General features: G+C 45.8%; 1 protein-coding gene, 5 long non-coding RNA genes and 1 other non-coding gene across 8 annotated transcripts; 2 read left to right on the top strand and 5 right to left on the bottom strand.

Annotated features, from left to right (window-relative positions):
- Positions 1-3,309: 3,309 nt before the first annotated feature.
- Positions 3,310-6,347, bottom strand: LOC107278133 (uncharacterized). The gene is made up of 3 exons (XR_001547508.3): positions 6,084-6,347; positions 5,899-6,008; positions 3,310-3,579 (listed from the first exon to the last, which is right to left on the bottom strand). It is a non-coding gene; the product is annotated as an uncharacterized lncRNA (long non-coding RNA).
- A 15,559-nt stretch (positions 6,348-21,906) lies between these two features.
- On the top strand, positions 21,907-26,033 carry LOC9266303 (uncharacterized). Of its 2 annotated transcripts, none has more exons than XR_010737695.1 (5): positions 21,907-22,026; positions 22,120-22,364; positions 22,442-22,554; positions 24,393-24,448; positions 25,787-26,033. It is a non-coding gene; the product is annotated as an uncharacterized lncRNA (long non-coding RNA). The 2 variants fall into 2 exon arrangements; XR_003242466.2 differs by having other exon boundaries at positions 22,439-22,554.
- Positions 26,034-36,552: 10,519 nt separating this feature from the next.
- On the bottom strand, positions 36,553-36,948 carry LOC107280853 (uncharacterized). The gene has a single exon (XM_015782417.1). It carries the CDS (start codon positions 36,946-36,948, stop codon positions 36,553-36,555), a length of 396 nt encoding a protein of 131 aa, XP_015637903.1.
- A 4,936-nt stretch (positions 36,949-41,884) lies between these two features.
- LOC136354012 (uncharacterized) lies at positions 41,885-42,981 on the top strand. The gene is made up of 2 exons (XR_010737693.1): positions 41,885-42,362; positions 42,559-42,981. It is a non-coding gene; the product is annotated as an uncharacterized lncRNA (long non-coding RNA).
- On the bottom strand, positions 42,241-43,094 carry LOC112939051 (uncharacterized). The gene is made up of 3 exons (XR_010737691.1): positions 42,991-43,094; positions 42,576-42,694; positions 42,241-42,453 (listed from the first exon to the last, which is right to left on the bottom strand). It is a non-coding gene; the product is annotated as an uncharacterized lncRNA (long non-coding RNA).
- A 10,510-nt stretch (positions 43,095-53,604) lies between these two features.
- LOC136354009 (uncharacterized) lies at positions 53,605-56,282 on the bottom strand. Its single transcript, XR_010737685.1, has 3 exons — positions 55,583-56,282; positions 55,198-55,263; positions 53,605-54,119 (listed from the first exon to the last, which is right to left on the bottom strand). It is a non-coding gene; the product is annotated as an uncharacterized lncRNA (long non-coding RNA).
- Positions 56,283-71,966: 15,684 nt separating this feature from the next.
- LOC112937670 (small nucleolar RNA R71) lies at positions 71,967-72,073 on the bottom strand. Its single transcript, XR_003240333.1, has one exon. It is a non-coding gene; the product is annotated as a small nucleolar RNA R71 (small nucleolar RNA).
- Between the last annotated feature and the right edge of the window lie 16 nt (positions 72,074-72,089).

The following is a 72,089-nucleotide window of genomic DNA, read 5'->3' as shown; positions in this document are numbered from 1 at the left end:
CTGCATGCAATGATCATGGCAGAGCTATATAGCTTTCTTTTCCGGACTCATCATCATTCATGTGATTGAAGCATGTGTGTAAAGATGAGAGGGAACTTTGCAGAAGCTAATGATAAGAGCAAGGGAGAGATTTGGACTTTACAATGGTTGGATGCATGTTGGAGGCGGGTGATATAGATTCAATGATGGATTTTGTGAGCAGAAATGGCCATGGGGATGGGGAGAAACAGAAGCTAGTGGTGTCTTGATACCAGAAATCATCCATTGTCCTTTCTCTACTGTAGTCCCTTTTGTTTGTTAATTTGTGCAATATATCTGGTTCCCCTCCTAGGGGCAATATACACACCTTATTATGCACTCACCTATAATCAAATCAGTGACGTAGCATACCCAAAAATTTAGGTGGATTAGACACACAAGATATTTATATTAAAATCATGTGAATTATGATACACATGATATTATATATATATATATATATATATATATATATATATATATATATATATATATATATATATATATATATATAACAGTACGACGATTAATACGACAAGTAAACAATGGTTCCACCATATATTATGAGAAGTTGAGAACACATACGGACATCAAAGCATATAGCCCACAAATACACTTTAAATTTAGAAAAACATAAAATAAGCAAATGCATGTGTTTTCGATACATCCCATTAGCTAATATGTCTAGTCAGCAAGGTGGCAAAGGTTGGTCAGCTGACCCAATCTATCGTGTGGGCCCTCCGCCTCTGCAAATAATCTCCTATGTTGAAATTAAAGATCACCGATAATCTTTTCATTGTTGTATAGTGCGCTGTACTGCTTCCGCCTAAAAAAAGAACTTCATTTCTGACTATGCATCTAGACAGTTCTCCATATGCAGTTAGAAATAACTTTTTTTTTTGATAAAGGTAGTACTCCGTCCCTAAATATTTTGATGCGGTTGATTTTTTTAAATATGTTTGATCGTTTGTCTTATTTAAAAACTTTTATAAATTATGTAAAACTATATGTATATATAAAAGTATATTTAACAATGAATCAAATGATAGAAAAAAACTTAATACTAATTACTTGAATTTTTTGAATAAGACAAACGGTCAAACATGTTTAAAACAGTTAACGGTGTCAAATATTTAGAAACGGAGGGTGTAGTCAATTAAATGTCTAAATGTTTCTTCAGGAACCTTCATTTCTTGCTCAATCAATCTGAAAGATATAAAAAATATTTATTTAGTTAGCCTTGGGGAATTTAAAAATGTATCTCTAGCCTCAGTGTTGAATTGTCACTACAAAAATGGAGATCACAGGATCACTATTCTATATTAAATCAACAGTAGCTCATATAGAATTGGAATTGCCAGATAAAGCCAAAAATGTGTAAAGAAGACGATGTTCCGTACAGTCATGAAAACAATTTGGTGCAGAAGGCCTGCTGCTTTCATTTGCTAATTAAATGAAATCTCCATTATATAAAACAGTCATGAAGACAGTAGTGTACACAACACACAATTGCAGATTTTAACCTTGATTCTAAATGACAAAATGCTTAACAAGAACATTGTTTTGTATGCTGAGAAATCTATGCTTATATCCTAAAACTTCTAAAATCGAAACCGTTGCTTTTATAAAATTCTAAAGCAATACATCACGTTTGATTCTTAATTTGGGGGATTGAGTACAGAAATATATTGTCGGGTAGTATCAGCCGGGTTAACATATATAGGTTTTCCCCTTGTCATTCACTACAAGAAGAATGACTTTTGCAAACGGCCAAAACAAATTTTTATAGGAGGCCATCCATCACGTCTGCACTTAAAGGCCTGTGAAAATCGTGTATTTTTGCAGGCGATGGCCGCCTGTGAAAAGGATTTTCGCAGGCGGCCTCTCCATTTGAAGCACTAGTCACGCGTCCTCTAGGCGGAAAAAAAAAATCCCTCACCACCCCACCATCGGGTTTAGATCCCTTACTACTATAATCCAATAACAAATTACAAATTCTTTATCCATTAAACAAATCCAATCACTGGCATGCAGATATCCATACATCATACTCAAATCCATAGCACTGACATGCAGACAAACATAAGTCAATATGTAAACAACAAACAAAAAAATTTGCCGTCATCGCAGCGTGTGCCGATGAGAGGGTCATCATCGCAGTGCCGCCCACTTGGGCCCTCTTCTGCCACCACGTGCCTCCTCTCTACCACCCTTTACTGCTGTAGCCGCCACCGCCGCCCTACCCCTCTGGCTGAATCTAGGAGGGAGAGGAAGGGAGGGAGGGGAGGGCCGCTCCGCCGCACCCTCTTCCGCTGTGGCTACCACCCTCCCCCTTTGGCTGGATCTGGGAGGGAGAGGGATGGAGGGAAGAAGGGAGGGGAATGCTATGCCACCTTCTGCTATGGCCATTGCCGCTTCCCTGCCCCGTCCGGCCAGATCTCAGATTGATAAGGAGGGGAGGGGAGGGCCGCGCCACTACCATCTTATGTTGGGGCCACTGCTGCCGTCCTCCCTCTCCGGCCGAATCTTGGAGGAAGAGGGAGGGTAGGGGAGGGCCACGTCGCTGCCACTACCCTGCCCCTTCGGCCAGATCAAGGAGGGAGACAGAGAGAAGGTTGTTGGTATTTCTTACGTTCATAGATAAAATCTGCAAGTGCACGGATATACCGCTGTAGCACTTCACCCAAAAGTTTTCCAAGGTATCGAATTTCTATAAGGAACATGTGTGTTTAGCTATTCTTCAGGCTCATCCAAGGATACAAGATAAATGTAGATCAAAGGGTGGATAGGATCTTTTAATGTGGTGCAGGGTCGATTAGAAAGCTTAACTTTAATCCTATCGCTATGCTTCAGGCACTGGCTTGCTCATTGCTACCAGAACGCGCTCTACTCCGTACCTGGACAGGGAGGACTACGGTGATCTCAAGAGCTGTGGACACCCCGAGTATTATACCATCCAGTGTCCAACGCGACCACCACATACTATTGGAGAAGTGGGATCCATACACGCATAAATAGCCACTCGTCCTCAATGTGTCCAAGATCACGGTTGACAACCTTCTGTTATAATAACCGAAATGTCGAATAGTGAGCGCAAGACATAACCGTAAAATAGCTTGCCAGTCCACTCTGTCATATGCCCGTCAACCACTCGAAGGTGGTGACCAAAAGCATACCCCAGTGACTCGATCCAAAGCGCTATCCCCGATTATCTCAAGCGATCAAAACCCGTTACTCATGCTTAGCTAGTCCCCAGGAATGCGACTAGCCTCACACTTTTATCGCAAGCAATTAATAAACATAGCAAGTACCATAATAGGGTTAAAGTGCAGCGAGGTACATGACACAAAATAGGGTCCGAGGTCCCAACATACAACACATAAATATTGCAGCGGAAGTCTCATCTAGATTTCATAAGCAAAAGATAAAACCGGTGGCGCCAAACCCCACTAGGGCAACCGACCGGGCAAGAGCCAAGCTGCAAGAACTAGTCACTGCCCTCACTGCCCCCGGGAGCATAGTGACCACACAAGAAACACAGCTCAACGTCGGGATCCTCACCTAAAAATGCAGCCAACGGGTTAAGTATAAGATTGTACTTGCAAGTCTTACCCAAACTAATAAATATACAAGAGGAGAGAGAGGTATGCATGATTCTACCTTAAAGTGTGGCTCTAGGTTCAATATTTACATAAAGCTAATTTTAGTGGGCAAATAACAAGTTAAACATAACTGGAAAAGCACAAATAGTAACATTTTAATTTATGGACAGCAAGCATATAAATCTGAAACTAACAAGTAAATGAGCACAACCAGTGCTCTCATCATCAACAATGGGCAACCATTGCCCAAACCAATATGGCACAACATGCCAACATCACCATCAAACATAAACCCATCCATATTAATCCACATTTGATGCTAACATGAGTGACATACACATCAAGCAATGTCCATAACCGAGGACGCGGCTATTCGAATAGATTATACTCTGATCAGAGGTGTACAACTGGACCCACACGAAATGAACAAGGATCAAAGCTACACACCCTGTCGAGTGCGTTACGCGAGTGATACAAGCTCATTACATGCCTTTCCTAATCCCACCCCAACCACCTATACCACGCCGGGGTTCCCGACGACTCAGTCACGTGCGTGCGTGGTGTAACCAAGGCAGGCGCGCCACGCGGGAGGCACCCCCAGCCAACATAGGCACCCGAGGCCCTCCAAAGGGCTACCTGCCCTCACATCTCTCCAACGTGGTATAAATGATCACAGTAGAACTAGTAAAGGACAAGCCGGTCCCAAATAAGGCATGTGGTAAGTACCAAGGGTGCTTGAATAGATGTCAAAATGTTCGGTCCTTAATGACCTAGACGGGGCTACTTGCATCAGAGGAAAACCAACCTCCCTTCATCACCCTATCACCTGTCCAAGTCCAACAAATTTCATCAACCATTGTTTAGTGTAAGTGCTCAAGTTTTATGCCCATCACTACAAGTTGTCTATATATCACAAATAATAGTACTGTCCATCCTTATAATTCTATTAGCACTAAGCATAGCTAAGCATGAATGAAGTAAACATCCCAAATATTCCCATCCAGGGGTAATGAACTATAAGGGCAGCAATATACAAGGAAATAAATGCATAACCAGGATCTACCCACATACCCAAATCCAACAATATTAATAGGTAGCCAACCCATGCATATATATATATGTATACATACATATATATATATATATATATATATATATATATATATATATATATATATATATATATATATATATATATATATATATATATATATATATATATATATATATATATATATATATATATATATATATATATATATATATATATGTATGTATGTATAGATTGCAAACAAAACATTTTTAGAGAAAGCATAGGTTCTATATGCTTAGGTGCTTGCTTTGCTGCTGAGATGGATCACCCTCAACCTCAGGGTACTGCTCGTCACAGTCTGGAACATCCGAATCTATCGAAAAGCAATATGCAAATAAGAACCAAATAAATATGTGCATGCAACATGATCAGCAACTCAAGGCAAAAATACAGCGGGTAGGAGGTGTACTAAAGCTAATTTTGGTTAAAGAATTATCACGCTTTCAGCCATGGTTTAGGAGCTACAAAAATGACAAGCTATACAAGCTGAAAAATGGCAGCTCTGAAAATAATTCAGACCTTCCCTAGGGCATTAATAGCAACCTGCATTTCAAATCAAGATTTTACAAATGTGATTATTCTTAGCTGAAAGAGCACACAACAATGTTTTTTTTAGAAAAATTTCACATTGGATTTTACGATAGGAATAATTTATTATGGATTTTCTAGTAGCTAGGTGATCAAAAGGCACAAATAAATTATTCGCAGTTTTAGAGCCAAAACCAGCACATAAGTGCTAACTTTTTAACTTGAAACAATAAAGAGCACACTTCTATGGGTTCATAGAAATTTTGATCAATCAAAAAGGATTATATAAAAATTTTCTACATGGTTCTGAAGTTAACACAAGAGGAGGTCATTTGCTAATAAAATTCTGAACGGGTAGTGAGAATATTGCTGAAATCAGCAACACTTGAGATTGCTTAAGATGGTGCTACCCCACAACCGAGCATGCAAGTGGAACTACAACACAAGGATACAACTGACCAAGGTGATGCACAGTAGGATTAGAGCAAACACCCATATAGAAGGAGATCGATCGTTCAAGAAAAATTGGTGCTAGGTTGATAGGAATAAACTAAACACAATTCAAGTAGGGGCTGCTGGTAGATCAAGGTAGAACATGCCACGGCCTTGTTGCTAAACTAAGAACATATTGCAGGCAATGGCAAGGTTAAAACTCACCTATAGATACAATTAAAATGGAGATTGGGGCTGCTTCCACCGAAATCAAAAGAGATTAACACCGGATGAGCTGCAGCCACCTCCTAGCTGCAATAATGGAGGTGGACGACCTGTTGATTGTTGCTATAGATGTTCAACATGAAGGGAACTAAAAAAAATGCACCATGGATGGCAAGGAAGCTCACCAAATGGAGGGAAACAAAGTCATATTGCTGCTGCAACCATGCAGGCTGAAACCACCACTCTCTTCTCCTATTTCGATCTCCCACAACTCTCCATGCATGTGCAAGATGTTGGTACGGATGAAAAGCTTGGATGATGGGGATTGCTGTGGTCTAACATGCAGAGCTTGAGTTTGGGTTCTTAGATGGGATTTGGGGAGGAGAAGTGAGCTGGGAGCTCAGCTTGAGGAGGAAAAGAAAGAACAAGCAAGGGAAGTGAAAGGGGAGGAAGAAGAAGGGGTTTTCCTCTGCCCACCTTATGTCCTAAGGTGGGGAGAACGCCCAAGGGTGGGTTTTGGGCTAAAGAGGCACCCAAGGTCAGTGACAAGTGGGCCCAACTTGGGGTGAAAACGGAGCGGATTCGGACGGATAATAGCTATACCATATCCTAAACCATATTTTCTAAGCGGATGCGGAGCGGGTGCGGAAGACATGCGGATGTGGATGCGGAGCGGATTATTTCGGACAGCGGATTCGGTGCGGAGTCGGTGCGGAAACGGACAAAAAATTGTCGGATGTAAAGTTTGTATTCAATCCATACAACAAGAGGGTGGCAATACAATTAGCCCCAATACGATAGCAAAACATCATTAGTTCACTGCGTTTAGTTCAATAGTAATAGTATAACTATAAGTGTTCAGTTCAATAGTTCACTAGTCAAAATAATCCAAGATACATCCATGATCCATCAAAAACATAATATAAGTGTTCAGTTTAATAGTTCACTGGTCACTGCGTTGCTTAAAATGTAAAAATAAAAGTCATCGGCATGAGGCAAGCCATACAGGCATACAGCAAGCATAGAGCAGTAGAGCACGCTGCAGTGCTACACGCAGCCTGCACTGCTGAGGAGGAGCGGCGGCGGCGCTTGTAGCCTGCAGTTGGCGGCGGCGCTAGCAGCCTGCAGCCGAGCAGCAGCGGCGGCGCTAGCCGAGGAGGAGCAACTGGTGCGTGTTGGGGAGGAGGAGCGGCCAGCGCGTGTTGGGGAGGAGCGGCCGCCGCGCAGGATCGCCGTCGCAACGCGCTACGCCGACTCCTCGACTGGCAAGTGGCGGCTGAGGGACAGCATAGAGAGAGAGCCAGAGAAGATAGGGATCTGGGGGAGGAGGAGAGGATTAGGTTAGGCCTGGTTGGGCTATTGGGCTAGCTAGGTGGGCCTGAAAGTTGTTGTGTGGCCTGAGATTTGCGGATTATCCGTCAAACAGTACATCGGATAATCCGATTAAAATATCAGATAATCCGCATCCGTCGGATATCGTTCATACCACATCCGCATCCGCATCCGCATGATAAAATCCGCATCCGTATCCGGCTGGATATCTAAAAACCCTTACCATATCCTCACATCGGACGGATTCGGAGTGGATCGGATCGGATAATATCCGCTCCATTTTCACCCCTAGGCCCAAGTCATGGTGGTCTAAGAGGTAAGGGCTGGAATAGAGGTGGAACAAGAATTTGGGCAGATTTCAGGAATTTTCAGCAATTTTACACCTCTTCCACTATGACACCCAGTTAGTTCAAGAAATAATAGTGATAGAATTTTATCCTTTGGTGTGGAGATAGACCTGGACACCTAGTTTCCATTTTTCAAAGTTTCACTCAAAAATTCGAAATATTTTAATTCTGGTGAAAAGATGAAATTGGTTAGGCTGAAAGTTGGTTTGAATTTTTAGGAGGCCTAAACAGAGAGTAAAAATTCCACAAAATTTATATTTGTTGGTGATAAATAAACCAATATTTTAATAAATTATTACACATGTACACTTCTGTTCAAGTTATTGTTCAAATAGAAGTGATTTCAATTTTACCAATTAGAGTTAATTTTGTTATCGCCTATCATCAAATTGCAATATAGTAAATATGAAATCTAAAGGACAACAAATGCACTTCTAAATACCTGGTTATGAATCTAGGGCTGTTACAAGGGCTGTCACTACCTCTACACCAACCTCTAACGTACTGTGTAATACGCAGCAAACACTAGTAATTAACTATCTAGACATCATGTCTATGCAATTATGTACTACTCTAACGTTAACTAAACACTAAAGTAATCACTATTTCTTAATGAACAATAGTGAACAATGATCTAGTAAGCTAAATAGGAACTAACCAACAAATATACCACACAAGATAAATCTCAATTACTTAAATAAAATATTCTTAACTAGAGCAAAGTAATTGCTAAGGCAAAATAAATAGAGAGAGTTACCGACAACTCTGGAACTCCTCCAACTCTTTCGTCCCTTATTCTAAGCATACATGAATGCAAAGAGCCTCTTATTGTCATGGCTACGAATAAGGCTTACCTCTTATCCTATGGCTTACGGAACATACGAGTATGGTATATGTTGGTATTTCTTACGGTCGCAGATAAAATCCGCAAGCGCACGGATATACCGATGTAGCACTTCTCTTACGGAGTATTCCAAGGGTATCGAATTCGAGGGAACGTGTGTGACAGGCTAGGATAGAGAGGATTTATGTTGGCGGTATGGCATGAGGCCCTTCGACCAAACCTGCCGAAACCGTGCGACCAGTAAGGATTCAAGCCTGAGACATCAAGATTAGTTGGGGCGAAGCCCCCATGGCGAAGACTATGGAGCAAAGGCGGCGAAGAGCGGAGAATCGCGCGGGTACCTCACAGAGCCAAAGACCTCTTGGGCGAAGGGTGTAAGACAACTTCGCCATAGCAAGTTCGACCTCACAAAGGCCCATGAGGCCATCCTAGACTATCAAGCCCAGTGGCCATTGGGCCAACGATCACCTGACGGCCCGTTAGGAGCCCATGTACCTCAATTACACTGTATACCCATGTAAATGTCCCTTTCATAAGGGCAACCATGTAAATTCCCCTGTATAACCTAAACCCTAGTAGTAAGAACCTGTAATGGGGCCATAAATAACCTCCTAGGGCCATGTAACAGGGGGATCCGAGGAAAAAAATTCTCAATTCAATACACTTTACTTCCTTTCCAACCACTGTTGAGTAACCACGTCTTTTGACGTATGCAGTTGTCGTTTCGACAACAATTTACTAGTGAGAAACAGTGTCTAGGGAAAGCTTAACTTTAATCCTAACGCAATACTTCAGGCACTGGCAACCCGCTGTTCCCATATGTCGCTCTACTACGCACCCGGACAGGGAGGACTTAAGTGCTCTTGAGGGCTGTCACCACCTCTACACCTACCTCAAGCGTGCTGTGAGATACGCAGCAACCACTGTAGATTAATTACCCAGACTCGGCGTCTACGCAATTAATAACTACTCTAGTGCCAATCAAACACTAAAGCAATCACTATAAATGGATGGACTATAGTGAACAATGATCCCGTATGCTATTTAGGAACTAACTAAGAGATAATTCTCACGAGGTAAATCTAAATTACTCAGGAAGAATATATATTGAATTCAGAGTAATAAACAAAATAAAGGAAATGAGAGAAGATTACCGACAACTCCGGAATTCTTCCGACTCCTTCTACTCTACTCTTTTCCTATTCTAGTATACAATATAGTACAATAGAGCTTCTTATAATTCAGCTCAAGCTTGGAAGTGTGTGTTGAAGTGAGTGAAGTGAGGTCCTTATTTAGATTGTGAGAAGGGGAAATGTCTGAATTGCCCCGCAACCGTCATCAGGGAGTGATCTGGAGCGTCCATGCCAAAACCTGGATCCAACGGCGCTCACCAGGGTTCGGCCGAACCTGGGCTAGGCCCCCCTGGCCTGGCCTTTGGCCTGGCTCCTCTCTTGATCCTCCTCTACCCATTCCTCGGAGTTTTGGGCTGATTTTCCGATATTTTGATGAAGTTCACAACCCATCCTTGTATGGATACGTAATTCTCCTCACTTTAGTCTAGATTTCCTCCCAACCTTGGGGTTTATCTCCTGCATACAAATATACACCAAACTTGTGGAATTTGTGAGATTAAGCACCTATCACTATGTTGGGTGTTTTGTTATCTTAACTTTATGCAGATGTTGGCAGTATATAATTGTTATTTAATAGCCGCCAACAGTATACCATCATCCATACGATATACTTCCGTATGTGATGTGACCATGGCTACTATGGATACGACCATTGCTCACATCATGAATCAACAAGAAGACATCAAGATCAAGTCCTCCATGTGCTGCAATCTGATTCGGCCACGTGTTATATTGCTGACTTCAAACGGCCGCCAAATCTACATACGTGCTCCGTTTTGGGCCCGTGAGTACTTGATGGAAAGCTCTCGAAGTCCTCCTTCCAACGGATCCAGCCTCATCTTGGAAATCTATCTCGTTTGGCCGCAATCACAAAAGCAAGGTGCTGCGTCTCCTGTATTGGGCCAATGGGCTTGTAACTTTGTTTGGGACCCTGGCCCATGTGGGGTGCGCCCCAATCTGGTGGAGCACGACCCTTGGACCCTCTTGGTCGTCCTCCCACCTCTATAAATAGTTAGGTATCCCTTCAGGGTTTCTTGGGTTTTGTTAGATTAAAGTTTAGCCATTGCTACTTGCTTGCAGCGCGCGTGTCGGCTAGACCGTCCGTCTGCTTGTTCTTCGGAACCCCAACTTATCATTTGTATTAAATTCCTATTTGCAATATCAGATTGCTTTATTCTTGTTCTTGCTTGTTTCTTCGATTTGCTTGCAGGAATAGGGTTGATCTGCACCGGCAAGATCAACAACCCACGGAGAGGTGTATCGATCGCTAAGGCGCAACACAACGTCTCGTACGGTTGTAGTCGGATCGTCAACGTTTCTCCCAAATCGTAGTTATCACAACTCACCGAAAGATCGGGCCAACATCAGCCTTGAGTGTTGAGAGGAACTTAGGGTTCATCAGGTGGTATCAGAGCTTTCGTTGCTCGGTGAGTTTTTATCTTCCTATAACCAGAAAATAGCCATACAAAAAAAATTCGTATCATTTACCTAGCCATATTGTGCCATTGCATTGTTCTTTTCAGTTTTTGCTTTGTTGAATTTTGTGTTGCATTGTCACGACGTGTTGCTGGTCTTAGCGTCTAGTTCGTTTAGAGTTTCGAGTTCTGGTCACGTTTTGTACCACAGTCGTCGCTGCCACCGTGTCTCTGTTGTTGTCGGGACCTACGAAAACGGAATCGGCTCGCTGCCACGGTTCTATTTTTGTAGTTTTCAGAAGTTTCTGTCGGTTAGTTTTGGAGTTCTTGAGTTGCATCTAGAGTTTGCCGATCCTTGTGTGTGTTTGTTTTGGCCGTGCCTGTGTCGTGCACGAGAGGAGGAAGGTGAATTACCATATCTGATTTTGGAAGTAGTCAAGTTTGTTTTGGAAAGATATAGTAGATTGGATTGGTTAAAAATCAGTTTCCTTTTTATCCCATACACCAAATTCGGCTGCCATCCACTCCACCTCCTGGCCGAGTCCCACTCGCCCCTTTGGCCGAGTCCGACTCCCTCCCTCTCTTCCACCGTTCCGAGTTGTGTCAAACACCTTGGCGAATTTTTGTTTGGTGTCGGTTTCGAGATCTGTTTGGAAAAACGGAACCGGCATAAATTCAGCATTCCATTTTTTGTATAATTTTAATTTTGGGTTTAGACTTTTACATTTGAGTCCCTATAAATTTTATATTTATGTTTGAGTCCCTGTAATCTTACATTAAGGTCCTTGAGTCAGTTTTTGTTAAAAAAAATCAAGAAAAAAGTGAAAAAAAAGGCAGAAAGGTGCAAAAAAAAAGAAAAAAAAATCCGCACAAAAAAAACAGAAAAGAAAAGGAAAGAAAAAAAAAGAAAAGAAGAAAGAAGAAAGAAAGAAAAGAGAAAATACTGTTATGTTTGAGCTGAACTTCATATATCAGAGTTGTGCATTAGTTGTTCCTAGTGCTATCTTGTGGTATCGTTTGTGTCTAGGCTCGCGTCTCTAGTACGTTCTAGCCTAGGACCAGCACGGTACTTGACTTTGAACAATTATTCAACTTTGCGTTCTCTGATTTGAGCATTTGCTATTCCTTTGCTACATATTTAAGCCTACCCAGAGCTCCATAGATTTGATTGCAGCCGTACAGCAAGTGTTTGCCGAGGCATCGATATATCCAACCTCTATTGGGGTGCTTGGTTGAGTCGGTGTACATCACCATTCCACTTGCATTGGTAAGATCTTGTAAGAGCTTGGTTAAAAGCTTGAGTGTGTGTGAGATTTGAGCTGCCAGTACCTAGTAGTTGATAGGAGCGTGTATATTCTTGTGTATGTTTCTTGTTTGCTGCTAACCATGGCAGGATTGCGCAAGGGGAAACAAGATGGTCATGCTCAACGTCAACATCTACACCTTCGACGAGATATGACGACTTCTTCACGTGATGCATATGAGGTACATGACTATAATTTTGCACAAGTTGCATGTAAGTTACCAGTCTATGATGGAAAGTATGATTCCGCTGCATACATTAATTGGGAGCTAGCAGTAGAAAAACAATTTGATGAGTATGATTTTTCTAATGCTCAAATGATTAAGGCTGCTAGTAATAAGTGTACCGGTTCTGCATCTTTTTGGTGGCATACTGTGGGGAATAAGCTTGAAACTTGGGATGAATGCAAAATACTGATGAGAAAAAGATTTGTGTTTTCATACTATAGACGTGCTCTCCTTGAGAAATGGGAACATCTAAAACAAGGTGACAAAACTGTTAGGGAGTACTTTCATGATTTTAAAATTTGTAACACTTATAGTGGTTTACAAGAATCTAATGAGAACACAATGACTAGATTTTTCAGAGGGCTTAATTTCAATATTCAGGCTGGGCTTGTTAATGTGACATATAATCATATAGGCCAATTGTTCATGCTTGCTTGCATTGTTGAGCGCAAAATTTTGGAGAATCCAATGGAGCAACAAGATATGCTTGTGCCTCCTATCACTGATGTTTTGCAGGAAGTTCAGAAAAGTCTCCAAAATGAGAAGAACGATATGTTTGAGATGTCACTTCCATCACTCGCGAATGAGGAGAAGGCTGATGCAGCTACATTATCTGAAGAAAGTTCGCAAGGTAAATTAAATGGTGCTGAGAGAAATGAAGGTGAGTATTCTCAAGGTGAGCTACACTTGTCCACTTTTCATGCTATAGTAGAGCAACCATTAGTGGAATCAATTACTGAGTTGCCTTTGTCACAAGTTGATTTACTTGCTGTTCCTTGTGATAAAGAAGAGTTGTGTGATAATGTTTCACTTATATCCATGCCACAACTAGTGAATGAACATGTTAGTTCTACTATTTCTTTGTGTGCTGATTCTAAGCATGTTGTTCACATTGCTAATGAAGTAGACGAACGCGAATTGCTATCTTCTTTAAATACTTTGGGCTATGTTCAGTTTGATGATTTTTGTGAGCTCGATAATTTGAAGGAGAAATTGTTTGCTAAATCTGATTTGCCATGTCCAACTAATGCTATTTTTCATATCTTTGGCGAATATAATGATAGAGGAATATTTTTGGTGCATAGAGTTTACATTTGTTCAGATTTAGAACATCTTGTAGTTCCGGATAAAATATGCAAGCTAGAGAGACATGTTACTGCTAATCATATTGTTTCGAGTTTGTCTTGTTTTGATTGCAAGAAACAGGTTGTTTTCAGTGGACTGCGCGAAGAGCACCATATGGAAAAACCGAGGACGGTTTTCTGTGAAGAAGGGGAGGATGATGTGACCATGGCTACTATGGATACGACCATTGCTCACATCATGAATCAACAAGAAGACATCAAGATCAAGTCCTCCATGTGCTGCAATCTGATTCGGCCACGTGTTACATTGCTGACTTCAAACGGCCGCCAAATCTACATACGTGCTCCGTTTTGGGCCCGTGAGTACTTGATGGAAAGCTCTCGAAGTCCTCCTTCCAACGGATCCAGCCTCATCTCAAAAATCTATCTTGTTTGGCCGCAATCACAAAAGCAAGGTGCTGCGTCTCCTGTATTGGGCCAATGGGCTTGTAACTTTGTTTGGGACCTTGGCCCATGTGGGGCCCATATGGGGTGCGCCCCAATCTGGTGGAGCACGACCCTTGGACCCTCTTGGTCGTCCTCCCACCTCTATAAATAGTTAGGTACCCCTTCAGGGTTTCTTGGGTTTTGTTAGATTAAAGTTTAGCCATTGCTACTTGCTTGCAGCGCGCGTGTTGGCTAGACCGTCCGTCTGCTTGTTCTTCGGAACCCCAACTTATCATTTGTATTAAATTCCTATTTGCAATATCAGATTGCTTTATTCTTGTTCTTGCTTGTTTCTTCGATTTGCTTGCAGGAATAGGGTTGATCTGCACCGGCAAGATCAACAACCCACGGAGAGGTGTATCGATCGCTAAGGCGCAACACAACGTCTCGTACGGTTGTAGTCGGATCGTCAACGTTTCTCCCAAATCGTAGTTATCACAACTCACCGAAAGATCGGGCCAACATCAGCCTTGAGTGTTGAGAGGAACTCAGGGTTCATCAGTATGTGATAAGGAAATCTACAAGATATGAAGGAAAATATCTTCACAGGCAGGTGATTAACAGAGTACTACTCGGAGATGATTGGGTTTATTCTATATCATGCAGTGTTCATTGTCTCCGGGTTCTACTTGGAGACTAAGGTAACTCATGGTATAGAAGGCCAACATAGCGCCAACACACCCACCATAGTTTACGAAGCCGGTGGACGCGGAACCAGATTCGCTAGGAGATCTCATCGAACCATCTCGACAAGGGTCTCGCCGGTAACGCCGGATTCATCTATTCTCTTTGTACTATGTGGTTTTCCATATCAATCTCATATAAACTGGACTAGGGCTATTATCTCACGAGGGGCCTAAACCAGTATAATCTTTGTCTCTATCTGTCTTGATATCGTATCGTGTAGATCCTCGTACCAACATATTTCAATACCCTATTTATCAGGTCTATGTGTATCCCCCGTCGACAGTTATAATTCAACTCTACATTTTGGTGCGTTGGGAATGAGGGAGGAGAGGAGTATTTATAGGAGGAGGTTTCTTGGAAGGATGGAGATGCTCCACGGAATTCAAAGGGCATCTTCCTTCTCTTCTTGCCATGTGTCCTTCCAGATGACGGTTGGAGCGCAGAAAACGGTCACAGCTGTCTAAGGTTGGTAATTACCAATTGGTGGAGTTTGAGGGCCAGTTGGGCTGGGCCTAGGTCGGCCAACCCCAGGCTGCCCCCCTGACCTACTCCTTCCTTCTAGGCCCTGGCATGTTGGTCCTCTTTAATATTTCTCTTGAATTGACCCATTTAATTATGATCATGTTGGGCTTGTGGGCTCAAAACTCCATGAGCTTGGATATAGAAGTAATATTTCCCTCCTTCATGTATAGTTCATCTCAACTTTGGTAGTTTGTCACATGCATTTAAATATACACCAAAAATCATGGAAATTGTTAGAAATAAACCCTACCACTATGTTGGATATTTTATATTTTCAGATTTATGCAAGTATTGATGGCATTAATTTGGTATTTAACAACCGTCAACAAAGGGCCGAGCCACATTAATCAACATGTAAACAACAAACAAAAAACAGTCGTCATCGTCACAGCGCCATGCCAATGAAGGGGTCATCGTCGTAGCACCGCTTTGTTGGGACCACTACCATCACCGCCCTCTACTGATGTAGCCGCCACCGCCGCCCTCCCTCCTCCGGCGAAATCTGGGAGGGAGGGAGGGGAGGGTTGCGCTGCTGCACCCTCTTCTGTTGATGCTGCCTTCCTCCCAACTCTGACCTGATCTTGGAGTGAGGGATGGGACGGTCGCGTCGCCGCACCCTCTTCTTCTGACGCCACCTTCCTCCCAACTCCGGCCAGATCAGGGGAGGGCCGCGCCACTACCACCTTATGTTCTGCCCGCCGCCGATGCCGCCCTCCCCTCTTCGGCCAGATCTGGGAGGGAGAGGGAAGGAGGGAGGGGAGGCCACGCCTTTGCACCCTCTTCCTGCCGTCGCTGCTGCCTTGCCACTCCAGTCGGATCTGGGAGGAGAGGAAGGGGAGGGCTAGGCCACACCGCCGCCACCTTCTACTGTTGCTGAGGGAGAGGGAGAGGAGGAGGATAGACAGAAGAAGAAGGAGAGGGGAGGAGGAGAAGCAGAGGGACTTAGGCTATGCGGGGCTAACTCTGTGTTTTCTGGTTTTTAATCCCGTGAACCAATTTTGCATGTAGGCCTCATAAGGCTATACCTAAAAAGTTGATTTTTTGCGTGCAAAACCTTAGGAGGTCTGTCTGTGATAATATGTACATCTTGATCTTGGTAGGCGAACGTCTTAAGGATTCATCCGCGAAGATATATTTTCATAGGCGGAGCCATAAGTCGTCCGCCTGACAAATTTATTTTTGCGACATTTTCACGGGTGGAAGGCCATCGTATCTCCCCGCCGACGACAATGCAGGCGGCTATTTGGAGGTGAAAATTTGGCCTGCCTGCGAAGTACAATGAGTCTCGCCTTCAAAAATCATTTTTCTAGTAGTGATTTCTCTGTAGCGGCTAGAGCTCTGGCTGTAGTTAACTAATTACCCAATAGGTACTTGCTCCGTCCTAAAATAAGTGCAGTTTTTACAGTTCATGTCCAACGTTTGACCGTTCGTCTTATTTATTTATTTTTATGATTAGTATTTTTCTTGTTATTAGATGATAAAACATAAATATTACTTTATGTGTGACTAATTTTTTTAACTTTTTCATAAACTTTTCAATTAAGACAAACGGTAAAACGTTGAATACGAATATCCACAGCTGCACTTATTTTAGGACGGAGGTAGTACTGATTAGCTATCTCAAGGGGGAATTAAATAAATCAATGATCAGCTCGCAACAGCCCAAAAATAAAAACAATTACCAATACCGTACGGAAACATAGAGGAGCACATGCAGAGCTAATGTAATGGTGTAATCCTGCAGAAAAAAGGACTCAAAAGTAGCTGGTCTATGGTAAATTGGGGAGCGAACATTGAGCTTGGCAAAGCGTACATACATATAGAAGTTGTCCTCGACCGGGCCGTACCTTCGATCGGGCACAAATTAACGAAATGACAGGATCGACATGAGGGTCTACCAGCACATGGCAGAAGAGATGAGACCGATCGAAAGGCCGCCTCACCTCAGTACCTCACCTCGCATCGCAGGCATCTGTTAACAAACACTGTACTGTACCCTGCCCCGACAGCCGTCCGACCAATGTCTGCACAGCTGTGTGTGATCGGGATGTGGAAACTCCGTACCATTTCATTTCAGCATAGATAAAAGCAGCCTCCAGTCCAAGCCAGCCAACCCAAGCTTCATACATTTTTCACCTTTAGGCTATTTTAAAAAACTTATTATACAAATAGATATATTTTTTTAAAAAAAATCTTATTTTAGGAATATATTTTGTTCACAGCACCAACGTCATTGGCACGGTACTCACGGCGCTAATAATGTTAGGGCCATCCCCCTCACCTCTTAGTGAAAGTTGTCACTCATGTCGTTTGATTTTTTTTAAAATGACCTATTTGTAATAAAAAAAATTATTTGGAATAAAATATATTTACAGATAGGTCCTTGGCGACAATGACACTGTCACCGAAGATCTATCTATAAATATTTTTTTATTACGAATAGGTACTTTTAAAAAAAATACAAATAGATTCTTAACATCAACGGCATTGGTGTCGTTATCTTTACATTGGTGACTTAGCTTCTGCCGGGGGTTAAGAGAACGGTGCCAATGCTATTGACGTCGTTGTGTTGGACACGTTGTCAATAGTGTTGGCGGCATAAAAATGGTCTATTTCTAAAATAAGATTTTTTTAGGGATCTGTTTGTAGAATAAATATTATAAAAGATGAAAAGGCGAAAATTTTCTCCCTGATTCCAAATTTCATGGTGAACTGACGAACCATTCACACCTTCTTCCAACAATTAAAGATATTATGGATAGTGGGCTCACCATGCTCAGAGGAGTGTACACTCTACAATTGATGGATTCCAGCACAATTTATTTTTCTTGACTTAGAACTCCCAGTAAGGTCACTCAGATCTGTGGTCCTCTTATTTCTTTTTTTTTTCAGGTTAATTTGGGTCTGGGGTTATATATAACTAGGTGAAACCCTTTCACCTAGCACATTGTTGTGAAAATTTAGTAGAATAATAAGTATAAATAATAAGATGGCCAGATGACATAAGTTTTTATAAGTTGTTGTAGTTTATAATAATTTAAATAATATATAGAATGATGATCCAAACATAAAAATATGGTGACGTGGCTTTATGAGAGAATAAAATGAGAGATAATTTGGATCATAGGTTAGTTATCTAACAGTTACAAACAATTAATGTGATATGGCTTAATAGGAAATTAAAGAGAGAAATAACTATTAACTAAATAACAATGAACAATATAGTTATATAGAATATTGTAAAAAATGATGGAGATATATCTTGAAATAATATGTGAATCAGGTAGGATGATGCTTTAAATTCTTGCATTTTAAAGCTTTAAAATTTAATAAATTATATAGATAATATAATATGCTTATTATATGAGGTCTAAGCTGTAATAGTTGTTAGTCAATAATGATGCGTGGCATTTTTACATGTTGAGTTTTAGGGTGCAGTGGGTTGTAATTTATTGATAGGATTAAGTACAAAACTTTGTGGCTCTTAGCATCCTTGAACGATGCCGATCTGACGGATAGTAGTAGACAACCACAGCGTGCCAAGCTGATTATTGGGGGTCCTTTTCGAGGCTGTTCAGATTGTAGTTAAAATAAACCTTACTAAATTTTAGCAAGTTGGTCATATTACCGAAATTTTGGCTGGATTTCTTATGTTTTTACCGAAGTTTGGCAACAAAATAATTGTAGATATTTTTTTATAACTTTATCAAAAATTAGTATGGTTGAAAATGGCTTCAATGTAAACAGGCTGCCTTATAGTAAACCAGCCTCCTCCTCTTCTTTCTTTTCGATTACAGAAAACAAATGAAAGGTCGGCTGCATCCAGTATTAGCATGCAGCGCTCTGGCAGAAAAAAAAAGAAAAGGCCAGGACAGGTTTCTCATTGCCATAATTTCCAGTGAGGCTAATTTAATTAATTTGTCCCCCAAGAACGTAGTCCAATTCAATACGGGTGGATTGAGCACATATGTCACACAGAATGCGGAAAAGCTATCGCGCGAACGTTCGCGGAAATTGGTTCACGCGAACGCCCCTTTTCCGGATCGCTTCTGTATACTAACTGATTAGATTGTTGTAATTTCAGATCACCCACTAATTAGATTCTGGAGATATACAACATGGGTCTTGTGGGCCATAGTAGTTTAAGTTGACATCTTTATCTTATTTTTACTTTTTTGTTTCTTTTGTGAAATTATTTTTTATTCTAGTTTGTTATTTATTTTGTGATCACAAAATATGTATTCATTTTTAAAACATAACACAACAGCAAAATTTATCTTTGAATATTTTTTTTCACTATTATTTAGAGAAGGAATTTTAAATCATATATAAACTTTACATGTGGAAAGTTTACATGTGTAAAGTTTACATATAAAATGTTACTGAAAATTACTATGCATAAAGTTAGTACATGTAAACTTTATGCGAATAAAGTTACATGTATAAAATAGAATTGTTTATGTTAGATTTTAGTCTAAATGAGAAAAGAAAAGGCCCGGATATGCTTTAGCTAGCTAGTGGGCCCGGGAAGATTTTGCATATGCATAGGCTATTTGTGGGCTAGAGCAACTTGTGAGCAAGAGGAGACACGCGTTCGCTCGACGCGAACAGTCGCGTACTAGACTCACCCCACAGAGTATCGATCTGCCTATTCCCTACTTATACTGTTAACACCCATATTTCATATCTAAATTCAGAAAAGACCGGATTCCCTTAACGGGCCGATCAAACCGCCACCAATAGGCCGGTCGGTCAGACTAGCAGTGTAGAGCCGGTCTGACCGGCTGAGTACGAGTCGATTTCTGTCAGGTCTTGGGTTTTGATTCTTGCATGAGGAGGTATTTTTCGAGTTCTAATTGGTCTCTACCCTGAGTTTGATATGGAGGAGGTCCAGTAAGAGGCAAGACCAAGCCCTTTATAAGGATCAAGGCCAGTTCAATTGGACAAATGATGTATTTTTAGCGCAATTAGCCAATTAAATTGTTTTTTTCAATATCGCATCTACTTTTTTGCCTAATTCTATCTTTGTTTCATCAATCTTTATCGATTTGCACCGTAAATCATCCGTCTTCATTGCGAGAGTGTGAAATCCCTTTGTGGGTTTCTCTTGTAAAGTTTCCGTTCGCCCACAAGATGTGGTGTTTATTCTTTGTTCCATCTAAATCAGCTCCGCTAGTCGGTTTAGTTCTAGAAAACCCATTGTAACATACCCGAATTTTAGGATGAAGAAATTTTCGTCAAAACTAGTTGAAAGGAAAGTTCTCCAATTTTGTGAACCAAAAAATTCCATTTTAAACCTAGGGGAAGTTGACCTAACTCACGTAACTAAATAAAATTTGAGAGCAAATTAAAACTTTTTCATTTATAACCTAGGACAAAAAAATGTAAACTTATGTGTAAGCATGCATACTCTCATAGGACATGTTTTGACTTGAGTCCTTCATATGCTTTTGGATTTTTGATTTGCATTTCATAATAGGTCTCATCAATAATAACTAAAATCTAAAATCTAGATAAACAACTAAACCATTAGGGCTTAGTGCTAGCTAGAGGAAGTTAAAATAGGAACCATACACGTTAAAATAAATCAATATGGCTAATGTCAATTCCCACAAAACTATTTTGGCCACCCATCTGAAGACAAGTCATGAACATGGAAGTGAACAAATAAATTAACTCATATAGGGTATATTCTATCTTAATCATCTCGATAAGTATTCTCTTAATTTAATACTAAAGTAAACTTATACATAAATAGGTAAGGAGCCTGTGACATATGTAAGGTAAACTGTAATTCTAAAATATCAGCATCACCTCAGGTTAAGTAGAGTCCAAATAAAACTTTCATAAGTATTTACATTCATTTAGGAAAGGGAAACACATATACAAAGATAAGTCTTGCTAATTATCTAAAATAATTTGAGCAAGATAAAAATCATGGAAAAATTCATATAGGCTCTACTTAACATATACAACTCACTGTATTTTTGGTGCAATTTAATAACTAAATTTGATACCTCAAATGAATCAGTCAAACCAGTCAAATAATAGACTGAATATAGTTCTTAATCGGTTAAAACCATACCTAACTAAAATGTGCATTTAACTGCATGTAAGTGTATAGCGAAAATAATTTATCCAAATACTAGGTTAATTAACATGAATAAATATAATTTTTCCAGAATTTATCTTCTCTGTTTAGGTCTCCTAAAAATCCAATCTAGCATTTAAATAGCCCATATTTGTCTAATTTCTGTGAGCAGTCTACCCATTATTTTTGAGTGCAACCAAATAAAATGGAATCTAGGTGTAATCATCTACCTCCAGTAAAATCAACACTAGATAATCTGGTATACTTATGAAGCTACAAAGTTAGAGGAGAAAATAATTCCGAAAATTAATCTAAAAATCAAATTTACCCAGTCTTCTACCCATCTCTCTCTCCCTAGCCTAGTTTCCATCGAGTTGGCCCCACTTGTCAGTGCCTTAGGCTAGCTTCAGCCTTGTCCATCACTTCCTCCACCGTCCACCCGAGAGAGGGAGAGATTGAGCGAGCCGACGCGTGGCCACAACGTGTCGTCGACCTCGGTTTCCCTTTTCTCGCTCTCTTCTCCGCCAGTCTGAGTCGCCATTCTTCACTGTCCACCCCTAAGCCGAAGAAACCCAGGGAGAGAGCTCCAACTCTCCCTCTCCACCTCTCTTTCGTCGTCGGCCGCCGAAAAGGGGGACGCCGCCGATCGCCAACGAGTCGTCTCCATCCCTATCTGATTCACGTTCTATTATCTTCTCTCCATGCCGAGCAAATCCTCTTTTGACTCCATCTTGTTTCGTCCACTGCAGCGACGGGAACGCGACCTCGTCTACGGGAGCTCTGGAGCGCGCTCCAAGCGCCGCCGCAGCCGACATCGTCGCCGTTCCGAGCGCTGTAGACCGAGCCAAGCCGAGCCGTCACGCCAACGCCTTCTCCTTGAAGTCCTCCTCAAAACCCCTCAATAATCCCAGGCAATGGCGCAGCAAGTGCGGAGATCGGCCACCGTCTTCTTCACCTCCGGTTGCCGTCGCCATTGTCGTTTCCGCCTCCTCCGGTGAGCCATTGTTGGATTACTCGCGCACAAACCATCCCTGTGACCTCACAACCTTCGTGCATGCCTTCCTATAGCAGCTCGTCGTCCCGTTCGAGCCGTCGCCGTTCACCCGCAGAAGGACGCCGTCGCCGGGAGGATGCGCGAGCCGTTGCTGTCACCAAGACCCCGGAAAAGTTCAACCTAACCCGCGGTGAGCACCCTAGAGCCTGGAAGACCACATGCATGCATCCCTTTGAGTACATCCAGTCTATAGCACGACATGCACCACCACCCGAAAACTTCCTCTGCTCGGACTCGCCGCTGGCGCTACTCCGATGTCTTCTGTCTGAGAAATGTATAGGAATGGAATCGCAATAGCATGCCCTTCATTTTCTATTTTGGTCGCAACCCCAACGGAGTCACCGTTTGTCGCCGACACCGGCGAGCAGAGATGCAGCCCATGGCTGCTCTGCTGCTTATCGAATGGGAAAAGGAGACAGGGACCTCGTTTGGAGAATTTAAACAACTATAAGGCTCATTATGTAATGTTTCCACTCAATGGCATATGGGCCTAGGACTGCGGGTTGATTTCCTGAAACACTAGGGGTCTTTTTGCATATTGGCCTGAGACTGACAGTGCACCCCTAGGAACAAAATCTGAAATTATAAAAGAACAGTAACTAAAATTGTAAAATCCATATAAAATTAAATATAGCTCACTTTAAGATGATTCAAATTTCTGTGAACTCAACAAATTGGGAACTTTGATGTTATCGAATAAAAACTTGCACTCACAGTACAAATTTAGCCTCTAAAATTTATCCAAGTTAAATCACACATCAAGCATGCACAAACTTATAAAATGCGTACAAAATTCATTTCAACTCATTTCAGAGCAAACTTAATTTCTACAGATCCACCAACATGTTCTCTAAAAAAATTAAAATATAACATATACACATTTTACATCAAATGCCTCTAAAACTATTATCTTTAAAATAACTAGTTTTATATAAGCTGAACTTTAGAAGTTCATATAAAATTCATCTTAGATCCTTTTTGAGTAAACCCAAGTTCTGTAGAATCATCAAAACATATACTTCCATGTTATAAAATAAAATTATACACCTACTGTGTAATAAAAGCCTTTAAGTATTTATGTAAGTAATAACCAACATCGAGCAACCTTTAATTTGTAAAATTTGTAGAAAATTCATCTTTAGTCCAAATGGAGTGAACTAAGTTTCTATGAAACCAGCAAAGATTGAACTTTTACCTAGCAAAGTAAAATATGGCACCCTCTGTGCAGGTTACAGCTCAACTTTAAATTTATATAGGATAGGTGCTAATCACATAGTATTGATTAAGCAATACATATATACAAATGCATATAGAAACACACTCTAGCTATAATGAAACCCAAATAAAACTTGTTGGACCAATGAGGGCATAGATCCATCCCCTTCCACCAAAACTTAGCAAACTTAACTCATATAACAATTTCTAGGTTGGTGTGTTAAGTAACTAACATAGAACATCCCTAATTATAAAAATGTGTAGTAAAATAATATAAACTCTAAAATTATGAACTAAGATTAGATTAGTTAACTAAAATACTCATTTTATATATCACTAGCTAGATGAGGCAAGTTCTGGACCTAAACCTCTAAAGCCATGAATCTATATAACACTATACACCTATAACACGTTATAACTTGTAAAATACATAAAGAATTCATATTAACTCCAAAAATTGTGAAACCAAATGTGTTAGTCTTAGAAAACACATATGTTCACTCAGCAAACATAAACTTAATAAAAATCACCTTACAACAGCATTTCACAATAGTACCTAAATAAATCCTACACTATACCGATGAAACTTGTAAAATTCATAACTCTCAAATGAAATGATATAAAATAGAAATTCTTTCACCTAAATTCATTTTAGACCAGTAACTATCCACTGTGCATAAATCATACATTTTAGAGCATTTTGGATTTTTCGCATATTTCGGTGTTTAATTGCATAACGTGTACTTTGTATAGATGATTGCTTAATCGGTGAAGAAGTGATTTAGGTGTTGACTTTTTCCAGTTACAAGGCAAGTCCCACCTCCCTCTCTTTGATCACTTTGAACCTATGTTTTGGAGGTTATTGAAAATGTTTGCAAATCTTGCATGCCGATTGTACGCTAATAAATTAAAATTTTGTTAAACTTGTTAGACAAACTCCTATTATTTGCATTATCACCTTAACCCCACATATATCCTTATCTATCATTCCTAACCTTAGGAACAATATGACTATACCACTTCATATATGAGTTTTGGAGTCACTAGGTTACTATAATGCTTAGCCATGCTTAGAATGGTCTTCCTTATTATTATGGGCTCATTACAAACATGAAAATTGATTTTGAAATAATCTGGACAGAACTTTAATACTTGTAATTTTGATAAATAAAATAATGGAAAACATGGATTTTAGGTTTGGGCCTCAAGTGGTGCACATATGGTGATTACTTGTGTACCGATAGGGGGAGAGTGCGCCCAAACCGACCTAAGGACTTCACTCAATGTCAGTTCATTTCGTATACAGTACAACCACATGTGCTAGTATTGGATAGCCCAAGCTTAGTAAACTATTTATGGTTTAGCCTTACATTCTGGTAGGCCGGTGTGTGTGAGTTCGGATAACTCAGAGGAACTTCCTATTTACCCCGGTGTGGTAGTTTAGGTGACTAAGTCTGTCCAATACAATGGTATTGTGCCACGTGGGTGGGTTCCCGTTGTGTCCGCCACCACGGCGTTAAGTTTAAGGCATGGGCCCGCCACTTAACGGTTCTAGGTCATATAATGGGTATGGCTTAGGATGGAGTAACACGTATCGTGCTGGTGTAAGGCTAAATCATGAATTTTGGAAAAGCTTTGTTGTGAGTAATAAATCGGGTACTTATGTATCGCGTGCCATGCTCTTGCATGATTATTATTTCGCATCATGTGGGTAAAGTGTACAAACTCTGCAGAGTTAAAACTAATCGATTAGCCGTGCTCGCGGTCATGAGCGGCGTGTGGATATGTGTTGAGTATAGACTTGTGTTTATTCTTCTAAATGCTGAAATTTACCTTCAAATTGTGATGAAATTTAAGAATGAACTCCTTGCTGCCATGGATGGCAATGAGGTGTATATTTATACATGACTAATGACTACTTTGATGCCCATATATGTCAAGTACTAGCTTGCTGAAATTTATTTGAAAGCAAATCTGATTTGGAAATGTTTTATGCAAATAAAATTTGCTTTATGCTAAAAAGAACCATACTATGCCTTTCTTGATTACATGTGCAAGTAGGATGTTAGGCTTGTCTTGGTGCTTGCCAGTACATTATTTTTAATAATGTACTAACTCTTATTGTTGAATTAACCTTTTACTTGCAGGTTTTAGATTTAGTCTTTGAGTGATGCGGGTAATCGACTGTTTCTTCTAGGACTTGAACTTAATGGGGTAAACCCCTAGTCGGTGTGCTTGTGGATTGGGTAGACAAGCTTCCGTTGTTCTCTCATGTGTCTATTTGGCCGGTCGGCCTATGTAATTATTAAGTTGTTGTAAGTCTTAAGTTTCTTTCATCTTAGTTGTGTTTGCTATGTATAATCATGCTTAAGATGAAAGTGTGGATCTAGTGCACATCCTAAGAATTCACATGAGTATGAGTTAGAAATATTTGAGAGGTTGTAGATCTTTAGCCATTTTGTCAAGTCTAAATCTCCTGAATGTGTAACACATCTGGTCGCCACCTTCGAGTGGTTTGACGGGCACATCTCAGGCTGAAGTTGACTGGCAAGCTAAAGGTCCAGCAATGTCTCTAATATTCCTCTCTCGAGACGTCGGATGTTTCATTATGATTGTTTGATGACTTGAATTATTTACATCATCCCTCAATTATAATGGAAGGTCCGGAGAGCCTACGACACCTATTCTATTTAGTTTTTACTAGATTGAGGTGGTTGGTTACTCCATATCACTCCAAGAAGTTTTGATGTCTTGCTCGTGATTATTTTCTTGCAAAAAAAAAAGTTGCCAACAGATACAAACAAAAACCTAACCACTATCTAGTTTGTGAAGTAGTACTAATCACTAGATACACATAACCATGGAGGATTGAGTTTCAATAGCCAAGTAATAATCCATTTTGTTCGTATTCATTTTCAAGTGAGTTGGGAGTTCTAAAACTTGTTTATTGAATCGACCAGTAATCATGAAGTACTGTACATCCTTTTTTTTAAGGGTATGTACATCTTTTCGTTTAGTAGTTGGCATATATAGTTTGTATAAATTTACAAAAAGAATTCCAGATCGATCAATATCAATGCCTGCAATTTTACTTCACCTAGGAAGATTTTCACACCACAAGTTATTGATCCCTATAAAACTGAAATTATAAAGCTTGAATATAGGCATCGGAGTTGTTTTGCTTCTGCGCCAGGTTTCTTCTAATACTAGCATGCAAAACTGAGGTTCAGTCGTCGTTGCCAATGGTAGTCTACCGATTTTTTTATATATAATAATTAATAACCCCGTAATTAAATATTTGGTAATTGCGTGCAAGTAATTAGTAAAGTAGGATGGACGTTGTTTTTGTTAGCGTCCAGATGTGGACGCTATTCTCTAGAGCGTGCAGGTCTGAACGTTATTGTGAACAGCGTCCACCATACGGGTGCAGTCGAACCGTGCCAAACCGGCCCGAACGTATCCACCTAAAACCAATCAGCGCCGAAATAACTGCCGTTCCCTAGCGACCGCATCCTGGCCTCCTCGGCAATCCCTCATCGCCACCGGCGGGCAGCAAAGGCGGCGCAGTATTCGTCACCAATCGCACACGGCTAGCTGATGACACGCCTTGCCACGAAGGACTCCATCAGCATCGCCTTTGCCTGTGCGGCTGACCGGCTGTGCCGCCGGCAGCTAGCACACACTAGAGATTCATCACGCGAGTACATATTCACTTTCATCTCCATTGATCATATTGTTGAACATATATTTGGCATTAAATTTCTTCCAATCACAAGTTTTCCCTCCTACGTGCTTGACTTTTCGCAGCCTACGGAGATCGGCCTCTCCATGTGGATGAGGTAGTAGAATCATTTGTTTTCTTTCAAATTGTCTCATTACCCTATTGGGATAATGGAACTCCACTACTCAGCCTTCATCTTTGCAATTGAAAGAAATCCAATATTTTCTAGAGCTGATTGGTAAAGTGGGTGGTAAGGAATTCCATGGTGATGACGCCATATATTCATGGAACCACTAGGCTGTATGCATGAAAACATAGAACAATTACTTAAGGAGATTAGCATGAATAGATGAGAAAAAAAACAGATTTCAACAGGTACGGCAAACTGAAAAAATACTTAGATTTTCTTCAATGGTAGATATTTAGTGCTGGCCATGAGGCACCATAGTAAATCACTGAACTGATCACGCTATCAGCATTTTTTTTATAAGCTGTAATCAATGTGAATTGCTGAGAATTTATATTACCAATGCAAAGATATGGTGAATGTAAAAATGTAATGAGCAATTCAGTATTTTGGAAACAACTCCCATGACAAATCTAATATAACTAATTATGTATTTCTTTAATCCACATTATCACAACAATCAAGCATATCAAGATGGACATATATAGGATGGTATAATCACACATGTATTACGGAAAGAACTGACTATGCATGCAAACAACCGGCACTTACACTACACGTGGAGGCGTACGGCGGAGGAGACCACCAGGGAATGGGATGTGTGGGCAAGTGGCAGTGCCGGCGAACCCCCACAAGCGTCTGAGGCAGGCAGCGTTGGTGGACGGGCGGGCGTCGCCCTTGCGCGTGGAGGAGAGCAGCGGCAGCGGATGGGCGGCGCTGCCGAGAACGAGGGCTGCGACGGCCGGCACCTTCGTGCGATTGGACGCGCAACGGTGGCGGATGGATGGGCGACGCTGTTCCGCGCGTGGAGGACTTTCCGGGCAGTGGCGTCGCCAAGAAAGGTTCCTCTTCCTGTTTTTCTTTTTTTTTTCCTTTTTCATTTTGCTTCTGTTCGTACTGGACCGCCGGACCGACCTAGGCGACCGGTCATATGCTGGACGTAGTTAGCCAGAGCGTCCAGCTCTGGACGATTTTACAAACAGCGTCCAGATGTGGACGCTGTATTCTTCAGCGTCCATCCTATTATTAAAAATCCCAACTTTAATTTACCAGATATTTAATTATGGAGTTATTAATTATTATATTAAAAAAATTCGGGGTAGTCTAGCTAGGTTAACATTGGTGGGAGAATGCAATATTACAATATACACTACTTATTTAGCAAATTAAGAGATGTATGTATGGCTAGTATACTAGTAAACTATATATATAGCAGTAGAATATACCAACATGGAAATACATGTTTCCTATCTGTCGTGTCTGATGCAAGAGCAGACACAACGACGCTAATACTGTTCGTCCAATAAGAATCCATGCCATGACGTACTGACATGATTCTGCTCCTCTGTCCAATGTGAATACCAAATGTTTAGGATTGAAGGACTGGCACTGTAGGAAAACTCAAAGAAAAAAAAACATTGCGGAAATTATTAACTAATGCTGGTGGAAGATGACAGACGAGGAAACAGGAAGGTGGAAAACAGAGGAAGATGGGAAAAAGAAAAGGAGAAAGAAACAAAAAGGAGGAAAAAAAAGAGGGTAGGTAGGGAGATTAAGAGAAGAGACCTTCTTAAAAAGTAATGAACAGATGGAAAATTTCCCAATGAATAAAATTGAAAATTTTAATTTTAAACTCTTAGTTATGGACTAAAGAAACTCCAAGGAAAATGCGAAAACTGAAGAAAACATGATAACACAAGAAGAAGAAGAAGAAAAAGCGGACAACTGAAAATCTATCTATCTATCTATCTTTCTATCTATCTATACCTATATTAATCGGGCACTTTCTATGAGTTCCCACGTTAATCAGAAAGATATAAGCATTGAATTAACACATCATAATGTCGGGACTGTTGATTTTAATCTGTGTTTAGGATATCATATCTCATGAGCTTCTTTTAGGAATCTAACACATGCGTGTTTTGAGAGCCCATTCAATAAGTGTTGAACTCCGATCCAATTCAGGGTTCTTTTAGTTGATCCGATCCAATTATGTTACAATACGTGCTCGATCATATATCTTATCCGGCCTCTCCGATATACCGATCAACCACGACTCCATCTACCATCGACGTCCTATATACCCTGGCGTGGATTTCAGCCGGGTGTCGAATATAGCGGATGATTCTTTCTGATGTGCATGCAGGTCGACGACACAACTTGATCAGCTACATCAGCACGGCCATGAGGAGCGAGCCGCATGCGCGTGTCAGATTGTCTTGCACCGCACCTCCATCGTCTTCGTAATCTCGCCGGTCGGTTCGAGCTCCTGGCGACTTGGCAAGCTCCTACCCGCCACGCATGCTGAAACAGCAAAGAACGTATGTCTTTTTTATTAATATATAATATGCCACCAACCTTTTTCAGCCAGATCCACATGATTAAAATTAGTGTCTCCAGAGATTTAATAATTAAGAAGATTGCTTTGGGGGCACCTGTTTGACAGAGGGGAAAAAAGGGCCCATTATATCGATACGCGACACATGAAGTGCATATTTGAGTCACTCTATACGAGAGATTTCTTAATTTTCTAGCTGTGTGAAAGAGCATCCATATATATTTCTACTTGAACCACAGATATATAGCTAGCAGGTAATGTTATGTCATGTGATGCACTAATCCTGATTCGGTCGACCTAAGGATGTTCTGTCTTTTGGTCGATCTTAGGACATGTTCTTAACGAATCTTTTTGTGTTTTACCAGAAGTCACATGCATGCAGCCCACGCTTGCAGTGCTGCAGAAGCTGAGGAGCGGACGAGGCCATCTACATGTTAAGCAGATTAGCATGGTTCAGCGACAAGGTGATCATGCAAGGTTTTATTTAAAGAATATCATATGGTACGTAAAACCAGGTTAGGTGCTTTTCTTCCTTTTAGAAAAAATGAAATAGGCTTTTTCATCTGTGATTTTAGTTAACAAATTCAAGCATTAATGGTATGCGCTATTTTCTTTATCACACTTTAATTAATACAGCCGGCGGCCGGTGTTCTTATTGATATATATCAAATAAAAATATTTGTTACATGTTTTACTTGACAGGCCCAAATTATAAAAGATCATATTGGAAAAATAGTCGATTGGAGGTACAACTTGGTGATGATTAATTGTTCTGCGTAGTTTACATGCACATAACATTAATTAGTTTTCCTTAATGCAGTCCACATGTTTTTTTTATATTGCCTTCAGAGTAGACCAAATCAGAGACAAGAGCTACCCTTCAATAAAGTTTAAATTTTTAGAATTTTTAAATTACAAATTACTAAACCACAAAGTATTACTAAACATAAAATAATTTGTTTTCAACTATAAAAGCGCTAATTTTGTGACTATAAATTTCAGGACTTCGTTTTGAATATGAATGCGTATGAAATGGACAACTAATTATTAGATTAAGTTATAATGTAACTTCTTGACAGCAGTAACTCGGTAACTAGACCAAGTGGGGTTCCAATTAATATATTAGCATCGACTACAAATGATTTAGTATTTACATACTCACTTTAATAAATAGTTTCTGACAACCTGTTACTTACAACTAAACTTTCGATAACAAATTAGTTTGGCCTCTATCTTAGTTGGTTAAAACTTAAAAGATGTGTATTCGTACGTATGTGCGTCCATGTACTAGTTCTATTAATTGGTTAGCAAGATTAAAGCTATTCTTTACTTCGAGAGATGTGCTTTAAATCCTTACCAACTAGATCTTGCTGCACCTGGTAACAAACATGCATAAACTATTTCTCAAGATATGTGTTTGGAAAGCCCAAAGTACTGATAGTTAGCTCTTGGTCATCCAGTCAAAAAAAAAAAAAAAAGAGAGAGCTTGTGCCGTCTAAGATGCTACAACTGTGCCTGCCTCCTAACCATCCATAATCTTACTCACCTACTGCTAACATCGTCAATTCTCTCCTCCTATACCCATTTTCACTACCCTTCGATGGTTGATTGATGCCCCGGTTTCCCACTAAAATCATCCCAGGTATTCCTCCACGTTAGTATATAATCCTAAGTTACTTTCATGGGGAGGGTACTCCTCCGTATTTAGCCCCGGTTGAATGGCCATGACAGGTTGTCATAAGGAACTTGGTAACCAGGGGTGGTCTCTCGAAACACCAGGAGAGTATCGTAAGGGGGTATTGGCTATATAATTATATAGTAGATAAAATTGACCAAACTTGTATGTATGTATATTAGAAGTATAGGAAATAATTATTTTCTTATTCTTTTCCACTTATACTAGAATTAGTATGTATGAGAATATTGAGTGCTTCCGCTTTATGTCACTCTACCCTTGAATTGAATTAACCCCTGCTTAGACTTTGATTATTACAAGTAACATATAAATATTAGCTTGGTTCTCTCTATTATAATCTTCCCACGGGATTAAACAAATACGATACCCTTAGAATACTCTCGGGTGAAATGCTACAATGATATATCCGTGCGTTTGCGCATATGATCTGTAACCATAATATATCATGAATATTTCTGGCGCCATTGCTAGAAATTATATTTCTAGTAATGTCGTTAAGAAATAACAACAAGCATTTCTGGCACCGTTACCGAGGATTATATTTCTAGTAACATCGTTAAGAAATAACAACAGACACTAAGTTTGTCCCTTCAGCACTCTCAAAAGATCGTTTGTCCCTTAAATCTTTATATCTTTATGCTATCTGAAGAACTTACAACTATTATATTCATCTGACAGCTAGCTACTCATCTTAAGCTTTTGAAAAGCCTCATAATCCTTTTCCACAATTGTCGAGGAGAGATCCTCTCTAGCGGGTGGTCGTGAGACCCCCCTTTGTGAGTTCGGCCGGGGGAGATGGCGCGATGGTCAAGAGCGTACTTCCACTTGCAATCTAGCTGCTAGACCGCTACCTAGCCTCTGTGAAAGACAAGGGATTATACAGGTTTGGGCCGCTATCGAGCGTAATACCCTACTCCTGTGTGTGGGATTATGATTAACTTTTACAAGAGGTTGGGGCACCGTGCATTGAAGGCACGGAGCAGCGTCTCCTGCTCCGCCTGACCTCCCCGCCACGTGGTGGCCGGACGGGGGCCTCGGGGTGGCGCACGCTAAGGACCCGAGGGTCGCGATGTGGCACCCCGAGGCCACTTGGCCGCGTCAATGCTACCTGACTGCCTCCCCCGAGAGGGCGGGGGAAAGCCAGGCTGCACAGCCACATGGCCAGACGGGAAGGTGGCTTCCCTCTACTTTGCGTACCCCCGGGCCCATATCACCGACAGTAGCCCCCGGCACCGCGTATGACTGCGACACCCTCGGGGTGGTCTAGCGTGGTGCCTCATAACTTCCGTCTCGTGATAACGGGTTGCACGGGGGTTCGAGGAGCCATCATTGGGGCGCTCAACTCAAGCGTCCATCGTGATGATTATTCGACCGCCGATAAACGCGCCACGCGCGGGGGCGAGCAAGGCGGGAAAAACGAGGAGTCTCGTCCGACGTGCTCGGCGCCATTACTAGCCATCTCGTCAACTGCCCGACCGCCAGGCGCGTGGGGACGCGGGATTGTCAGTGGGCCCGTCTGGCCACAACTGCAATCATCGCGCGCTCTGCGCCGGCTGCGCTGGTGACAGGTGCACTAAGTGCAGGACGCGCGTTTAGCGGGCTGAATGGGACGAGCGGGCGCGAGAACCGAGGAGGCAACCGTTGCGCCGAAAATTGAGGCAACCGCAGAGGCGAGAATCAAGGAGGCGGACGCTGGCGAGGCGAGGATAAAAAGGGGGGAGGGCGGAGAATTCGTCTCCTTTGTTTCGCCATTTTCTCGCCCGCATACACGCTTCTCAGCCCCCAGCGTTCTTCTCAGAGAATTCGTCTCCTTTGTTTCGCCATTTTCTCGCCCGCATACACGCTTCTCAGCCCCCAGCGTTCTTCTCTCCCTCCATCGTACTTTGCACGCCCAACTTCTCGCCCGCATCCGCCGGCTGCTATGGCCCAAGACGCTGGCAGCGCCATCCTTCCGGCATCGCGCATCACGGCAGAGAGGCACATGAGCCTCATCCGCAAGATTATGCCGGAGGACGCCGCCGTGAGAGCAGGGGAGACGCGGCCGCGGCCGCGGTACCCGGAGAGGTCCGTGCATCTCCTCTCCTTTGCTATGGCGGGGTTGATCCCGCCCTTCTCCAGATTCTTTTACGAGGTCTTGGATTTTTACGAGATCCACGCCTTGCATGTCGCTCCCAATGCCGTGATGATCCTGGCCATCTTCGCGCATCTGTGTGAGATGTTCGTCGGGGTGCGGCCGTCGATGTGGCTGTTTCAGTGCTTCTTTGTCCATCAACTTCAGCAAGGCGCGATGGGGGGGGGGAATGCTACTTCCAGCCCCGATCGGCGGTGACAGGGCAGTACATCGAAAGCCACCTCCGCAAGAAGTGGGAGGACTGGAAGAAGGACTGATTATACACCATGCTGCCCGACCACCAGCGCCTCCGGCTCCCCACCGGTCCTCCTAAGCGATCCGCGGGTTTGCAGGCAGTCGCAGAACTGGGGGAGGAGTACGACGCGGTCCAGGATCGCCTCAGAGGCTTGCGGAGCCGGGGTCTGACGGCAGCGATGGTGTTCGGCGACTACTTCCCCCGTCGCATCGCATCTTTCCAAGAGCGGTCCAGCGGCGCGTGGGAGTACACCGGGTATAACGACCCGATGCGTACTCACGTCGGCGAGCGGTGGGACTGGAGCGACGAAGACGCGAAGACGGTGGTCCGGCGGGTGTCGGGCCTGGACACCGTCGAGCAAACGTTAATCCTAGACGGGATCCTCCCCCTCTGCAGCGACCGCGACCGGGAGAGCATCCTGGCGGTGACGATGGCGGTGGGCACAGGGGGAGGTCGGCCCCGCCGGGGCGCTACCGGCGGCGGCGTTGGCGACGGCGTGGGGAGCAGCAGCAGAGCTGGCGGTTCCGGCGGCGGCAGCAGCTCTAGGGCGCCCGGCCCGAGCTGCGGGGCCGGTAGGAGCCCGTCTGCCAACCCGAAAGGGAAGCGGAAGTTTTCTGAGTCTAGACCACCTTCTCCTCCGTGCGGTGGCGGCGCCGAGTGCGCAGCCGACCGGCCACCGATGAGTCACCAGCGCCCCGCCGCAGCAGAAGCCGGGCGGAAGAAGAAAAGGCTCCGGAAGATGGGCCAGATGGAGCCGTGCCGGGGGGAGCTTCATCGAGCCCCCAGAGTGGACCTTCAAGCGCCCCCCTCACAGGTACGATCACCAAGGTCTGATCCCGTGCTCTCCATCCATCCTGGCTTTGTGCTTCTTCCTCTCTCTCTTTTTTTCTTTTTTTAAAAAAACTGCAACTGGGGTTCTCCTGCAGTGAGCTTCCCTCCCGAGGGGCCTCGGCAGCCGAACCCCCCGGGGTTCTAAGTCCGAGCGGCCGGGAGTCGGCCGAACAGGGGCCGTGGATCCTTCACAGCCCCCCAGCGGGGCCGGCGGGCCACACGCCTAGTCCGGCTCCGAGTCCACCACGGGCGAGACCGTCCCCTTGAGGGAGGAGAGGACGCCATCCGCTGTCGGTGGTGGTGGCACCGAGGTCCCCCTCGGGGGTGGTCCCGAGGGCACAGCCGAAGGGAACGCGGCCTGGAGGCGGAGGCCGAGGCGGAACGCGGCCCGGACGCCGAGGCGGAACACGGCCCAGAGGCCAAGGTGGGTTGCGAGCCCGAACCTGAGGCCGAGGCTTTGCTGCGGGCCCGGGAGGAAGCGCTCGAGGCCGAGCACTAAACCTTGTACGAGCGCACCCGCTCTGCACAGGAGTTCGAGGCCACGATTCGCCGGCGGATCAAGGTCCTCGACGGCAACCAGCGCGAGCAGGAGGGGCGCAGTCGGGCACAAGCGCAGCGGGCCCAGGAGCTGGAGGAGCGGGCCCAAGCGCTCGAGGAGCGGGCACGCGCGTTGGACTAGCGCGAGGCCACCCTGGCCGCCCACGAGGTGACGGCGGCTGAGGCCGAATCCGCCCTTCGCCTCCGCGAGGAGGCCGCTGCTGAGTGCACCCGAACCACCACCGCCACCGAGGCTACAGTGGCTCGTTGCGCGGAGGAGCTGTGGCTTCGAGAGGAGGTGTGGTGGGAGCAGGACGCCGCGCTTGCCAAACGCGAGGCCGAGGTTAACCGCCGCGAGGTGGCGGCACGTCGGCTAAGCGACCAGCTCACCAAACGTGAGGAGGCCGTCGTCGGGCGCGAGGCCCACCACCTAGAAAGTGCCCGGGCCGAACGCGCGGCGATGGCGGCGTAGGCGTCTGAGCTGGAGGCCAGGGAGAAGGAACTAGCGTCGCGTGGGCAGCCCGGCGATACCGATCTGGCCATCCAGCTCGCCACGGCCCAAGACACCCTCGCTGATATGGGACGGCTGGTGCAGGACCAGGCTGGAGAGATCGCGGCCCTCCATCTCGCCAACGACATCGGGCCCGGCCAACTCCACGATGCCATCGAACGGCTGGAGCGTGCGGGGCGCCAGGTGGGCATCTCCATGCGCTGGGACAAGAAGCTCCCATCCACAAGGCCGGCACTCGCACGACGGTTGGACAAGATGGCGGCGGACCTGGAGAAGCTGGAGGAGGAGGTCGGCGAGGCCGTGAAGTCGTCATCGGCTTCCTTGGTGCGGGCGGAGATGGAGCTTGTCCTCACGAGTCACCAGGCCCGCGACCCCGACTTCCTTCCCTAGCGCACGCTCGAAGATTTCTCCCCGGGGACTGACGCGATGGCCCTTGAGCAGGTTCGAGACGTCGGCCGACGCGATCGTCTCGGGCTTCGAGGGGACGGCCGCTCGGTTCAACCTCGCGCTTCCCTCGGATGAAGATAGCGGGAGCGATGACGGTGGTAGACGGTGAGCATTGGGACGAGGTCGTCAGCGGTGCCGGACTTGGAGGCCCGAGCACCTCCATGACTGCCCCTACCCCTTCTTCTTTATTTTGCTATGTCCTTGTGGTGAACGCTTGAAACTCTAGGCCATCGTACCACCCTGGTTGCCAACTTGGATTGATCGGGCCCAGACGTGGTGCTAATGGTAGCACCGCAAGCTCTGTTGATAGCGAGCCGCCCAAAGGGCGGCGCGCCTTCTTCGCTCTTCTAGATAGTCGAGGTCATCCCGTCGGAGCTCGTCCTGGTTCGCCTCGTTATACAATGCAACACGGGGCGAACCCAAGGAGAGCTCTGAGGGAAGGACCACCTCGGCGCCGTACACCAGGAAGAAGGGTGTTTCTCCCGTTGCGTGACTCGGAGTGGTCCGATTGGCCCACAGCACTGCGGGCAGTTCCTCAAGCCAAGAATCCCCATGCTTCTTGAGGACGTTGTACGTCCTGGTCTTGAGGCCTTTGACGATCTCAGCATTGGCATGCTCGACTTGGCCGTTGCTCTTGGGGTTGGCGGGTGAGGCAAAGCATAGCTTGATGCCCATGTCATCACATTAGTCACCAAACAGCTCACTGGTGAACTGGGTGCCGTTGTCCGTAATGATACGGTTTGGCACTCCGAATCGGGACGTGATTCCTCTGATGAACTTGAGGGCCGAATGCTTGTCGATCTTTACGATCGGGTAAGCCTCAGGCCACTTGGTGAACTTGTCGATGGCGACGTACGGGTGTTGGTACCCGCCGCGGGCCGCTTTGAAGGGGCCCAGGACAGGGGGGCGCATCCTCTCTATCGCGCGTATCTTCTCGGGATTAGCTTCTATGCCTTGTGACGAGACTAGTAAACCGAGAAGCATGGCCGCCGGCACACCGAACACACACTTTTCGGGGTTCAGTTTCATGCGCGTGGACCTGAGACTATCAAAAGTCTCAGCTAAGTCCGTCAAAAATGTTTCTTGGTGGCGCGTCTTTACCACCAAGTCATCGACATAAGCCTCAACATTACGCCCTATTTGATTACTCAAAGTAATACGAGTCATGCGTTGAAAAGTAGGGCCTGCATTCTTTAAACCAAAAGGCATAGTTGTATAACAAAAGGTGCCTACAGGAGTAATGAAAGCAGTTTTTTCCACAACTTCCCTAGCCATGCGGATCTGATGATACCCTGAGTAAGCATCTAGAAAACACGAAAGGTCGCACCCTGCGGTGGAGTCGACTATTTGATCTATGTGTGGTAAAGGGAGGGATCCTTAGGGCATGCCTTGTTGAGGTCCGTGTAGTCGATGCACATCCGGAGCTTGCCGTTGGCCTTTGGGACGACCGCCGGGTTCACAAGCCACTCCGGGTGGATGACCTCTCGGATGAAGCCGGCCTCCAGTAGCCGCGTCACCTCCTCGCGGATGTAGGCTTGCCGCTCCGGGGCCTGCCGCCGTACCTTCTGCCGGATGGGTCGCGTATCCGGCCGCATGGCGAGGCGGTGCTCGATCACCTCCCTGGGGACGCCGGGCATGTCCGACGGCTTCCAAGCGAAGACGTTGGAGTTTGCCCGCAGGAAGGAGACGAGCACGCTTTCCTATTTGGCATCCAAGTTACCGCCGATCTTGGCGGTCTTGGACGGATCATCACCAAGGGGATCTCCTTGACGGGCACCTCATCGCCCGAGGTGATGCGCTTCTTGGATGCGCGGGACGCGGAGGCTTCCGGGGCTCCGCCGGCCTCCTCCGGCTCGGTGGCCGCAGGCAAGCTGTCGGCGCACTGCTCCGCACAAGCCAGGGCAATCTTGACATCGCCAGAGACGGTGATGGGGCCATTGGGGCCCGGCATCTTCATCTAGAGGTAGGTGTAGTGGGTGGCGGCCATAAACTTCACCAACGCGGGCCTTCCCAGGACCGTGTTGTAGGGCAAATTGAGATTCGCCACATCGAAGTCGATCCACTCGGTGCGAAAGTTGGTGGAGTTGCTGAAGATGACTAGGAGCTCGATGTGGCCCAAAGGCCACGTGTGCCCTGGCGTCACGCCAATGATTGGCAGCGACGGCTGAAGCCTCATCCCCGGGGCCTTGAGGGCATGGAAGGCCGCCAGGGAGATGATGTTGAGGCTGGCCCACCCTCCCCCCCCCCCCGCGCCGGTCAAGACGCGCTTCATCTTGACGTTTGTTGGTATTTCTTAACGACATTACTAGAAATATAATTCCCAGCAATGGCGCAGAAATACTCCTGGTATATTATGGTTACAAAGTTCATCCGCAAGCGCACGGATATACCATTGAAGCATTTCAGCCGAGAGTATTCCAAGGGTATCGTATTTATTTTATCCCGTGGGAAGATCATGTAGAGAGAACTCAACTAATAATTTATATATTACTTGTGATAATCATATTCTAAGCAGGGGTTAAGATAATCCAAGGGTAGAGTGACACACAAGCATTACTACTCATTCTCATAATCTATTATCTAAGCTAAGTGGAAAGAAAAAAGAAAGAGAATCTATTCCTATACATCTAATATACATAGTATACATACATTCTAGTTGACTGATATACTAGCTAATACCCTCTATCCGATGCCCTCCTTGTACTTCGAGAAGCCACCCCTGAATGCCGAGTTCCTTACGACAGCCCGTCATGACCATACAACCGGGGCTAAATACGGAGGAATAACCTCCCCAGGGAATTAACTGTAACATCTCGGCCTAGGGCTTAATAGGATTAATAGAATACTCATGTCAACAAGTTGTAACTTTTTTTGGAAGCCAATCTCGAAAGAACTCTGAGGTTAAGCGTGCTTGGTCTGAAGCAATTTGGGATGGGTGACCGACCGAGAAATTCTTCCTGGGTGCACTCGAGTGAGGACAAAGTGTGCAGGAGCAATTTGGGATGGGTGATCGACCGGGAAATTCTTCCCGGGTGCGCACGAGTGAGGACAAAGTGTGCAGAAAAGACTTGTGTTGGTCTATGAGGGCAATCTATGACCTATGAAAGCTATCAGATGTAAACGGGCCCGGCCTGGGGGAAGGCGGAACGTTATAAAGTGGTATCAGAGCCGACTCTCGCGGTTTCACGGGAGCAATTTGGGATGGGTGACCGACCGGGAAATTCTTCCCGGGTGCGCACGAGTGAGGACAAAGTGTGCAGAAAAGACTTGTGTTGGTCTATGAGGGCAGTCTATGACCTATGAAAGCTATCAGATGTAAGCGGGCCCGGCCTGGGGGAAGGCGGAACGTTATAAAGTGGTATCAGAGCCGACTCTCGCGGTTTCATGGGCGCGTGTGTCGCAGTTGCGCAGGCATAAAGCTATCAGATGTAAGCGGGCCCGGCCTGGGGGAAGGCGGAACGTTACAAAGTGGTATCAGAGCCGACTCTCGTGGTTTCACGGGCGCGTGTGTCGCAGTTGCGCAGGCATGGTGCGCATGGCTGGTGTGGATCTGGAGTGGTCACACAGTATGGCACATGCGCTGGCACTGGACACACGGACGTGGCCAAGAGAGGACGTTCCTGGCCTGGGGGGTTGATCGACGGGGGCGTCGATCTCTCTTAAGGGGGTGAGGGTGTAACATCTCAGCCTAGGGCTTAATAGGATTAATAGAATACTCATGTCAACAAATTGCAACTTCTTTTCCAGAAGCCGATCTCGAAAGAACTTGTGCGCACGAGTGAGGACAAAGTATGCAAAAAAATACTTGTGTTGGTCTATGAGGGCAGTCTATGACCTATGAATACTTGTGTTGGTCTATGAGGACAGTCTATGACCTATGAAAACCATAAGATGTAAGCGGGGCCGGCCTGGGGGAAGGCGGAACGTTACATTATCTTAGGATTATATACCAGCGCGGAGGAATACCCGGATTATATACCGGCGCGGAGGAATACCCGTACAGTTCATTCGCAAGCGCACGAATATACCATTGTAGCATTTCACCCGAGAGTATTCTAAGGGTATCGTATTTACTTTATCCCGTGGGAAGATCATGTAGAGAGAACTCAACTAATAATTTATATATTACTTGTGATAATCATATTATAAGCAGGGGTTAAGATAATCCAAGGGTAGAGTGACATACAAGCCACTCCTGATTGCCGAGTTCCTTACGACAGCCCGTCATGACCATCCAACCGGGGCTAAATACGGAGGAATACCCTCCCCAGAAAATTAACTTAAGATTATACTAGAAAATGAGTGCGCCTTTGGCGCACCAACTTAAAAATAAGCTGTGAATATTTAAAATTTCCGTTTAGGATATATAAATGTTGTAGAGTTATTTAGAATTAGTTTGATTTCTTAGATATATATGAGATGGAGTAAAAATGAACCAAGCGACAATAATCGATGGTATTTGTGATATTTCTATTTGGAAAAAAATCTGGAATATTTCTAGTTGGAAAAACAAAATGGAAATGTTTATTTCCCGACAAACATATTACACATAGATAAACGGAAACTTGGCAAAAAAGAAAAATCTAAACTCAAAATAATATATCAATCAAGTTTAAAAATCTAGGACCCATAGATCTATACTATACGTGAAAGGCCCCTCGGCAAATTTAATGGTTATCTATAATCAGTTAAGCATGATTTTGTTCTAATAGACTAAATAAAAAACAAATAAAAAAATAGTGAATTCTATTTCCTTCCGTAATCATTATATCAGGAGTTTGTGAAAGTAAAAAATAATTATATTAAAAGTAGAAAATAAATTTCCAAATAGAAGTTTCTTTAAAATATCAAATGAACCTATTTTTTAAGTTTGTAATAACTAAAATACAACTAATCATACGCTAATGACTTTATCATTTTGTGTATCCTCTTCAACTTTATTAATTTCAAACACCATCCTAGTTGTATAAATGTCAAGGATGCACCAACCAGCTATTTTGGAGTTTGATCTTAGTTTTATGTATCTAATCGGACTCCGAGCCAAATTGTTTCTCTTATAATTATGCTTATAAGCAAAATTTGAATTTTAAAATTAATTTTGGAGTTAATTTTTATTTTTATTATCGTAGTTTATTTTATAGCATTTGCTTTTGAACACATGCTTTACTAATAAATATAGTAATGAGCGATTTGAAAAAGCATGTGGACAATCGAAAGGATGATTGAAAGCATGCATTTTCAGATTGTTGTTAAGACAAACAAAGGCGTAAAGTAATTATGGACTTGTGGTTAATAGTTTGGCCGGTCAGGCGTCACGCTTCCAGAGCCAACTTGGTGCAAGGTCACTCACCGGTCCCGTTTTTTTTTTGCACTATGATGCAAGGTGCTGCTACACAGTTGGGTCACTTTTCGAAAAAGAAAAATTTTAGGTTCTGGAAGTAAATATGCGGGTTGTATGTGTATGGATCAGCATACAGGGGCGCTTTTGTAAATATTTTTTCATTTAGTGGGAGCATGTAATAAGAAATCATAGAGGGGGTTCAAATGTAAATTGGATCCAGGTATTCAGCGGTACGCTTGTCTTTTTCCCTTCCCGAGCAAATTTCTCCGCGTGGCGAGTCACGCACTATTCTCCGACTCCATCCTTCGATTTCCTCTCAGCTCGCCCCCAGTCTCCCTCTCGGCTTCTTCATTCACCACCCTCCACAACTACAACCATGCGAGCACGGAGAGCAGGGTGCTAGCGAACATGACTGCAGTGACGGCGACCATCGATTAGGAGCGGCCTCCGGCGATTTAGGATGGCGGCGAGGATGGCATCGAAATAAGGACCAAATCCCATCGACGAGCAAACCCGCTGCTTGATTGCTCCATCCGTCACTGGCCATCAGCTCAGCCACCTCTCTGCCTCGCCCCCTCCCTCTCTCACCCTCCACATCCAGCCACTGCAGAGCTCTGAGACATCCCCTGAAGCCGAGAGATGGCCGGCTCGAGCGGAGGCGCAAGGGGGCATCCATCTCCCTCCACTGGCGTCGCTTCTCGCCTCCCCCCTCATCTTCCATTGGGCGCCGCATGTCCAGGCAGAGCAGGTCGGTAGATCACGCCATCACCCCCTCCAGGAGGTTTTTTCTTGTGATTTTTTTGTTGGATTTTTCTCCAATAATAGCAGCCCGGATTCTTCTGGATAAGATCACATGTTTTGTGTAAAAAAACACACTCAAAATTTGTATTTTATATTTAGATCACAAGATGATTTTTCACCGTTGATATATCATCTAACGGCAGAGGGAGGGTGCGGATACCTGGCAAATTCTCCAGCCGAGACTCCCGTTGGAGCACAACGCATGATGCCACGTGGTCCAATGAGGAGTGCGGAGGAATATCCGTACTGAGCTGTCACCATCAGCGGCCCACCTCTCATCTGTAATATATAACCCAAAATAATGATATCCCGTAATTTAGACACCACGTCTAAACTACCAGATACTACTCTAATATCATCGTCATGACATATAGTAATTGTATAAGCAAACACTATACCCGCACCAAAGCATCTCCCAGATAAGCTAGTAGTATATTCTGTATAACATGAACATAACGTAAAGTTGGTACTCATATACTCAGAAAGTATTTCAATAACAGAAATGTATTTAGAAGAATATTCTAATAAAAGTACAAAGCTTACAAAAGAGGAAAGGAAAGCTACTAGAGCCATACCCGAACTCTTCCGAAGACTTCCGGACTCCTGATTCCTATTCTAATTCTATTCCACCAGTTAGATACTACTAAACTAAACTTGAGATGAATGAGAGAGCTCTTGCTTGAGGTGTGTGTTGAATTGAAGAGAGTGAGCTCCTTATATAGAGGTAGGTATGATGGTTGTGGAAGGGGAATTGTCCGAAGTACCCTCCAACTGTCATTGGGGTGCAATCATGGACGTCCATGCCAAACCCTGGCCTCAACGGTGGAGATGGGGGTTCGGCCGAACCATGGGCTGGCCCAAACCAGCCCATCTTCGGCTGGCGACTTCCTCTATTGCTCCACTCCGCAGACTTGTGAATTTTGGCCCAATTCATTGTGTCAATTCTGGGTTCTTGGCCCATTCATACATAAGTCTGATTCTCGACATCGTCTGATTGATTTATCGTTTGTGTTGATATCGATTCTCCTCCACTTTATTGTCATTCTCTGCAAAAGGTTAGTAGACCTAATACTAGTGGAATATTATTATTTGAACAAAAATATGCATTGCAAGCATCACTAGTTCTCCTCTATTTTGGTAATATTGACGGGCGAAACTGATCAATAACGACCGTCAACAAAGCCCCCCAAGCTTGAACCTTTGCTCGTCCCGAGTGAAGGACAAAAGGGAACAAAGACTTGGTTGTTGATCAGAAGTTGCTACGATGCTGCATATCTCAAAGATATAGGTGCAAGGTATATGTACTGTCACGTCCTGATAAATTCATCCCAAGATAAAAATCATTTTCTAAAAGGAATAATAGAATTAATTAAAATTCGAAAAGAAATTGGCAAACACTAAAATACGTACAAGAAAAATTCAAATGCGGCCCGGAGAATTTTTGTTAAATTCTCCTTGGTCTAAAAGGAGCCCTCAAATTTTACTTGAATTTTCAGAGCACAAATAATAATTATTAAGAAATAAACAAAGTTAAAAAGGTTTTATAAAAAGAAAAACCCTAAAAAGTCCTTTTTCCCCCCTTCCCCTCTTGGGCCGGCTCGGCCCATCTCCCTCCCTCCTCCGTTTCCGCCGCTCGCCGCTCTCTCTCCCCGTCGGAATCGAGCTCGCGCCGTCGTCCTCTCTCTCCGCCGTCGCCGTTGAGCTTCGGTCCGCCGCCGTCGTCGCCCCGGATCTCCTCCCGCTTCGGCATCGCCTCCTTCGGCTTCGCCGCGTCCTCGCCGACCTCGTCCACCCCTTCGTTTCGCCCGCCGACCGCCGGAACGCCGCCGTCCTCGTTGACCCGAGCCGCGCCGCCGCCTCTCTCCGCTTCGATCGCCGTTTCCGTCGTCGCCGTCGACCCGGGGTGAGCTGAGGACCGCCATTTCGCTTCCCCCTTCCCTCCCCTCTCTCGGGCGCCGCTCCGTCGCGCCGGAGGTCGCCGCCGGCGACCATCGGGGCGCGGGCGCGTCGCCTCCCATCGGCTGTGCCGGCGAGGCCGCCTTCGGGCGCGCCCCGCGGCTGCCATGTGGGGCCCGGCCGTCAGCCGCCCGCGCCCTCGGGTGCGGCTGACGCGTGGGACCCACGGCGCCGGCCGGCGCAAGCCGCGTGCACCCGGTCCACCGTGGACCGTGAGGCTGCCGCGTGGGCCCCACTCCCGTGGACCCGGTCCGCGCGCCCCTCCCCTCGGCTGACGCAATAAATCCAATTTTTAAATTAAAATTTAAATGAAGAAATTCGCAAATATCCATTTAAAGAGCATATAAACTTCAAATGGCCATATCTTGGCCATTTGAACTCGGAATTGGACCGTTCAAGTCTCTAATTTTTCCTTAAGAAGTCAAGAACCCATTTTTGTGCTTTGTTTCTGCCTTTTATAGGGAGTTTATTAGAGTAAAAGCCGTTTCTTTTCCGTTGGTCGTGTAGACGCTGCAGCTTCGGAAGATCCGCTCTTCGTGGAAGTTGAAGCCGACGTTTGGGAAAGCGAGCAAGGCAAGTCACATCATCCTTGAACATATTGAATCCCAGTTTATAAAATTATGTTGCTTTAAATTATTGCATTATCGCTTTATTTAAATTCCCGCGTTATCACTGTTTTATCTAGCCATGCCTATCCACCTTTGTTATGACCTTATTATTATTGTTATTGTTATTATTACCTTGTTTACCCTAGATTAAACAAAACCCCAACTAGTGGACACTCTACTCATAGTACCACTAGTATAATTTTAGGTAGATGCTTCGCTGATTAATTAGGTAACATTAGGCGGTTTTACAACTCTAGACTTTGGGATATTCATATCACCTGGACACTTTGGAATTGTTGGTTTATTGTGGAATTGGACACACACCTCCCCCTCTATTCAAAACCCCCAAAATGGTTTTAGGCTGGGCTCAAGGTGCGTGGTTGGGTTTTGCTAGTCGTACCTCGGGTACTATAAGGATTAAGCTCGGGCCTCTGTTGCAAAGCACTACCGTACTTCCACATGTCTAGTGGGTAAGGCTTAGTTTGTGGCTCAGTCTGGTTATAAACAAAAGTACACGGATGGAGATGGACGAAGTCGGGGGTCGATGGACATCTCTAGGACAAATGAAGGCTTCACAAGCTGCGGCCCGGTAGTCGAGATGTCATGGCACAGGGCTGGTGTCCTGCTGCTAGGGGCTCAATCCTGCCTACCTGTCCCGGAGGTTCCGGCCGTAGGTGGGGTTGGGTCGGTACTCTTGTCTATGGCTAGGATGGGTTGGAAACTATGTCACGTCTTCCGTCCGTATACCGTGGTGGTATGTGGCACGTGGTTACACGTGAGGAAGATGTGTCTTGTGGGTAAAGATGTACACCTCTGATCAGAGTATAATCTATTTGAATAGCCGCGCCCTCGGTTATGGGCAAGCCGAGCAATGTACCCAAGTTAGTGTTTTAATTCTTAAAATTTGCTCAACAACTAAAATGTGGAATGGTTGGCCTGGGTTGGCTTGGGGCGAGCTGGGACCCAGGGTCGGGTTGCCAGTTCGGTATGAATCATCGTAGGCCTTGGGTTAAGGCAGGTTCGTGCGGGTTCACGACCTTGATTAATAATACTGTGTAGCTTTAGGATCGTCTTTTTAAAATGGCTTTGGGCAACTAAGTGACTTTTAAATGCGATTTACTGCAAAACTTAACCCTTATTATTAACCCCTTGTACCCCCTTGCATTAATCATGCATCTGCCGGTGTGACTTGCTGAGTACTGTGGTTGTACTCATTCTTGCTCAATCTTTCCCCCCCTTTAGTAAGAGAAGCTTTGGAGATGAAGTCTTAGGTGGAGTCCTGGCTTATACCCCAGTTGAGCGCCTGTGAAGATGGAGCCGTAGGCCCGCTAGTCCGCTGCTGTTTATTTTTGTTTGTCAGGTCTTAAGTGCCTTTGTAATAATGTAAATATTATTGATATAATAAAGATGTGTCTTTTATATCATGTTTGTGTGGTGTACCCCGGCTTTTCCTGGGACGGGGATTAATACACTAGCGTTCGGGAAAAGGCAATTTTCCCGGTCGCGACAAGCTGGTATCAGAGCCATCTCGACTGTAGGATAAGCCAAGTGGATAAAACCTAAGGACATATTTTATAAATGAAACTATTTGCGAAAGTTCCTTTTTCCTCCTTTCCCCTATGCTATTTGCAAAATGTTTACTCTTTCTTTCTTCTTCAAATTTCAACTAGTACGAGATGGTTAGTTTTGCGAAGAAGAAGATGTCGCCAATTGTTTGCCGAAGCTCCGGAAGACCGCAGGGTCCGCTAGCGAAGTGGAGGAAGCAGTGAAGCCAGCTGTGAAGCCGGAGTGAAGATCTTGGAGAACCCGTCGCAGAACCTAAGCCACCCTCTAGGGTAGAGTCGTTAGTCGTGTGCTCCTTTGCTTGTGTGTGTAGCGCGTGGTTTGCATCGGTGGGTTGTGATGTAACCATGCTAGGTTGTTTGCTTAATCAACTTGCAGAATAAGTGAAACAAACAACACATCAACAAGAAGAGTTAGTTCCTTTAAGGTCCTATCTCTAGTTCTGGTCTATTCTTTCCTGGCTTGTTTCCTCTCTCACCTCAATCCCTGTAACAGATGTTTAACAGAGAAAAAGAAAAGAATGTCAGCGGGTATGCCTCAAGTAACTCAAGTTTTCAACTCAATCCACCACTGGCCTCAAGAGAGTTAACCAGGGCACACCCTTGGTCCATTCCGAGCATGCTGCTTGGTTCACAGCTACCATTGGTTGGAAGTTAAGACCAAAATCAGTATGTGTTTGATCGAGCATTTGCCACCCAGGTGGATGAGCTTCCAATGCCAGAAGAGGATGTCCCCTTTTGTCACGATTGTAGAGAGCAAGGACACTATGCCCTGAATTGTCCATGGGTATATGCCAAAGAAGCTCCTTCCTTTGGTTTAGCAGGGCAGGCATCGCTAAACCAGCCTCCTCGCACCAAGTCAAGCTTGCAGCCTAGTGTGCAAAGTAGAGAGCCCAATGGAGAGAATCCATTGAATCCCGAGAATTGCTTTCCTCCTATCCTTTCGTACCACGTGGGGTCACGTACTAAGCAAGCCAAAGGCAAGAAGAGTAAGAATCAGAAGAGAAAAGCACCGATGCGAACTGAAGAAGAAGTACGTAAGATGACTATTACCAGCACCGAATGGCCTCCAGCAAGGATAACTATTCCTAGACGTCAAAGAGGAAATACCTTCCGAGGTGCACGACAGTTGACCCAGCACCTCCTAAGCCATGGTGGCAGAGTATCTGATAGTGAAGGGTCAGATCAAGTCTCCTCGGATGATGAAGATGAGTCTCCCCGACATCTCGGCGAGGAAGAAATGGAATCAAAGGCATGCACCCGTTGTGGAGAAATTGGACACGTTGCTAGCATGTGTCTCACACTCTGCCCTCATTGTGAGGAAGACCATCCACCAGGTGAATGTCCCACCCGCAAGGTGACATGTTTTCTGTGCGAAGGTACAAACCATGTGCTCAAGGATTGCCAACTCAGTGTGTTGTTGACCAAGACCGCAGAAATCCAACGAACAACCCTACGGTTGTCTCATCAGCTAGTCAGCTCCAATAGCAACATCGACAATATCATCCACAACACCAATGCTCCTCCTGCTCCACCTGACTCTGCAATAAATCATAGCAATAATACCTTCAGCACCAACCATTCTCTGCACCGACAGCCTCAGCAAAGAATTGTTGTCGATGGAAGAAGTTGTGTCTCTCCCCGACCTACTCCAGGCCGAGCAAAGGGCAATCAATCTCAGGAGGGCGATACCAAGCAGAAGACCGTTCTCTGCTTCAAATAGCAATCAGAAGGAAGCTTCTCCTGTGAATGATAGCAATATGCAGTCCTAACACATCATCACAGAACCAATCAAGGATGCAGTCACTAGAACAATGCCAGCTATATCTCTCCAGAATCAAAATGAGCAGCCACGTTTGTGGTTTTCAGTTCGCTACTTATCATTGTGTAATCGGGAGTTTGCAGCAATCATGTAATAAATAAATACATTCATGATTATAAACAATGAGTTTGTTATGTTTATGGATGATTCATGTTGAGGATACAATGTACCGATGATAAGCACCTTCCCTTTTTGTTTAAGGTAGTGCCTTGTATTCGTGTAATAAGGAAGAAATGTGTAATACAGACAAGTTCTAAGAGGATTCTTTTGGAAGATGCGGATATGTGATCATGTGTAAAATTGTTTACTGACAAAGGAGACCTAGGGTCTCGTGTCAGAGGAACTATATTCTAACCTCGAGTTAATAACCAACCTGTTGATGGAAAAGAAAACCAATTAAACTGTGTTGGGTTAAAAAGCCAATGAGACAGTAGTTGGGGATAAGAGTTTGGGTACGCCTTTTACATATCAAGATAAGGATTGTTGGATGAAACCCATAAGGGTACCCGCCATGCCTCTACATTGATAAGTTCGAATATACCTACAAACAGTTAAGAAGATCCAGGAGACATCAACATTTGAGGACATAGTAGTCGATGGTTGGTAATTAGTCTATCAGGTATCAGAAAAGGGTCAAAGGTGATATGGCAGAAGAACAATTTGGATGCTCCCCATCTCGAGGAAGCACTAAAGATGATCATCGGCAATTAAACCCTAGTGGCATAGATACAGATAGCAAGCAATGTATTTCCCTGAAGGTAGTCAGTGCAGCTTTTTGACGAACCCCGTCAAGGTTTCACTGAAAGGCAGCAAGCCAAAGGATCTCATCGCCACCAGAAGTGTCCGCGACCCACCTTAAAGAGTACCACCTGTTAGAGATAGCCCGAAAGATGATTGATCAAGGAGGTTGGCAAAGAGGTTCTCTAGTAGGAAAGATGTAGGCCGAAAGGTGATTGATAAAGGATAATCAGAAACATGCTCTGCATCACACAAGGAAGACTCCTGACAGTAATCGCCCTGCAACAGTCACCTTGTCATTGAGGTAGAAAAAAAAAAAATTTTGAGTAAGCAAGATGACCTAGGTAAAAGTGTTTCTATGAAGGCAAGGAGTGAAATCTTCAACTCGGTATCAGATGCTACACGGAGTGAAAAGTGCAGGCACCGGTTACCAGGCAATGCCATGTCTTGGAAGATGATCCAATGGGAAGGAACTCATCAAGGTCGAAGGTGTAAAGGAATACGTTGAAAGCTAAAAGATGACAACATGAAGAGAATAGTGGAAAGTAAACTGAACATAAAGAAAGTGAATTTGAGTTGTTTGTTCGTGAGAGCTATTCCCAGTTATGAACCAAGTGATATAATCTACAGATGTTAGATTAAAATCACATCTAACAACGAAGCTTCGGATTTGGCAGGATCACGATCAGACAATAACAAGTTCAGCAGTAAAGTCATTTAGGAAGACGTCAAAGCATATCAAGTGGGATAATTTGGTTCCCTTGGGAAACCTAATTCAAAGGCAAAGTTATCGACCCTTGCATCGAATAGCAGAAGTATCTAGCACCGGAGACCAGGAAAGCTAATATGAGACAATTAGTGGCAAGTTGTCAATCATGGTATTCTTAGTAAGCGGGATATCATAGTCCAAAGCATATGGTGGTAAGCTGGAAGGAAACGCCAAGCATGGTGTTCTCCCGATGGCAAGCATGGTATCCTAGTAATGACAAGCTGATATCGGCACATAACGTGAAGTGGGTAACTTGTATGAGGTTGACGCCAAAGATATGAATTATGAGAAGTTCTGGAACTGAAGTCCCATCTTCAAGTGCCACAACCCAGTCGAAGTCAGCTAAAAGGTGCACCCTGGTTCAAGTCAGGTGGAAAGAAGATTCCATCTGCAACAGGAGATCAAGCCAAGCAGTCCAGAGTGGAGAAGTTTTGTTAGGCAAGTTTGTTATAGAAGACGGAGCGGAAGAAGTCAGACAAGAAGAGAAGACCGCCCAACCTATCTTCTTGCTAGCCTCCTCGAATCTCGGGGACGAGATTCTTGTAAGGGGGGTGGATTTGTCACGTCCTGATAAATTCATCCCAAGATAAAAATCATTTTCTAAAAGGAATAATAGAATTAATTAAAATTCGAAAAGAAATTGGCAAACACTAAAATACGTACAAGAAAAATTCAAATGCGGCCCGGAGAATTTTTGTTAAATTCTCCTTGGTCTAAAAGGAGCCCTCAAATTTTACTTGAATTTTCAGAGCACAAATAATAATTATTAAGAAATAAACAAAGTTAAAAATGTTTTATAAAAAGAAAAACCCTAAAAAGTCCTTTTTCCCCCCTTCCCCTCTTGGGCCGGCTCGGCCCATCTCCCTCCCTCCTCCGTTTCCGCCGCTCGCCGCTCTCTCTCCCCGTCGGAATCGAGCTCGCGCCGTCGTCCTCTCTCTCCGCCGTCGTCGCCCCGGATCTCCTCCCGCTTCGGCATCGCCTCCTTCGGCTTCGCCGCGTCCTCGCCGACCTCGTCCACCCCTTCGTTTCGCCCGCCGACCGCCGGAACGCCGCCGTCCTTGTCGACCCGACCCGCGCCGCCGCCTCTCTCCGCTTCGGTCGCCGTTTCCGTCGTCGCCGTCGACCCGGGGTGAGCCGAGGACCGCCATTTCGCTTCCCCCTTCCCTCCCCTCTCTCGGGCGCCGCTCCGTCGCGCCGGAGGTCGCCGCCGGCGACCATCGGGGCGCGGGCGCGTCGCCTCCCGTCGGCTGTGCCGGCGAGGCCGCCTTCGGGCGCGCCCCGCGGCTGCCATGTGGGGCCCGGCCGTCAGCCGCCCGCGCCCTCGGGTGCGGCTGACGCGTGGGACCCACGGCGCCGGCCGGCGCAAGCCGCGTGCACCCGGTCCACCGTGGACCGTGAGGCTGCCGCGTGGGCCCCACTCCCGTGGACCCGGTCCGCGCGCCCCTCCCCTCGGCTGACGCAATAAATCCGATTTTTAAATTAAAATTTAAATGAAGAAATTCGCAAATATCCATTTAAAGAGCATATAAACTTCAAATGGCCATATCTTGGCCATTTGAACTCGGAATTGGACCGTTCAAGTCTCTAATTTTTCCTTAAGAAGTCAAGAACCCATTTTTGTGCTTTGTTTTTGCTTGTTATAGGGAGTTTATTAGAGTAAAAGCCGTTTCTTTTACGTTGGTCATGTAGACGCTGCAGCTTCGGAAGATCCGCTCTTCGTGGAAGTTGAAGCCGACGTTTGGGAAAGCGAGCAAGGCAAGTCACATCATCCTTGAACATATTGAATCCCAGTTTATAAAATTATGTTGCTTTAAATTATTGCATTATCGCTTTATTTAAATTCCCGCGTTATCACTGTTTTATCTAGCCATGCCTATCCACCTTTGTTATGACCTTATTATTATTGTTATTGTTATTATTACCTTGTTCACCCTAGATTAAACAAAACCCCAACTAGTGGACACTCTACTCATAGTACCACTAGTATAATTTTAGGTAGATGCTTCGCTGATTAATTAGGTAACATTAGGCGGTTTTACAACTCTAGACTTTGGGATATTCATATCACCTGGACACTTTGGAATTGTTGGTTTATTGTGGAATTGGACACACACCTCCCCCTCTATTCAAAACCCCCAAAATGGTTTTAGGCTGGGCTCGAGGTGCGTGGTTGGGTTTTGCTAGTCGTACCTCGGGTACTATAAGGATTAAGCTCGGGCCTCTGTTGCAAAGCACTACCGTACTTCCACATGTCTAGTGGGTAAGGTTTAGTTTGTGGCTCAGTCTGGTTATAAACAAAAGTACACGGATGGAGATGGACGAAGTCGGGGGTCGATGGACATCTCTAGGACAAATGAAGGCTACACGAGCTGCGGCCCGGTAGTCGAGATGTCATGGCACAGGGCTGGTGTCCTGCTGCTAGGGGCTCAATCCTGCCTACCTGTCCCGGAGGTTCCGGCCGTAGGTGGGGTTGGGTCGGTACTCTTGTCTATGGCTAGGATGGGTTGGAAACTATGTCACGTCTTCCGTCCGTATACCGTGGTGGTATGTGGCACGTGGTTACACGTGAGGAAGATGTGTCTTGTGGGTAAAGATGTACACCTCTGATCAGAGTATAATCTATTCGAATAGCCGCGCCCTCGGTTATGGGCAAGCCGAGCAATGTACCCAAGCTAGTGTTTTAATTCTTAAAATTTGCTCAACAACTAAAATGTGGAATGGTTGGCCTGGGTTGGCTTGGGACGAGCTGGGACCCAGGGTCGGGTTGCCAGTTCGGTCTGAATCATCGTAGGCCTTGGGTTAAGGCAGGTTCGTGCGGGTTCACGACCTTGATTAATAATACTGTGTAGCTCTAGGATCGTCTTTTTAAAATGGCTTTGGGCAACTAAGTGACTTTTAAATGCGATTTACTGCAAAACTTAACCCTTATTATTAACCCCTTGTACCCCCTTGCATTAATCATGCATCTGCCGGTGTGACTTGCTGAGTACTGTGGTTGTACTCATTCTTGCTCAATCTTTCCCCCCCTTCAGTAAGAGAAGCTTTGGAGAAGAAGTCTTAGGTGGAGTCCTGGCTTATACCCCAGTTGAGCGCCTGTGAAGATGGAGCCATAGGCCCGCTAGTCCGCTGCTGTTTATTTTTGTTTGTCAGGTCTTAAGTGCCTTTGTAATAATGTAAATATTATTGATATAATAAAGATGTGTCTTTTATATCATGTTTGTGTGGTGTACCCCGGCTTTTTCTGGGACGGGGATTAATACACTAGCGTTCGGGAAAAGGCAATTTTCCCGGTCGCGACATGTACTCTCTCTTAGATTAAATAATCTTTGGCCCGGTGGCTTACCCTTACCCCTGATTCCCACGAGACACTACTTCTCTGTCACGCCAGGAAATTCACTAGTAATTTCCGAACTTATTTGTGCATAAAAATCCTCGTCCAGGAATCAGCCGAGGTACACAAACAGACAATTTTGTCTGTTAATGTACAAATCCATCTTAATAATAACGTTACATATTTACAAAAGAAAAAAAAACAGCAACGGAATTAACGGTCTAGCGATGGCTTCAGCTCCACTTCCACAGGCAGCTCAACTGGGGTATAAGCCAAACGTCTTCTCCTTCTGGATCCTTTTTCTTTAACTGAGGTTGATTGATTATTGCAAGTCATATGACATACTCAACAAGCCACACAGCAAATATTCAAGTGTACAAGGATACCAAAGGATGGCATAATATAGGCTCATTTGCAAAAGCAGTATTTAGCAACTATTTAAGAATAGTAAAACAGTAGAGTAATCATTAATTTTAATCAACACTGAACAACACGCCCATGCTGCTCAGGCCCAACCATCCTGAACAACCATACTCGGCTATACAGATCTAATTCCAAACCAGAAGCTAAACAAATTATTACCAGTTATAGCATCAATAATTATTTGTGAGAGGTGTGAGACTAATCACGAAAAACATTGCTCAACCCGCCCATGACCGCGGGCACGGCTATTCGAATAGTTTTACTCTGGCCAGAGGTGTACCACTGTACCCACAAGACACAGCCTCAACATCATGTCTACCATGCGTCGCGATACTGGAAAGTGCCCGAATAGAGGCTGTGACAATACCCTCTGCACAACACAACTCACCACAGTGCACCATTACTGGATCATAATCACCTCCTCTATAAATATAACCAGAGGCATGGAGTCCCCAGCGACCCCACGGACTTCTCGCCGCTTCTCAGTCTGGCACCCTGCAATAAATCATGTTATACAAAAGGTAAAGCCGTTGCTAGGGATGGCAATTGTGCCCGTTTGCCCGTTTACTCGCGGGTAAAAACCCTATTAGGGTTGGGTTTGTTCTCTATTTTATACCCATGGGTATCTTATTGGGTCAAAAGCTATGCCCGATGGGTAAATGGGCATGGGTATGGGTAATCACTACCCATGCCCGCTTTGCCCGTTTACCCGCGAAATCTAACTTACATGTAGGCTAGGAGTAAAATCCACTAGAATACATAAGCCCAGTTCTTTGTTTTCTTCGGTTTCCCTTTTATTTCCCTTATTATTTCTCTCCTCTTACTCTATCGCCGCCAGAGGAGAGACACGACACCGAGGTGGAGAATATTTGATGTTTTAAGTTCGATTCGAACTTAGTAGCTTGTAGACTTTTTGTTCCACTGCTTTTGTTGTGGCGGGTAAACGGGCACGCCCGCGGGCATAAGGCGCCCGCGGGCAATGGGCATGGGCAACTATCCTTACCCGTCATGTAGTAATGGGTATACCCACGGGCACAAATAATCTCACGGGCATGGGTATGGGTAGGCACTACCCGTGCCCGTCGCGCCCGATTGCCATCCCTAGCCGTTGCCCACGCTGGCTTGTGGTTGGTACGGTTAATGTTTCACAATAGTAGCTCGCGAACCGGTTCTTAATTGTCATGAGCACGACCATCAAAACTACATGCTCACAACCCACCATTAATCAGGTTTTATTTATCAATTAATTATCATAACACGATCAACCATCGTAAGCTACCATTAAATTAACCATAAGTAATAATGTAATATGATTCATCCCATTAACGAGCTAATGTTTCTAAGTATGGCTAAGCAATTATATATATAGCATTTAGCTGAACCAAACCAATATATAAGGTTCAAGCTAATCAATTTATTACCCATAGGAAAATAAAGTCATTGTTGGCCATAATTAAATGGGAAAGGCTCACCACCCGATGACATTCGAAAATAATGCATAAGTTGAAATAAAACATTAGCTTTAAACGGGTTCAACATGCTCAAAGTGTTGTTTGAGATCTGTGTGACTTGCCTTGAGCTTCCTCAAACGCTTCTGAACCTTCCTCAACGTAAACGCTCTCCTCCGGAACGTCGGAAACTAAAGCAAATAAACACAATCAACAAAACAGTAAAAAACAAGCATAAAAGTATATGTGGATATTTTTAACATGTAGATCTCCATTTTAGATGAATTTAGCAACTTGAACCACTTGAATCCGAGTTACAATGATTTAGTTATGAATTTCCGAAGTTTAATCAGATTTCATCTAATACAGAAAAACTAATAAAAGGATTTATGACGTCATCGATGACATCATCGCTGGCCATGGCTCTGAACCGTGAGGTCGCCGGAGCTGGAGGACTCGGCCGGGTCTTCCGAGGACACCTATGCGAAGAGGACGACGATGCGAACTCACCAGTGTGAAAAACAACGACGGACGACGACGAACGAAGGCCGGCGACGAACTCCAACGGCGGCTCGGCACGCGTCAACGTCAGCGACGGCGCTCCGGCGGTCTTCGGCGGCTGAAAAGGGGCGGCCGAGGTGCTCCTACTCCGCGCGAACCCTACGGCGACGACGCTAAGCGGCGACTGCGACCACAACCCCGGCGCGGCGCGGCTAGAACGACGACGACAACGGCGGCGGCTAGGGCTACGCGGTGGCGGCGCTACGGGCAACGGTAGAGCTCGGGACTTGGGGAAAACGGAAGAGGACCACTAGGGGATGCTTTATATAGGCTTGGATTAGAGAGATCGGACTCCAAACGAGAGGATTTTAACCGGAAAATCCGAGGGTTAGTTGGAGAGATATACTCGAAAACGAGTTTGATTCGGATAAAATATAAGGAATTAGGTTCCGATTCTTAGGGAAAACGAGAGAGGAAGATAAAGGAAATATTTCCCCTCAACTAATTTTCGGAATACACGAGAGATAAGGCCGGATTTGGTGGAGAAAACCGAGCCAACTCGGTCTCAGTTCGGCAGCCAGAGGTTGAAGATGAACAGTACGAGGGAGGTAAAGTAGACTTTCTCTGTGAGCTACCTTTACTAGAGCGGATTGATGGAGGGACCTGAAATGGACTTTGGAGGAGGGATCAGGCCAGCCGAAAGGAAGGGAGAATGGGTCGAGGACTAAAGGTGAACTTTTCCAGTTTCAGCCCGAAAAGGAAAAGGGGATTTAATTTACTTTTCCAATTAAATTAATCACTGAAATGATCTTTGAATCCAATGCTCGAATAATTTGAAGAAAAATCCTGAAAGTACTTAAGCACTATAAGTATTTAAAAAAATTAAAAGCAGACAATTTATTGAATAATTTAATACCTGATTAATTACTGAAATGTTCTTTGTATGATTAAAATTAGGAGTTGAGCTCCGAAAAATCCGAGAAAATTCCAGAGAGTATAATTAACCATGGAGAATTTAATAAAAATTAAATCCATCCATGCTTTATATTTAGGAAATTTTATTTCCCACATTTAACTTCACTTGTAAATTAATGAACATCTAATATAAATTCTAATAATAATTTATTAAATAATTTATAAATCCTAAAACAAAAATCAGGATGTGACATTCTTCTTGCCTTGGGCGGTTGAAAGACAGAACAACAATTAGAGCACCAATTCACCCATTCTTTGTTCAACTCTTATTCCGGAATTTTTGAAATGATTTTGGAAAAGAAAACCAAGTTCCTCAAATGATTCACTCAGTCTCTCTAAGTGTATCATTTTGAATTCCTCACCAAATGATGCCTTGTTGATTCCTACTCTAAGGTTTATATGTGGAGCTCGACAAGGATCAAACATGGCATACTTGCATTCAGATTTATCACTAAATCAAAATCTTAGACTAAAGAAGATAACTAAACATACTCAAGATCAAGATCGTGCATAATGTGTGTGTGGTATATGGTGGAAATGGTGCATGAAGAAAATAAAAGAAAAGTGCTTCTCCTTTGTGCTTACTTTCTTCTCCCAAAAATTCCTTCTTTTATTGATTAGGAGAGGGCATGATTACATTTTCTTATTTTATTATTATTTTTTTTCAATCATGCTCATGCTTGATGGAGCATAACCTCTTTTTTCATAACCATGCCTTTCCCTCCTCTCTTTTTTTTCAAAAGGATTTTTTTTCTTTTTAGGAGAAGAAAACACATGAAAGCATGGAGAATTATTTTGGTAGAAATATGGAAATGGATAGGAATATTTCTTAGCTCCCAGTGTAGGAGTTTAGCATGTGCATATATGTGGGTGTATGATCTTGATCATAGAGCATGAGAAGTATCTACACAAGTCACAAGAGTTTGACAAAGTTCAATGGAATAGCAAATAACCAAAATGTATATGGTTTAATCATGATAGCACATTTTTGGCTCTGGTAGGAATTTATATCAAATGAGGGACTTTCAATTTTATCATTTTGAAAAACAAATCATCCGGAATTTAAGCCAAACTAGTATCAGGATCATAGCCACTCATATTTACTATCTCATATCTCGCAACAACCTAGACTTAGATTAGCAAGTGCAGCCCATTTACCTCAGGTTCCCGGATAATTGTTGGCTACTTATATTCAATCTTTGAGAGAGTATATACCAAGAACCCATATATAAACGATATAAAACAGAGCAACTATTCATCATTTCAACAAAGAGAACTAGCTTGTCTTACCTAGCATGACTCAAACCTATCCTATCTTTTTGGTATTTTCTATTTTGCAAATTTTTATGTTGTTTTCAAGTTTTATAAGATGCAATTGGAAAGCAAATATGCAATTGGAAAGGGAAATATGCAATGTGATACAAGTTACCTCAGTGGGGGTAGCGATGTCTCCCCCCAAGCTTGGCTTTCGCTCAGGGTCCTCGATAAAGATTGAACCCCTGAAATCGAAAGTACGCCTGAAGGTCATCATGCTGTTGCTGCATCATGTTGTTGATGTTGGTGAATTGAGCATCAGCAGATTGTTGCCATTCTTGTGTCTAAGCTATGTGTTCCACAAGGTCGTACCGGATCTCCCCCGTCTGCATATCAAGGGTGTCCATCCTCCTAGTGATTTCACCCAAGTCCCAACGAGAGGAACTCGAGTGCCATTCACTTGGAGCTGGAGGCACACCACTTGATCTGGAGGGTTGGTTGTTCCCCCAGTGGATGTCATGAGGCGCATGCCACCGGTCCTCACTAGTGCTTGACCAGGTTGAGACTCCGATGCTATGGCGTGGAGCTTGAGTCCATCCAGGTGCATCCCCAATTGGTGCCCAACCTGCCTCATACATCTGCATGGGTGTCGAGGATGATGAACTTTCTTGTTCGTTCCTTGTCATGTTGCGTGTCTCCCTGTATGTTCCACCTGCACGAGATTCTTCTATGGTCTGCAGGGGAATGGTTAGTTCATGGCAGTTGTACAAATGATACCCCGCATTTGGCAACGAGATTTCATTTGTACAACCGGGGAAAAAGTATATCAAAGATCCATTTACTCCATGTTTCAAAATATACCCTTGCACTGATAGACCACATCAATACACGGACGAGCGGCTGAGATAAAAGCAATTTGGTCGCAAACGACCCCTAGCCCTTTTGCTATCCGAGTAATCAGAGATGTGCACTCAACAGGAGCAGAGAACTTTATACTTTCTAACCATTGTCTTATCATATATTTCACAGGAGAAATTTTGTTTTTTCTAACCATGGCAAATGTGATAATTAATTCATCTCCCCTAATGGGTCTCAGATCACTTCTAGGAAACAAAGTCATAGCAATCCATTTGTGCATGAGCCTAAGTGTAGGATTATGGATATCATTCGTTCTAGGTTTCTTGCAAATTGGAGCACCAGAAATATCTTCCGAAAACCTATTTTTCTCGAACCTAGAAATTCCTTTCAGGAGATCGATTTTATAGGAATCGTGAATACCAAGAAGTGTACTCAAGCTTTTCCATGTAAGCGTGAACTCCTTACGGAAAAAGCAAAAAGAAATACCATCCTCTACTTCTTTCAAAGTGCACAGAAATTGCAAAGTAAGCAAACGAGAACCAGGCTCATCTACCACAGCAAATCTCTGCCAACCAACAGCTTTCCAAATAGAACGAAATTCAACATCCATACTTATCTTTTTCAGCAACTCCGGTGAGTATTCTCGCATGTGAGCATACTCCCAGTCGCTCAGCATGTAGTAGGCTTGTCTCTCCCGATCACTGACAAGGTCAAGGTCATCGTCGCTCAGGAGTTGTCGCGGAGCGTCGGCGTCTTCCATCGAGACATCAGCTGATGAACGAGTGCTAGACTCGTCATGACGACTTGATGGAGAGCCCGACCCCTTGAACAGACGAGACAGTCGCCTCCTTATACTGCACAATGGAGCAAGAACAGGCTAACCCGGCGGGGGTTAGAAATGACAAGAGTTTCACCCGCCGGTTAGTTTCACCAAAGCAACTTGTATGTATGCAACTAAAGATTTGGACCTGAGGAAAACTATCAAAGCATGAATGAACTTGAGAGCAAACTTTGGAGAGAGAATGAAAATGTGTTGAAATGGGGTGGAATTCCCTCTCTCGGCCGGCTGGCTTTTCTAGGGTACCCACAACGGTCAGAAATGACATGTGGGACCCACTAGCCGTTACCCTGCCAAAAATGGTAGGTAACCGTTGCCTGGCTGGTTCGGCCGAACCCCTGGTGGGCTCAACCGGCCCCACTTTCGGCCGTTCGAATCCAATGGTCAATGTGGTCGCGGCGCAGTGAATTTTTGTTGAAAATTTAATTTTGGTTTGCTGTGAAAAATTCATTTGAAGAATTTCCTCAAAATTCAAAAGTCCTATATGCAATTTTGAAATTCAAATATGTGATGATGCAAAAATCCAAATTGTTGAAAGTAAATATGCGGATACATAACAATTTACCTATTGGCGAAGGTTGCGTCATTTAAAGTCCGACGTGCAAGACCGTACCTCCTTTCGATTCAGTTCACGGATCTTCCATCCGTCTCCGGAGGTGATGGAGCGGGCATCTTTGGCTTCTTCCTCCACACCTTCTTTGATTTCGGTGCGGGAGACGGCTTCTTCTGAGCCGACTGCTCTGACTTCTTGGCCGGTGCAGGTGATTTTACTGGCGTCCTCCAATAACAGTTCCTGGGCATTGTTGTTTCCTTTTCTAGGAAGTTCTGCATGAATTTTACCAGGCTATCCGACTTGGGTGGCACCACTCAGACCACTTGGATATTCTGTGGGTTTGGCCCGTACTTGATTCTGACGATGGAGCATTGTTCCGTCCTTGGTTGAAACTCAAACTTTTCCTCCTTCCCGTTGATATGGAAATAGGTACTCCCCGTTCCCACGTCAATGTTGGCTCCTGCGGTGCTAAGGAACGGACGGCCCAGGATGAGCGGCGTCTCTTTCCCTGTGTCCATGTCTAGCACCACGAAATCAACCGGGATGAAGAAATCCTGTATCTTGACTGGCAGATCCTCCGCTATCCCCGCCGGGTAACGGACTAATAGCTAGTTGGAGGCGCATCGGTGTTGGTGCCAACACCGTGAAGTTGAGCTTGTCAAAGACGTCAATTTTGGCATGACGCTGATGCTAGCTCCAAGGTCGCACAAGGCCTGGTCGAATTGTTGTGCCCTGATCGAGCAGGTGATCGTGGGACACCCTGGATCTTTCTTCTTTTCTGGGAGCTTGTGGAGTATCAGGTTGCTACAGTGTTCCGTCAGCTTGACCACCTCCGTTGTTGGGAGCGGTCTCTTGTTGTTGAGTATGTCCTTGAGATTATGGGCGTATGTTGGCACTTGCATAGCGTCCAACAATGGTATGCTGATGTGGATCTTTTGGATTACTTCAACAAAGCGAGCGAACTGCTCGTCCACTAACGGTTTCCTACTCCGTTGAGGTAATGGCAGTAGCCGTGTGTCGTAGTACTCTTGCGGCACTATCTTCTCTGGCTGAATCTCCTTGTCAGCCGAGTCAGTAGATGACGTTTCTTTTGGCATCCCATTAGTTCCTGCAGGGTTAGGATACGGCGGATCACAAGTGGACTTACCTCCCCTCGTCGTGATCGCCTTAACATTTTCAATGGAGGAGTCGGGTTGCCCCAGAATCCTCCCGGATTCATTTGCAGTGACTAAAGATGCCAACTGAGCTAACTGGGTTTCTATCATCTTATTAAAGCTCAGCTGGTTTTGAAATGCGGAAGCAAAGCCATCTTGGTTGACATTTGTGTTCTTTAAGATCTTATCATTGGCAGCAAGCATTTTGCTTAGCGCATCAGTGGTTTTAGCTTGCGCAAAAACAAGATCCTTCAAGGAGGGCTGGTTAGAGAAGTTACCGTTATTGTTACCTCCTTGATAAGATGGGCGTGGTTGGTTCCACCCCTGACCTCCTTGTGGACGATACCCGTTGTTGCTGTTGCCCATGTACATCGCCTACTCACGGGTTTCCGGGCAGTCATTCCCAGAATGACCTGTGCCGCCGCAGACCTCACACGTGACGTGTGAGTCCAAGGGCTTGACGGTGCCTTGTGGCCGTTTCTCGTGGTCGTCCAAGCGTTTCATGAGGAGGTCCAGCTTGGCAGCAAGTAACTCCATCTCCTTGACGGTGTGCATGCCTCGCTGACGGGTCTGGAGTCGTTCCTCGCTCCAACCCATATTGGAGACCATCTTCTCTATGAGTTCAATGGCTCCTTGAACCATTTTAGAGAAGAAGGCTCCTCCAGCTGCCGCGTCCAGGTGATCGCGGGACATTGGGGTGAGCCCATTGTAAAAGTTCTACAGGATCAGCCAGTCATCCATCCCATGATGAGGACAGGTGGCCACGTACTCCTGCAGTCGTTCCCATGATTCAGGAATGGACTCGTCCCTTGTCTGCTGGATACTGGAAATTCGTCCCATACCAAAGCATCTCCCAGATAAGCTAGCAGTATATTCAGTATAACATGAACATAATGTAAAGTTGGTACTCATATACTCGGAAAGTATTTCAATACCATAAATGTATATAGAAGAGTATTTTAATAAAAGTACAAAGCTTACAAAAGAGAAAAGGAAAGCTGCTAGAGCCATACCCGAACTCTTCCGACGGTTTCCGGACTCCTGATTTCTACTCTATTCCTATTACACTAGCTAGATACTACTAAACTAAACTTGAGAGAAATGAGAGAGCTATTGCTTGAGGTGTGTGTTGAAGTGAAGAGAGTGAGCTCCTTATATAGAGGTAGTTATGATGGTTCTGGAAGGAGAATTGTCCGAAGTACCCCGCAACCGCCATTAGGAGAAGATCTGGAGTGTCCCTGCCAAACCCCACATCCAACGGTGGAGAAATGGGTTCGGCCGAACCTGGGGCCGGCCCAACCAGCCCACAATTTGGCTGGTGGCCTCCTGGACTTCTCTTCTCCGCAGACTTGTGAATTTTGGCCCAATTCATCGTGCCAATTCTGAGTTCTTGGCCCATTCATACATAAGTATGATTGTCGACATCGTCCGATTGGTTTATCGTCTGAGTTAATGTCGATTCTCCTCCACTTTATTGTCATTCTCTGCAGAAAGGTTAGCATGCCTACTACTAATGGAATATTATTATTCTAAAGTATTTATGCATTGCAAGCATCACAAGTTCTCCTCTATTTTGGTAATATTGACAGTCGAAACTGATCGATAATAACCGTCAACAACGTTGTGGATGGTCGGAGAGACAACGAGGGCCAATTTCCCACCTCGAGCGAGCATGGTCGGGTGGTCGCTCTGATCGAAGTGAGATTCACCTCCGACCAACGCGCCTGCCGTGCCGCCTCGCGGGTTGGAACGGCGGCTAGAACTTTACGCCTCATGGCCTTGAAGCTGCGACGGGAGGCGTGAGCACAAGCCCCTCCGTCGAGCGTGGCGACGGTTCCGTGAGGTACCTGGAACTCCAGATTATCGCTGTCGTCGTCGTCATCGGCGGGGGCCTTTTTCTTGGCCTCCTCTCGCCGGTCGCTAGCGGAGGTCGCGGGGGCCTTGCCCTCCCGGCGACTCTGTCGCCTCTCCCCATCGGTCTTTCTGTACCGCTCGACCAAGTTCTTTACCGTGCGGTAGTCAGCGAGGCTGTGCCGATAGGTGTTGTGCACCGAGCACCACTTATCCGCCGAACGGCTTTCGCCGGGGGGGGGGGGGGCTGGTGCTCGGCTTGTTGCCGGTGGCCTTCTCCTTGCGCGGGGTCCGTGAGGGACCGTCCGCAGCAAGGACGTAGCCCTCGTCGTCGGAGTGGGCCGGCTTCCTGTTCCTCCTCTTGTCCCACCGCCTGGAGCGGGAAGAGGATTTGGGGGCAGCCGCGGCTGCCGCACCAGAGCCGGAGGAGTTCTAGGCCCACGCCTCCTCCTTCCGAGCAACCTTGTCCGCTAGCTCGAAAAGCTCGGTGGTGGTCTTCGGCTCCTTAGAGGCGATCTTCTCAAGCATGCGGTTATGCCGCACGCCTAAACGGAATGCATAAATGACCGCATGGGCCGGTATGCAGGGGATGGTGTTGCGGACCTGGCAGAAACGCTGTATGTATGAGCGGAGGGACTCGTCATCCTTCCGCTGCACAGCGTGCAGATCTGCCTCCTTTCCTGGGCTGGTTCGTGCCTTGGAAGTTCGTAACGAACTGCTGGCAAAGGTCCTCCCAGGAGTAGATGGAGTCGGGGGGTTGGGTCATGAGCCAGCCGCACGCCTGACCCTTAAGGGCCATGGGAAAGTAATTCGCCATGACCCGGTCATCACCCCCTGCTGCCATGATGATCGTGGTATAGATCTGGAGGAACTCGGAGGGGTTGATGCTGCCATCATATTTCTCGGTGAGGTTGGGGCGGAACTTCGGGGGCCACCGGACATTCCGGAGACTCACCACGAAGGCCTTGCACCCGGTCCCACCGGGAATGGTCGCGGGGAGCGGGCGTCTCGCGCGGAGAGGCGCGACACTCCTGACGAGTAGGCGCCCTCCCCATGCGGGCAGCACGGCGCTTGTCCCTGCTGCGCTCGATGTTGATCCGAGCGTCTTGTTCCCCATACAGGTCGTCGCCGTGCCTTCGGCTGCCCGAGGGCCTTGACAACGTTGGAGCTGTCGATCGCCTCGATGTCAAGGCTGACCGACGGGCTCTCCTTTGTGCTGACGAGGAGAGGGTGGTGGGGGTACGCGAGGTACCAGTAGTCGCGGGCCGGCCGTCGGCGGCCAGCTACCGCTGAGCGGCGGTGACCAGGTTGGCCACGTCGTACAACCATCGCTGGACGGGAGTCTCGGGCTCCGGGTTAACGAGGGGGTGCCATAGAAGAGCCCCCACTGCTTGAAGTGCGCCCTGGGGCGAGCCACCGTCGCCGTAGGTCAAGTGGCGCCGCACCCCGGCGCGGCGTGGCCTCCCCCCGCCAGGTGGCGGGGAGAGGGCCGAGCCCCCAGACCGATTGGGGTCCTCCTGCCGTCGGGGGCTGCGGCGCAGAGGAGTCGGAGAATTCTGGCGACGGTGGCGGGGATCGCGGCTCCCGCTTGCATCGTCACTCCCGGAAGGAGTAGGGGTGCGCACCACCACCTCTTGCTCCAATACCTCAACCATGGTCACTGAGGTTGGAGAGAAACTTGGGGCGGAAGAAAACGACTTCCTTCTCAAGTGCGCTGATTTCCCCCTACCTGGCGCGCCAGCTGTCGAGGAGAGATCCTCTCTAGCAGGTGGTCGTGAGACCCCCCCCCCCTTTGTGAGTTCGGCCAGGGGAGATGGCGCGATGATCAAGAGTGTACTTCCGCTTGCAGTCTAGCCGCTAGACCGCTACCTAGCCTCTGTGAAAGACAAGGGATTATTGTCGCGACCGAGAAAATTGCATTTTCCCGAACGCTAGTGTATTAATCCCCGTCCCAGGAAAAGCCGGGGTACACCATACAAACATGATATAAAAGACACATCTTTATTATATCGATAATATTTACATTATTACAAAGGCACTTAAGGCCTGACAATCAAAAATAAACAGCAACGGACTAGCGGGCCTACGGCTCCATCTTCACAGGCGCTCAACTGGGGTATAAGCCAAGACTCCACCTAAGACTTCTTCTCCAAAGCTTCTCTTACTGAAGGGGGGAGAAAGATAGAGCAAGAATGAGTACAACCACAGTACTCAGCAAGTCACACCGGCATATGCATGATTAATGCAAGGGGGTACAAGGGGATAATAATAGGGGTTAAGTTTTGCAGAAAACAGCATTTAAAAGTCACTTAGTTGCCCAAAGCCATTTTATAAAGACGATCCTAGAGCTACACAGTATTATTAATCAAGGCCGTGAACCCTCACGAACCTGCCTTAACCCAAGGCCTACGATGATTCAGACCGAACTGGCAACCCGACCCTGGGTCCCAGCTCGTCCCAAGCCAACCCAGGCCAACCATTCCACATTTTAGTTGTTGAGCAAATTTTAAGAATTAAAACACTAACTTGGGTACATTGCTCGGCTTGCCCATAACCGAGGGCGCGGCTATTCGAATAGGTTTTACTCTGATCAGAGGTGTACATCTTTACCCACAAGACACATCTTCCTCACGTGTAACCACGTGCCACATACCACCACGGTATACGGACGGAAGACGTGACATAGTTCCCAACCCATCCTAGCCATAAACAAGAGTACCGACCCAACCCCACCTACGGCCGGAACCTCCGGGACAGGTAGGCAGGATTGAGCCCCTAGCAGCAGGACACCAGCCCTGTGCCATGACATCTCGACTACCGGGCCGCAGCTCGTGTAGCCTTCATTTGTCCTAGAGATGTCCATCGACCCCCGACTTCATCCACCTCCATCCGTGTACTTTTGTTTATAACTAGACTGAGCCACAAACTAAGCCTTACCCACTAGACATGTGGAAGTACGGTAGTGCTTTGCAACAGAGGCCCGAGCTTAATCCTTATAGTACCCGAGGTACGACTAACCAAACCCAACCACGCACCTCGAGCCCAGCCTAAAACCATTTTGGGGGTTTTGAATAGAGGGGGAGGTGTGTCTCCAATTCAACATAAGCCAACCATTCCATACTGTCCAGATGATATGAGAATTCCCAAAGTCTAAAGTTATAAATCCACCTAATGTTGCCTAATTAATCAGCGAAGCATCTACCTAAATTCATACTAGTGGAACCATGAATAGAGTACCCACTAGTTGGGGGGGGTTTTGTTTATCCTAGGGTGAACAAGGTAATAATAACAATAGCAATAATAATAAGGCCATAACAAAGGTAAATAGGCAAGGCTAAATAAAACAGTGATAACGCGGGAATTTAAATAAAGCGATAATGCATTAATTTAAATCAAAATAATTTTATAAACTGGGATTCAATATGCTCAAGGATGATGTGACTTGCCTTGCTCAGAGAGAACGGCCTTCCGAACCTTCGGCGACGACCACGAACCACGCTTCGGGAACCTCCGGAACGACAGAAGCTACGCGAAGCACACAAGCAAAGCTACAAGCCTATAAAGAAGCAATAACAATACATAAAAAGAAAGCACAGGGTTCTTTAGGTTATAACAAACATTAAGAGACTTGAACGGGTCGATTCGGAGTTCGTATGACCAAGATATGATCATCCGAAGTTTAGTGCTGTTATATGGAGATTTGCGGATTATTATAATTAAGCTTTGCAACAATAAAACATGTGGAAGCGCTAGCCTGGAAAAGACAGGAAGGCTGCGCTGTTGACATGCGGACCCCACATGACAACCTAAAGGACCGCGGTAGACCGAGTACACAGAGACGGTCCACGGGTCGACGGAAGCGGACCCCGTGTGTCAACCGAGGCGAGTGGCCGACAAACGGACTCCACTAGACACCACGCGGGCTGCACACGTGGAAACCACGCGGCTACCGAGCGAACACACTAACACGGACACTACACGGTCACCACCCGCACACGTGAACGACTACCGACACCGGTACACGGGTACCGGGGTCGACGACCGCACAACGGGTACGGGGCGACACCGAAAGGACGAGGACGGGGCAGCGAGAGGAGAGATCCTTACCACCACGCGATGAGGCGTGGGAACGACAACGACGAACGGGCGCGGCGGAGACGGACGGCGAGGGAACGACTTCGGCGGCGATCCTTGGACGAAGGCGAGACGCGGCCGGCACGAGGCTTGACGACACGGAGCCGAGGACGAAGACGACGACGGGGGCTGCAGCGGCACACTGGACGAACGCAGACGACGGACGAGAACGGCTTGACGGAGGGACGAACGCCACGACGAGCGAAACCGGGAACGACGAGAGGACGACGACGACGACGACCGGAACCAGCGAGGAGGCGACGAGGGCAGCCGGCAGCGGCTGCACGGAGACGAGGACGGCGTGTTCCACGCCGCTGCAATGCCGACGACGGAGGCGGCGCCGCGAGACGACGAGCCGGCGAGGATGAACGGTGAAGGCGACGACGGACACCGGCGGTGTTCGGTCGGAGGGGAGGCGAGGCTGAGGATGACGTCGCGGCTGCGATGCCGAAGATGGTGGAGGTGTGGCCGACCGGTGCACGGGCGAGGAGGGACGGGCGGCCGAACAACTCCGGCGAGGCGGATGGAGAGGTTCGCGGCGATGTGCGGCGGCTTCCGGGCGAAACTGAGGGGTGGACGAGGTGGAGGGCTACGTCACCGTGCCGAGGGAGGGGACGGCAGCGCCGGCTGACGCACGGGCATGGCGAAAGGGGTTGCCGGAGGAGACGTCGACGAGGAGGAAGGTGAGGCCGGCGCGGGCGACGGTGTTCCGGCGAAATTCGGGCGAGGAGGAGGTGATGCCGGGGATGAGGGTGGCGTCGCGGAGCCGAGGGAGGTGGTGGCGACGTCGACCGGCGCTCAGGCAGGGAGACAGAGGCGGCTGGAGGCGGCCGGCGCGGAGGAAAGGGAAGGGCGACGGCGGGAACGCAGCTCCGGGGGTCTCCGCGGGAAACGGAGGGCAAGCCGGGGAAGGGGAGGCCACTGCGATGCTGGAGGAGGCGACGGCGCGACCGGACGGCGCTCCGGCGAGGAGGGAGAGGCGGCTGGAGGCGGCCGGCGGCACGGGAGAGAGAGGAGGACGGCGGGGAGAGGGCTAGGGACCACGGGAGATCGCGGGAGGGGGCTAAAACGATAGAACGGAGCGAGGGGGTTGCATTTTATAGCGGAGGGAAGCGAGCCGAGCACGGGAGAGGGCGGAACGGCGACGGGAATGGCGGCCGGCGGCCATGGAAAGTGGTCGGAGAAAACGCGGGCGTTCCCGGCGATTGGGGGCACGATCCAAGGGGGAAATTGGGGGGAATTGAAGAGGAATCAATGGGATTTAAAACCCCCCAATTAATTTTGGAATCCATGGTTTGATTTGCGCGGATTTGGAGGAGGAACGGCTCTAGGTTTTCCCGGAGAGGGAAAGGAGGCTGAGCGGGAGGAGGAAGAAGACGACGGCCAGCCTGGCGCGTGGGCCCCACGCGGGCGCGCGGCGTCAGCGCGCGTGCGGCGCGCGTGCGCACGCGGCTGGCTCAGGCAGGGGGGGCGCCGCTCGGGTTGGGCCCGGAGGCGGCCCAGGTGGGAGGGGGCGGAACGGCTTGGGCCGAGAGGCGGCCCAGGAGGAGAGGAGGGCGAGGGAGCCCGGGAGAGAGAGGGAGGAGGGAGTGGGCCGGGAGGGGAGGAGGCCCAAGAGGAGGAGGGAGAGAAGGAGAGGGAGAGAAAGAGAGGGAGGAGAGGGAGACTTTGGGCTGGGCCGAGAGAGAGAGAGGGAGGACTTTGGGCCAAAATTGGCCCAAAAGAAAAGGAGGATTATTTTTTTAGGTTTTTCTTTTTAATAAACTTTGATAATTGTTTTTGTTGTTTAATAATTATTTCCGGTGCTCTGAAAATTCAAGTAAAATTTGAGAGCTCTTTTTAGACCAAGGAGAATTTAACAAAATTTCTCCGGGCCACATTCGAATTTTTCTTGTACGTATTTTAGTGTTTGCCAAATTCTTTTCGAATTTTAATTAATTCTATTATTCCTTTTAGCGAATGATTTTTAATTCGGGATGAATTTATCAGGACGTGACAATTATATAGGTTTGGGCCGCTATCGAGCGTAATACCCTACTCCTGTGTGTGGGATTATGATTAACTTTTACAAGAGGTCTTGAGCTCTAAGGGAAACCTAGCTGTTCTTCCTCCCAAGCTCAAGTTGTCTCAGAGTCGTCCCTTTTCTCGGTGGGTGAGGTCCTCCTTTTATAGTTCTGCCTGGGTCAGACTGCCATACGTGCCTTCAACCGGAAGCAAGGTGGTTGTGCATCCTTGGGTGGGACCCAACACCGTCCCCCGCCTGACACGGGGGAGATCCCTGTCATTCGCCATTAAATGCATGGAGACTATGGTGGCTCACCACGCGCACAGCATGCTCCTGGGAACGTGCTGATGGGACGGGGCATATCTGCCCCCACTCCGCCTGACACAGAGCGGAACATGGGGGGTACTGCCACCCGTACCATCGTCTGCGACTAGTCACGGACCGGTCGTGCTCGATTGAATGGGGTCAATCGAGCAGCGCCGCACGCCCGCCCACACCGCATTAAATGCGGCGCGAGACGGTTGGGGCACCGTGCATTGTAGGCGCGAAGCAGCGTCTCCTGCTCCGCCTGACCTCCCCGCCACGTGGTGGCCGGGCTGGGGCCTCGGGGTGGCGCACGCTGAGGACCCGAGGGTCGCGATGTGGCACCCCGAGGTCCCCTGGCCGCGTCAGCGCTACCTGACCGCCTCCCCCGAGGGGGCGGGGGAAAGCCAGGCTGCACAGCCACGTGGCCAGATGGGAAGGTGGCTTCCCTCTACTGTGCGTTCCCTGGGCCCATATCACCGACAACAATAAATCTACTAAACCATCATTATGCTCGGTATTTTAAGTGGAGATAAGAAACCTGATGCAAGAATCCTTAAGCTCATTACAGTGGTGTTGATCAGCCAGAGTCAATGTAGTCACCATGGTCAACGAATTCAGATTCTTGAAGAAGATGCTCTGACAAATTGACTTCAGTCCGGAGAATATATGTACTGGTTACACACACAACCTACATATCCGACTAGAGATAGCAGGTGGGCCTGATCCATACTCCACTTGAGTTGTGTTGTGCCTTGAGAGTGAAGTGAGAATTCGTTTCGTAGGCCGCAACGGCGATGGTTTAAGGCGGTTTCCAACCTTAACCGTCATTGAGAGCAAATTAGGGTCCTCCACATGGTGGTAGATGGCGAGGGAAGGCAAAGGCGGTTCAGTAGACACCCTATGCAAGAATCCTTAACCCACCTCTCGGCCACTCCTTTGGCTAGGAGACTGACTACTAGGCCCTCTTCATGTTGCACCATGGATTGGATGAATTATAGTTTGTTTTGACTAACATCTTGGCCCTCCAATCCTTGTGCTCTCTCTTGATTGGCCGGAAGTGTATTCCTTCACATCACGGGTGTATTTTCATCCATAATCACCTGCATACAAATATATTCCAATAGTTGTCGAAATGGTTAGTAATAAACCCTACCAATACGTTTGGTATTTTATTTCATTTGATTTTACGCAAGAAATGACCATTAGATATGATATTTAAGGGCCGTCAACAACCAGCCTCTAGTCATTGGTCAGATCAGCCGAGGCCTTCCTCGGCTGGTCTAGCTGTTGAAGACCCATTGTTTATTACGAACATAGAATAATTTGCGAGCGCACAGATACCGTTATAGCCTTCACCCAAGAGTATTCTAGGGTATCGTATCCATAGGGAACGTGTGTGAAGTGTATACTAGTCTTCTAGCTAGGTTACCCAAGGACACAAGATACGTGGTAGGTGAGGATAGAGAGGATTCTATGAGTTACTTATCTTAATTTTAAGTTAAGGTAAAACTCTATCAATTGCTTTGGGTACTGTTGACGATCATTAGCGATCAGTTTCGATCGTCAATATTACTGAAATAGGGGAGAATTAGTTATGCTTGCAATGCATATACATGTTAGAATAATAATATTCCACTAGTATTTGGTTTACTAATCTTTTGCAGAGAATAATCATAAAATGGAGAAGAATCGACATCAACTCAGATGCTTTGGTGCGGGTATAATGTTTGCATACACAATTACCATAATATACTAGGAGTATTTCTACGCCATTACTGGGAATTATATTTCCAGTAATGTCGTTAAGAAATACCAACAAGCATTTCTGGCGCCGTTGCCGGGGAAGATTCATAATAGAGATTACCTGAACTATTACTTTATATTTACCTCTGTATAATCACTGCCCTTTGCAGGCTAACCTTGGTTGTTTTCACTCTTGTTGTGGAAACAGGGTAGTGCATGACTGGTTTCAACTTGCTGGAAAACTTTAAGGAATATCCAGAAGCTTTCTTCCGGAGCGTCAAGCCGCGAGTCGTCGCTCCGCAAAAACTCTACCGACAAAGAAACTAGTTGTACCTGCGCCACCGACCTTCAAGACTATGGCTGACAAGACCCTCCGCGAATTCGCTGCTCCCTCTGCTGACAATGTGGCCATTGGGCCGCAAATCAACATGGGAGACATGGATATCGATTTGAAGTCCACCCTCATTACAATGGCGCAGGCTAGCCCGTTCTGTGGCAAGCCTAACGAGTATGCCAATGCTCATCTATAGCAGTTCCTGGAGATTTACAGCACGTACTCCATAAAGGGTGTCAGTCCAGATGCCATCAGGCTGCGGCTGTTCCTGTTTTCCCTCCTCGGGAAAGCGAAGTAGTGGTTCTACAGCAACCGTGCTACAATCAACACCTGGGACAAATGCTCTACGGCATTCCTCTCGAAGTTCTTTCCGATGGGCAAAACCAACGCCCTTCGTGGAAGGATTTCAAGTTTCCAGCAGACAAGGGATGAGTCCATTCCTGAAGCATGGGAACGACTTCGGGAATATGTGGCCGCCTGTCCTCATCATGGGATGGACGACTGGCTGATC

The sequence above is a fragment of the Oryza sativa genome, chromosome 1 (assembly GCF_034140825.1).
Source record: "Oryza sativa Japonica Group chromosome 1, ASM3414082v1".
NCBI classification, from domain to species: Eukaryota; Viridiplantae; Streptophyta; class Magnoliopsida; order Poales; family Poaceae; genus Oryza; species Oryza sativa.
This window is presented reverse-complemented; position numbering and strand designations above follow the sequence as displayed.

Coding starts and splice junctions, on each gene's coding strand:
- LOC107280853 (XM_015782417.1), bottom strand. CDS start 36,948: ATGGGCATCAAGCTATGCTTTGCCTCACCCGCCAACCCCAAGAGCAAC.